Below are 61,776 nucleotides of genomic sequence, written 5' to 3' on the forward strand. Positions count from 1 at the left end.
AGCATAGAGCAGTGACAGAAATCTCAACAATAAAATAATAACAGCTAACATTTGTTGATCTATTACTACATCCCTGTCGCTATGTTAAGCTTTTAACATAAATTATCTCATTTAATTATCAGAACAACCCAATGAGAAAAGGCACTATTACTATATATCCATTTTGCAGTTGAGAAAATAGAGGCTTAGAAAGACTAAGTAGCTGATAAGGAGGAAAGATAAAAGCCCTCAAGTGAACATGTCAAAGTGTTCTGACTCAGTCTGAAAACACTAATTAGTTCCTCAGAAACTATAATTTTGGAGGAGTAATTTTGAAGCAACCCTACAAGGTCAATCACTGAAAATAAGTTCAAGAAAAAAAAAACAGAAAAATGGAAGACTGATTAAAATTTTTGCACCATTCAAAGCAAAATTTATAAGCACATAAAAAGATGCTCAATGTCACTAATTATCAGGGAAGTGCAAATCAAAATCACAATGAGATACCATCTCACACACATTAGGATGGCTACCATAAAAAATCTGAAATTTAAATTTAAAAATAGAAAATAAGTTTTTGCCAGGATGTGCAGACATTGGAGCCCTGTGCACTATTGGTGGGAATGTAAAATGATACAATAACTGTGGCAAACAGAATAGTGGCTCCTCAAAAACTTAAAAATACAATTACCATATGATATAGCAATCCTACTTCTGGGCACATATTCAAAAGAATTGAAAGCCAAGTCTTGAAAAGATCACTGTACAACCATGTTCACAGCAGCATTTTTCATAACAGCTAAAACACAGAGGCAACTGTGTCCATCGACAGATGAATAGGTAAGCAAAATATGATATACCTGCAATGGAATATTAGCTTTAAAAAGGACAGAAAATCTGACATATATGACAATATGGATGTGCCTTGAAGACGTTGTACTGAGTGAAATTAGCCAGTCACAAAAAGACAAGTTCTGTATGATTTCATTTATACGAGCTACTTACAGTAGTCAAAGTCATTGAGACAGAAAGTAGAACAGCAGTTGCCAGGAGCTTAGGGAAAGGGGATGGGGAGTTATTGCTTAGTAGGTATACAGTGTAGCTTTACAAGACGAAAAGAGCTCCAGAAATGGATTGGGGGAGGCAGAGGTTGCAGTAAGTCGAGATCGCGCCATTGCACTCCAACATTACTCTTGGGCAACAAGAGTAAAAACTCTGCCTCAAAAACAACAACAACAACAACAACAACAAAAACAGAAAGAAAGAAAGAAAAACCACTCAGTAGTAAAAATGAGTAAACTGTTTGTGTACACAATGACTTGGATGAATCTCAGTGGAATTATGCCAAGTCAAAAAAAATAAACAATTCCAAGAGGTTACATACTGTATGATTTCATTTACATAACATTCTTGAAATGACAAAATTATAGAAATGGAAAAGAGAAAAAAAGTCGTGGTTTCTAGGGGTTATCACTGAGGGTGTGGGAGGGATGGAATGCTGTAGCTATGCCTATAAAACGGCAAAAAGAGGGATCTTTGCAGTGCTGAAACTATTCTGCCTCTTGATTGTACATCTTGATTGACATTGGTCAATATACTGGTTGTGGATACTGTACTATAATTTTGCAAGGAATTATTACTGGGTAAAATTAGACAAATATTCCCTGGGACCTCTCTGTATTGCTTCTTACAACTGCATGCAAATATATATAACTTATAATAAAAAATGTATGTGTATGTGTATTTGGCTACAGTCATGCACTACATAATGATATTTCAGTCAAAGACATTACTTATACGATCATGGTCCCATAAGATTATAGTATCATATTTTACTTTACCCTTTCTATGTTTAGATACTTACCATTGTGTTACCACTGCCTGCTGTATTTAGTAGAGTAACGTGCTATACAGGTGTGTGCCTTTGCAGCAATAAGCTATACCCTACAGCTTAGGTGTGTAGTAGGCTATACCATCTAGGCTTGTGTAAGTGCACTCTATAATGTTCACAAAATAATTAAATCACCTAATGATGCATTTCTTACAACATATCCTCATCACTAAACAACACATAACTGTATTTTAAAAGAACACATTTCAACTGTATCTATTGACCTAAAGAATGTATGCACTATATTAAATATTTAATATAGTTAAATATTTAAATATAGTACTCAGTATAAAGTAGGTGCTCCTTATTTACTGAATGACTAAAAGAAAATTATGGAAAATATGTATTATTTAATTGCAAAATTATAAAACTAAAAACCAAAAATATGTGTGTTTGCATAAGTGCATATGAGCATGGCGAAAAATGTGAAAAGACGCATAAGATGTTAATAAAAATTACCTTAGTAGTAGAGGAGAGGTTGGAAAGAGGACAGGATGAAAAGAGGTTATTAAAGTTTTCTTTACATATCTTTATATTTGGTTGAAGTAAATACTTGTAAAATTTGTATTTTCATAGAAAATAAACAATTTTTTTTCTTTTTTCCTTTTTTTTTTAACTGTACTTTAGGTTCTGGAGTACATGTGCAGATCATGCAGGGTTGTTGTATAGGTACATACATGGCAATGTGGTTTGCTGCCTCCATCCCCCCCATCACCTATATCTGGCATTTCTCCCCATGTTATCCCTCCCCAACCTCCCCATCGTATGCTGTCCCTCCCCTAGCTTCCCCCCAACAGACCCCAGTGTGGGATGCTCCCCTCCCTGTGTCGTGTTCTCATTGTTCAACACCCACCTATGAGTGTTTAATTTTCTGTTCTTGTGTCAGTTTGCTGAGAATGATGGTTTCCAGATTCATCCATGTCCCTACAAAGGACATGAACTAATCGTTTTTTATGGCTGCTTAGTATTCCATGGTGGATATGTACCACATTTTCCTTGTCCAGTCTATCATTGATGGGCATTTGGGTTTGTTCCAGGTATTTGCTATTGTAAACAGTGCCACAGTGAACGCACATGTGCATGTGTCTTTATAACAGAATGATTTATAATCCTTTGGGTATATACCCAGTAATGAGATTGCTGGGTCAAATGGAATTTCTATTTCTAGATCCCTGAGGAATCGCCACATTGTCTTCCACAATGGTTGAGCTAATTTACACTCCCACCAACAGTGTAAAAGTGTTCCTACTTCTCCACATCCTCTGCAGCATCTGTTGTTCTTTTTCTGATGATCATCATTCTAACTGGAGTGAGATGGTATCTCAATGTGGTTTTGATTTGCATTTATCTAACGACCAGTGATGATGAGCATTTTTTCATGTTTGTTGGCCTCATATATGTCTTCTTTTGAAAAGTGTCTGTTCATATCCTTCACCCACTTTTGAATGGGGTTGTTTTTTCTTGTAAATTTGTTCAATTCTTTGTAGATTTTGGATATTAGCCCTTTGTCAGATGGGTAGATTGCAAAAATTTTTTCCCATTCTGTTGGTTGCCAGTTCACTCTAACAATTGTTTCTTTTGCAGTACAGAAGCTCTGGAGTTTAATTAGATCCCATTTGTCTATTTTGGCTTTTGTTGACATTGTTGTTGGTGTTTTAGTCATGAAGTCCTGGCCTATGCCTATGTCCTGAATGGTTCTGCCTAGGTTTTCTTTTAGGGTTCTTATGGTGTTAGGTCTTATGTTTAAGTCTTTAATCCATCTGGAGTTAATTTTAGTGTAAGATGCCAGGTTTCATAAATGGTGTTGGGAAAACTGGCTAGCCATGTGCAGAAATATTTTTTAAATATATTTAAATGATTTGGAAAAGAGCAAAGAACCTAATAAGATGAAAAACAAAAAATATGAATGGTATGAATATGACTGTAGGATGATTTTAGCACAGTGATGGTCAAATGTAACAAAATTTGCAAGGTGAGGTAAGTGCAGTTCTTCAGGGACGTTGTAGTGAGGGCCCAAGGAAAGAAGAAAGCTGAGAGGTTTCATGACAACAGATGATGCACAAGAAACAAACATCCAAATGAAGAAGAAAACTCTGTGATGAAATGTTGGCTGGAACGAAAGAGTCTATGGAGTCCATATTCAGGCTCCATACACTACCAAAAAACTCTATATTACCTCCTACACACAAAAATGAAGAAGGGTGGGCCAGGAACACATACACAAATGTGGCTGACCAATGTGGGAAGTGGCAGTGGCACACTGTAGACTTGAATAATGTGAAAACGAACAAAACTGACATTTGCAATAAATTCTCAGTCCTGGCCAGTGACACACTTGGAGTACAGCAACATCTATAGAGTGTCTTACATCACTGTGAATACACAAGAGAAGTAAGAGGAGAAAAGGGATGCTTGCCAGGAAATTACAGAACATTTCACTGTGTCTTTAGGGAAGCTGGATATCACGGTTGTACATCTTTGCCAGGGAGATTTGTATGACATAGAATTCACAATAGCAACTAGAGAGGGGAGGCAGAAAGTCCTAGCTACATCACGGACCAAAAAAGCTGTAATGGAAAAGATAAAGAAGATAATTATTTGGGTGGATGCAAGAATATTCAAACAAATTCAGACAGGAGAAAAGCCATCTTATTTCCCTACAGATTTTAGGAAAAGCAATGTGGATGTTCATTCAACCTGGAGGGGTGCATTGTCAAGAGACGGGAGGGGGAAATGCAGACTAAGGAGAAATGAAATTACGAGAAAAAGTTGAAAAACAACGTGATTTAGTTTTATAAAGCCCACATAACCCTAATACTATATAATCATTAAGAAAACCTGTTTTGAGCTTACATCTAAATTCAAATTAAGATACATTAAAAGTTTTATGATCTGAAGTAAGCCACCTATGCCTCAGCTATTTCATCTGTAAAATGGAAATAATAATAGCATCTACCTCATGGGGATATTATATTGAATGAGATGATATGCATAGAGCACCTGGCCCAGTGCCCGACTCACAGTAAGTGTTCAATATATCATAAATTGGGAGGCAATACTAAGTGTTGTCAAGTTCTATACACTATAAAAAGAAAATATATAATACTGTATTTATACCTCAGGGTAAGAAAAAATAAATAATATACAAAAAGCATATGTCCTTGATGTACTTTCAATTAAAATTAAAATGTTCTGTAAGACAAATGAAACTATATATAAAATTAAAAGGCAACAAACTGGAAGGTGACATTTCCAACATAAAACAAAATGTCAGTATCTAGAATACATAGAGAATTTCTACAAATAAATACAGGGGAGAGAAATCTTAAATGACTAACAATTATATGAAAAAATACGTTAAAATGAGATAACATTTCTAATTAATTAAATTCACCTGAGCACCTGAACCAAAAAAAAAGAAAGAAAAATAAAAATAAATCAGATTTGCAAAAGCATAAGAGTCTGATAACGTGGTGTTTTCAAGGATTTTTAAAAAACAGGATCTTCATAAAATTGCTAGTGGGAATACAAATTGGAAAAACTATTTTGAAGAGCAATTTGACAATATCTGCTAAAGATAAAAATGTACATGCCTTATGACCTAGTCGTTCCAATTCTAGATATATGCGCAAGAGAAACTTTCACATATGTGAAAATTGAGACATGTATAAAGATATCAATATCTTTATATTGAAATGTACATAGCAAGAAATGTACATAGCAAGATAACCAGAAACAATTTGCAGTCTATCAAAGGTAAATATTTGGCCCGATCATATGGTATAAAACTATGTAGCAATTCAAAGGGATAATAAAGATCTGTTTACTCACATAAAAAGAACTCAAAATCTTAACTTGCTATACACAGTAGTAAATAATTTATGTAAACACTTAAAAGCACCAAGTATTATAGCAAAAGCATTAAAAACTAAATCAGAAGAGTATAAATTAATGATTATTATTGTTTCTAAGATGAGAGAATGAGACAGTACAGGGGATTAAAAAGATATGATTTTACCTGTAATTGTTATTGACTTTATTAAAAAGGAACTGGAAGCAAGTAGGAAAAAGCATTAATAACTGTCAATTCTGGGTGTGTTGATACATGCACATGTTTTTATTCTTTATACTTTTATACCTATCAGTCACTTCTCAAAAGTATGACAAAAAATAAAGTACAAAGAAGCACATCATAGACCAGAGGATCAGTCATGAGGTTGCTGCCTCGTTCCACAATAAGGTTGTGGAATAGGTTGTAAAATAGCTCATATTCCATTGGAGACAGAGAGAAGTCAGATACACAGCTCTTAAGGAGACAGGTCTTAGTGGCTGTTTGGATGTTTAGTTGGCTCAGGCTTCCATAACAAAATGTCATAGACTGGGTGGCTTAAACAATAGAGATTTCCTTCTCACAGTTCTGAAGGCCAGCAAACCCAGGATCAAGCTGCCAACAGATTAGGTTCCTAGTGAGGAGTCTCTTACTGCTAACAGTCAGCTGTCTTCTCACTGTGTCCTCACACATTATGGCAGGAGAGAGACAGAGTATCTCTCTCTTTCTCTTCCTATAAAAACAATAATCCCATTCATGAGGGCCCACCCTCATGACTTCATCTAATCCTAATTACCTCCCGAAGGCCTCATCTACCATAACCCTGGGGGTTGTGGCTGGAATATGTGAATTTAGTGGGGGGGACACCAACATAATAAATATAATGATAAGAGAGGCTGTTTACCCATCTTCAGTTCTTTGCTTGATATGTAATGAGTTCTTAACAATGATTGTCGAATTCTGTGAATTACATTGTTCTTTTCATGATTCTAAGAGTCACCCATGCCACATGAATTCAGAGGGAGGGAGATAATGATGGGAAAAGATAAAAGTATTATCTACTACCTCAGAAAACAACTTCAGGGAATTAATTTCTTGAGCAATAACCTCAACCCAATCTCAACAAAGTGAGTCATTTCAAAAGCCCTCTTCTAAATGTTAGAGAAACCTTACAGAAAACTACTTATCTTCTATTTTTAAAAGTCACTGGAAGACCATCCCAGCAGTGTTCTCCTTAGCCATTACTGGTCAGAAAGCTTAGTCAAGAAACATTTCTTGAAGGAATAGAACAATTTGCTAAGTTAAGGGAGTTTCAGGGTCCTAACCCAACTTTGCAGGTATAATGTTGCCTTGGAAACAAACATGGCAACTGTGACCTCAGCATGCATAGAGTCACTTCTATATATGGTCAAAGTCAGTCCCAGATATTCTGGGACTGGAAGGAATGACCCTATTGCAGAGGAAGGAGATATGGATATGGAGAGTAGACAAGATTAAAAGAGGTTTGATTAAAAACTAGATGTGATCTATTCCATACTGCTACCATAACCTGACTTCTGGAAGATTCTTATCATAATGGAGAAAGAGAACACTTCCCCTCTCAAATCTACAACTTCAATGCAAGCACAGCTACTATCCTCCTTGGAACCAGGGATGCCCAGTGCTCCAGAGCTTTATGGAATACTAAGGACCTGGTCATGGAAGGACTGGAAAGCATGAGGTAGAGGAGGAAAACTAAAGCTAGAAGAATGGGCATAGTGGTTCCACCACTCCTTCCACATCTCCATAGGGTAGGGCAAACCTGATCTTACAGGGTATCTCTATAATCTATCTCCTACAAGGTCACAGGTATCAAATCCCCTCCTCTAATGGTAAATGCCACAGGAAAAGACCAGCCAGTTGGCTCCCAAGATGTGCTTAGATAGCTTCTATAACTGGAGCTTGGGAGACTAATCAAGGAACCTTCTAAAGACAAAGTTAATGATATCTCCCAGTGTATCTTGAATTACTGGAGAATGGGAAATGCATAATACAGTAGATTTATAAGAACTTAATGACTTCAAATTTGGACTTGTTGGGCTTATGGGTTCTGGAAACTGAGGGAAGGAGGTCTAGGCTACTATGGTGCCAGTAGTCACAGAAGGATCTCATACTGACCTAGGAACAGGGATTTGACAATTGAGTTTGCTTTAGTAGGTTTCTAGAAGAGGATTTAGTGCTGTATGACACCACTAAAACCCAAGATTTCTGATCTCTAACTTATTGTGTAAAGTGATAAGCCATTCATATGTGTTATTGCTCATGGATCATTTTAAGTGTAAAACAATAGAACAGGCCCACATGGACACAGCTATTATCTAAAAACCCTATTCTATAGATGTTGGTCGTAGCTGCATTAGCCAAAAATGTGAGAAAATCAGAGTCAATCTCCAAACAGAACTGTCCTATCCTATTTTTCCATGCCAGTCTAACAGTCCAATGAGACTCCCCTCTCCCCACCCCACCCTACTCCTCACAGAGAGCTGGCAGCCTGCTCTGGAGAGTAGGCTCTGGCAAACAGCCCCCACAAGGTCACAGGTGTCAAACCCCCTCCTCTAATGGTAAAAAACACAAGAAAAGACCAGCCAGTTGGCTCCCAAGATGTGCTTAGATAGCTTTTATAAGTATGAACTGGAGCTTGGGAGACTAACTAAGGAATCTTCTAAAGACAAAGTCAATGATATCTCCCAGTGTATCTTGGATTACTGGAGAATGGGAAATGCATAATACAGTAGATTTCCAAGAACTTAATGACTTCAAATTTGGACTTGTTGGGCATATGGATTCTGTCATTTATCTTACAAACAATCTTTGCACAAAGAGCAAGTGTCCCAAGACAGCCAAATGTTCCATTAGTGTTCTCTTGAGACAAGAGCACTTTTTCTTAACCCTCTCCTTCATGGTTCTTAACCCACTGCTCCCACCTGCTCAGTGCTCCTCTCCTCCCTGAATGGATGAGAGCTCACCATTTAATGTCAAATAATTACAGCTCTTTGTATATCTCTCCATTCAGCAATCCTAGGATCACCTGCCAATCACAAAGTCTCCTGAACTCCTTCTCCTAGGAATAGGTGCATTTTGCTCCAACTATTCTAAAAATTCCTTCTCAGTTCTAAACTTCAGCTGCAATTTTTGAGGTAGTGCCTAACAGCAAGTATGCTAGAGTCAGACCAAGTCAGTATCCTAACTCTGCTATTTACTAGCTGTATGACCTTGGCCAAGTTAATGTCTATCTCTTAGTTTCTTTTGTAAAATGGAAGAAAGAATTGTACCCACCTCAAGTGACTGCTGTGAGGTTAGGGCTTAGAGCAGTGCATGTACACAGGAAACTCCTCAGGTTAAACTCCTTTTAACCATTACTATGATTCAGAGATTTCCCTGACTCCCCCAGGAAGAGTGAATATCTTCTTTCTCTGTGCTGCCATCATATCTGGTATTGACGTGAGTTAAGGCAATTACCTTAATCATCCTTCAACAACTGTTTATATCACTGCGTCCACTAGACTGTGAACTCCTTGAGAGCAACAGGGTATTCTTATTGCCACTGTATCCTCAACACATGACACAAAGCCAAGCAGAAAAGAGATTCAACTAGTTCTGCTGTAATGGTAGTTTTGAAATACAAATTTGTGCAAAGACAACTGATACATGTATTAGGGAACTAATAATAATGTGAATTTCATGTTTGTTTGTATGTAACTCCACTTTCAAGAAACTAGGTAAACACAGAAAACTGAACCCAGCTAAATGAACCAAGCTGAATAAGAAAGCTCAACAGGCACACACGCCCACACCTCAAACATATATCAGTTATTTCAGTTCACCACTTGTGATATCAGCCACACCCATCCACACAATTTTCTGTCCAATTTCATTTTATTTGTTTTTTTACAGACAGGGTCTCACTCTGTCACCCAGGCTGGAGCACATGGCATGGTTATAGCTCACTGTAGCTTTGAACTCCTGGGATCAGGTGATCCTCCTGCCTCTCCTCTCCAGTAGGTAGAAGTACCGGTGCATGTCACCATGCTTGGCTAATTTTTAAATTTTCTTGTAGAGATGGGCTCTGACTGTGTTGCACAGACTGGTCTCAAACTCCTGGGTTCAAGTGATCCTCCTGTCTTGGTCTCCCAATGTGCTGGGATTATAGGTGTAAGTCACCACACCCAGCCCATCTTTGTGTGAAATATGTCACTGACGAAGTTTTTGAGTGTTGTGCCCCATCTTCATTTTTCTAATAAGCCCTATGGTCTTTATTGCATGGATTCACATAGTGTGGTTAGTTTAAGAATATGTTTCCTTATAATAGAAAGAACTGTATTCAGTAGACTTGTGGTTGATGGTAAATAACACTTCTTCTTCATGGATACTTAAGGCTCCTGAAACTGTAGGAGCCCCTACTAGTCAGCAGAGGCTGTTTGGGCTAGCATTCTGTCCCATAATTAAAAGCAATATATATTTATTCACAGCCAACTACATGCCAGACATTGTGGTAAGCAGTGGAGACACTGTGGCTAATAAAAAGCAGTATCTGCAACTCTTTTGGTCTAGTGGGGAAGTGAGAGACAAGAAATTACAACAGAGTGGGATAGATGCTATTAAAGAATAAAGCAAGGAATTTTCTCCTGGACTTCAGTGAGCCAGCAAAGACCTCCCTGAGAAAGTGTTCCTTTCGCAGATCTTTCCACCCTATAGTCTCTTTCCTGGCTTGCCCCCATCCCTGCCTCCTTAATCTAATTCCTGAGTCACCAGCCCATCAGCACTGAGCAAAGAGGTTAAAAAAGAGTTAATGTGGCACAGGCAGGAGGGAGAAGGGCCCTGAGGGAAGCAGGTAATACAGCCACATAAAGAGCCCCACAGGCACCAGTTAAAGCGAAAAGAAGCTGCTGACACACAGTGCTCAAGATCTCTTCCAGTCAAGCTTTCTGCTGCTGATATCTTCCTCATTCATTTATCCACTCAACATGTGTTAAGCTTCTTAGGTGGGCTAGATCCTGGGAGAAGTCAGTCTACTCATCCTGCCTCCTCCAACGTTAGAGATGCTTCTTCCTCAGATGGCTGTTAGCTCTGAGTTGAGTGTCATTTTCTCCCTTTACGTCACCTCCACTACCTCCCTCTGGCATGCCAGGAATGGGACTCTAGTGGGACTCACTTTTGTATCATGAAGAAGGAAAGGAAATGGAGAAGAAAAGTCCCATTTCATACTGCCATCTCTCTCCGTTGCTCCTCAGCCCCAACTTCAACTCTGCAGCTGGTGTTCAGCATCAAGTTCAGAATGTAAGCACCCTGAACCCCTAAAACCCAGCAAGTTTTCTCTTGCCACACCAACCTCCCAGATTCACTCCCTATTCCACCTGCCTCCTACTAGTTTCTCCCTTTCTTTCTACTCTGCCTCCTCTCTTCTTGGATGGTTGGTGTACAGAATGTTAGAGCTGGGCAAACCTTAATATCACTGTACCCACAAGCTCTACACAGCTGAAGAAGGTGAGGTTCAGTGGTCTTATCCAAGGATACACAGGGAGGGACAGGACAGCCAGAAGCCTGATCCCCACCCAGCACTGGCATATAGAGACTGAGACTGACTCCATTTGGACTCTGAGGAAGAAAAGCATTCATCTCAGCTCCACCCTTTGCTGACACCCAATTAGAAAGCTCTCTCTGGCTATCTATACCAGCCACTGCAGCAGTCAGTCTCTTCCTCCCTACCGCTTCCTCTCTTAGCTAGAATCGTGACCTTAATTATCCATCCAAACCTCCCCTAACCAAAAGTTATAACCCTGTGATCCTGTCAGCCCTGCACTACTCCTACACGTATGCCATGGATGGGTTTGTGCCACTGTGACACCCCCAAAATCTCTCCCCTTGTCTTTCCTATCAGGAGTCATGCCCCTATAAGCCCTCAAGTTGTGCCCACCACAGAATGGCAGAAAATCTACAACTCAATTCCACCTTCCTATGCCCAACCTTCTTCATACTGACTGGCTTTCCAGGGCTAGGAAGTACCCAGACTTGGCTGACACTGGTCTTTGGGCCCATTTATCTGCTGGCCCTGCTGGGCAATGGAGCACTGTTGGCAGTGATATGGATAGACTCCACAGTGCAGCAGCCCATGTTTCTACTCCTGGCCGTGTTGGCAGCCACAGATCTGGGCTTAGCCACATCTATAGCTCCAGGGTTGTTGGCTGTACTGTGGCTTGGGCCCCAATCTGTGCCATATGCTATGTGCCTGGTCCAGATGTTCTTTGTACATGCACTGACTGCCATGGAATCCGGTGTGCTTTTGGCCATGGCCTGTGATCGTGCTGTGGCAATAGGGTGTCCACTGCACTACTCTGTCCTGGTCACCAAAGCCCGTGTGGGTTTTGCAGCCCTGGCACTGGCACTGAAAGCTGTGGCTATTGTTGTGCCTTTCCCACTGCTGGTGGCAAAGTTTGAGCACTTCCAAGCCAAGACCATAGGCCATACCTATTGTGCACACATGGCGGTGGTAGAGCTGGTGGTGGGTAACACACAGGCCAACAACTTATATGGTCTGGCACTTTCACTGGCCATCTCAGGTATGGATATTCTGGGTATCACTGGCTCCTATGGACTCATTGCCCATGCTGTGCTGCAGCTGCCTACCCGGGAGGCCTGTGCCAAGGCCTTTGGTACATGCACTTCTCACATTTGTGTCATTCTGGCCTTCTATATACCTGGTCTCTTCTCCTACCTCACACACCACTTTGGTCATCACACTGTCCCAAAGCCTGTGCACATCCTTCTTTCCAACATCTACTTGCTGCTGCCACCTGCCCTCAACCCCCTCATCTACGGGGCCCGCACCAAGCAGATCAGGGACCGACTCCTGGAAACCTTCAGATTCAGAAAAAGCCTGTTGTGATGACCAGTGCTAACAATGGAGCCTGAGAGTGAAGGAGGGGAGACACTTGGAGGGGATTCTGGAGTGTGGATTATGTTATCTTCAGCCACTGTCGGCATATGACTGTTATCATCACTTAACAGGTACTTGCTGTGGAGTCCCTACTATGTAAAATACTGACATCTGTAGACTTTGACTTAAACATTACCATGCAGGAAAAATTAGTGTAGGATCATAATAAACAAAATCTAACTTAACTCCCTTTCCTGCTCCCCACCTCCATTATTTCAACCTAATTCTGCCCATGTTCCCACACAAAAGCTCCTCTACAGATCCCAAATTTGAGGGAAGTGCTTGGCACTGCTGCAGAGGGTGGCACTGTCTCTGGAGTCAAGTGCTTGGGTACCTGTCTGGAATCAGAGCCCTCTCTATTCCCGGAGCCAGATTTTTTCAGCCTGCTCTCAGGAAGTGAGTTACACAGGCTAATCTCCCACCTTCTGATAATCTAAATAATGTGCCCTGTGGTACCAGTCTGGCCACTTCAAATTCAAAGAATCCTCTTTTGGTCTCATGTGTAATTACTATTCCTCCTTCCCCCAACTCCCACTAAAGCCCCCAAAATTAACAGCGAGAACTTCTTCTCTGTGACTGCAGCTTCAGAGGTCAGGAGTCCAACTGAAAGAAATGTTGATATCCCAGAAAATCACTGCAATCACAATCTGCCCTTTTGTGCACCCTCAACAAGAAGGTACAATACCCAGATAAAATCCCCATCAGCACCTCCATTTGTCCTGGCCAACATCACTAGAAGCATGTGATGTTAGTGCAGTATAATGAAATATTTCACACTTCTGTAACTGCCAGGGCAGCAAGAACAGGAAGTGTGGTGGTGTTGCCCAACAGGGGATTCATTTCCAGCTAAGACACCACACTGACAGGGACATTACATAACAAAAGGTCTTTCATGCCATCATGGAGTTCAGAATAAGTATAATCTGACAGAAGGCAGGGAGTCGCTGTTACGAGATCAGAAAAAGCTGCAGACTGCAAAGGCAAACCCAAGCTCTACAGCAAATCGATCACAACCACAGGTACTGGAGTTGGCCATGAAGACCTGAAGCCAGGAGCAACCCAGTCCACTCAGCACAGATAGCTGGACCAAGCACCATGGGACACCACCCAGGTGAGGAGGCTGCAGATCAGAAAAAGTAGATGATGCTATCCCTGGTGCCACACTGAGTCTTACCAGGTCATCAGTAACAAGGACTAAAGAGCGCAGAAGTTCTGTATGATTTTTCAGAGGCATCGTCACACTGTATACATACAAGTAGACACAGAGAAAATCTACAATCAACCTAAGTGTGGGCTCATTCATTTTCAAGAGGTTCTGAGTTTAAATGGCCTCCGAGCAATGATTTTGCAGATAACTGACACAATTCTAATCCTAATGAGCCATAAGTTTTGAAGATGTTCATATCCTTCTCTTAAATTCCCCTTTATTGCAGTGAGCTATCGTACCACTCAGCCTGCAATAAAGTGAGCTATGATCGCACCACTGTCTCAAAAAATAAATAAATTCCTCCTTAATAAATCTATCCTAAGAAAATAATCGAGATGTGAACAAGGATATATGCAGTAATATATTTATTGATTATAAATATATATATGTGTGATAATCCCGTGTCTCACATACATACAGGTATACCATTTTTTGCCTTTCCCCTCTGATACATGAAAGGGAAATCATCTGCAGCCAACGTTCATAAACAATGAATTTTGTCACCCTCCCACCACAGGAAAACTCTCTTCTAAGGCACCTTCAACCTCTGGTTGTGCGCAACTTCCACAGTAGCCGGTTCCTGAGCTGTACGTTGTCCATTGCAGCAACTTTCTTCCTTCAAGCTAAAAGTCCATTCCCTTGGACATTTGTATCTTGTTCCAAATAGAGATTTCATACATACCTACCATGTGATGTGTTTCAAGAGCTTTACCACACTCTCATTCCTCATAACAACCTGAGAATTATAAGCCCACAATCCCTCATCCATAATTCCCAAAATTTTTTTAAAAAACCTCTGAAGAAACAATTTTCATTTATAACTTTGGCCCAAAACCTGACACCTCAACCATCATGATCTTACTTATCTTTATTTATCTCATTTAGTGTGAATATTCATACATCTAACTGCAGAAATGTTGATGTGTTTGATTATGGGGCACTGTCCTGAATCCCAATGGGGTAGTCCTTAATATATATGTATCATATTCCTTTTCTATAATCTGAAAAAATCTGAATTCCAAAATATCTGTCCCTAAAAATTTCAAATAAGATATGAGGGGGTCTGTGTGATTATCCTTGCAGTCTGAGAGACATGAAGAGGCTTGTTAGTGCTCTTTGTCACTCTAAAGTCTTTGTTGTCAATACTATTCTATACAGCCCTACAGGTTCATACAGAGAACTTCATGTTCTCTGGATAAAAGACCCATCTGTTTGTTCCCCTCATGCATTCATCCTCTCCATTCTCATCCTCTCCATTCTCATCCTCTCCATTCACCCTCAGATATCCTGCAAATGGTCTGTCCCTCATGCCGCACCAGAGGCAAATCTTATAAGCAGGATATGGCCCAAAGAGCCCAGCCCTTAGGCTTACCAGCTCCATCCAGGACCCAGCTGTCATCCATTTTCCTTCAGTAACTTTTAGTCTCAATCACTCTGAGTCAAAACAAAAGACAGACTTACTTAGTGTTGGCGTAGATCAGTATGGAATTTTGGGATCCTAGGGAATCGGGAAAATCAGAGAGCAAGAGTAAGGTGGCAGAAGAAGGTATGGGTTTCTAACTGAAAAGTTAATCAGTCAGAAGTTTTCAGTCGCAATTTCCCCTCTAAGCCACTCTCCCAAAAGTCCTAAAGAGATCCTCCTTGTTCTTTTTTTAAAATTTGTATAAATTCAAAGGGTACAAGTGCAATTTTGTTATATGCGTAGATTCCATAGTGGTAAAGTCACCACAGTCCACCATACCTGCACCGACTTCATCCCTCCCCTTCTCATTCTTGAATCCCCTCGGGATCTGGATGTACATCATTCTCTATCAGTCACTCTCATTGTCTCTGTACTGCTGCATCTCTGTCTCCTTGCACCATTTGACGGTTTTATCACATACCTGTGACTCTTGTCCTCATGTATGTCTCTCTCTATTTCCACCTGCCTCACTCAGAATTCTTTCCTGGAAAGAACGGAGGTGCAGCTATACTATACCAGGTGACCTCTTTTTGTCAACCATAATAAAAATGTGCTAAAGGGGCATTAGAAGGAAAAAACTTGGTTTCACTTGTCTTAGTAAGAAACCTGGGGTTTCTGATTTGGTTCATCGTGGCTCCTCTCTTATCCTGACCATTTCCTTTTCACTAAACCACTTGGTACTTTCCATCTGGCAGACACCCCTCCCACCACACACTAAAGTGAGCAACAGGTTAAAGGTGCAGTCAAGCAGACTTCTACCTGAATCCTAGATCCTCTATAAACACACCATATGCCTTAACCTCTCTGAGCCTGTTACTCCACTTGTAAAATGAGATAATAGTAGTAACTACTTCAAGAGGATACCAAATGGATCAACTAATAGAATGAATTTAAAGTATCTGGCACAGCCCCTAACACAAAAGAGCTCAACATCAATATTTGGGATAATTTCTCTCCTAGAAATATTTGATATTAATTCCTCTCTTGGAAAACAGGACCACACCCACTGTAAAAATTTTACTCAAAGACCCAGCACCTGGATCTATAGCTCTATCTAAGGAGACCTGCCCTCCTGAAGCCAGTTACATCTCCTTTAGAAAAATGTTCCTAACATTCTTCCCCACCACTGCAGGACCTTTCCCTATGCTACCACTCATATCATCTAGCCAGCTCAGATGACAGCCAATTTTGTGGGACTGCTCTTCAGAGCTACGCTGGGCTGGGCTAGGGGAGGATACCTCCTACACATAAGAGGTCTTCCTGGGCACAAAGGAGACTCTCCAGAGAGACTCAGAGAAAGGACTCTTTGAACAGATAAGGTACGAAGTGGAAAAGTAACTACGGGAAAGGCTCTCTAGAATGATTCTTCTTTAGCAAAAGCAAAACACAGTTGAGATCTCTGAATAAAGACATAAAAGGAGATAACACTAATAATTAGCTCTTATTAGATAAGAGCTAATATTCCAGCTCTTATCTAGCTATTAGGCACAAATCAGACTAGGACAGGGAGTGGAGCATGAAGAAATTTTTCCTCAAATTTACCTAGGTAATTCTGGCTTCCTGAAAATTCTCTCGTTACCAAGGCAACATTATCCCAATTATATTCTTACCCTCCACGTTGTCACACTGCTCAGCACAGCAACCTCCTACACAAACCTGGTTTTCATTGCAATTGTAACCCACCCATTAATAATGGTTTTCAACCTAAGCTATGCATTAAAATTGCCTGAGGAGTTTTTAGAAATTGTGATGCCTAGGCACACCCCTGACCAATTAAATCAGAATCTCTGGGGTTTTGATCCCGGTACCAGTAATTTTTAAGCTCCCAGGCGATTTCATAGTGCAGTCAAGGTTGAGAACCACCACTTGGTTCTCAGTATAAGCCCTGATCTATACAGTCATGCATTGCTTAACAACAGGATATGTTCCGAGAAATGCATCCTTAGGCAATTTTATCATTGTGCAAACATTGTAGAGTGTACTTACACAAACCTAGATGGTATAGCCTACAACATACCTAGACTCTAAGGTATAGTCTATTGCTCTTGGGCTACAAATTTGCACAGCATGTTACTATAGGGAATACTATAAGAAATTGTAAAACAATGGTATTTGTATATCAAAACTTACCTAAACATAGGAAAAGTTCAGTAAAAATATGGTATTATAATCTTATGGTGTCAGACCACTGTCAGTCATGTATCATTTTCCAAAACACTGTTATGTGGCTCATGATTGTACTTCTCCCATGTCCTTTAGGACCCCAATCCAACCTCACAGAGAAGCAGCTGCAGCTAAGAAGATAGTAAATTGCTTCAGAGATGCTGCAGAAGGGAGGAGAGGCCTGATCCTGTTTCCTTAAAGAATTCAGACCAAGAACTATACGCACATATACACATATACAAACACACCCTAACAGACACCTGCATTTTCTGCCCCTAATACAAGAGGATGGATAGGTGACTCAAGAGTATGAATTATAGGCTGTGGTGAAGCTAGGAAAGTCACTGTCCTCTCCCTATCCCAGGCACAATTATCTGTCAGGACCTCTATGACGTCATGCAGTGGCTTAGGGCCCAAGGCTTGAGGTCTCACCTCCCTGGGCCGCTTGGGGTTCCCGCAGCAGCTACTGCCCTGCCCAGTCCCTCCCATACCCCACCATGTTGGTTGGTACCCCCCACCTGCTGACACTAAATGAAGCTGATGCCACCTGGACCCTCATCAAGGATAAGGTAGGTAAAGTAAGGATGCTAAAGAGGAAGTAACAAAGTGTGACCTGCATGGGTCTGAGCAGCTTGAGAGTAGGAAGGGGTGGGAAGCCTGAAGACAATAATAACATTTACTCAGTGATTCCATATGTGCCAGGCATTGCAGCAAAGTTATTGGCACAAACTGCCCTATTTAATGACAACTGCAAAAACAGTAAAAAAGGTTCACTGAAAAGCAATGTACAGGGAATTATGAGCAAAAAGGAAACATGCTAAGTGAGGGGTAAGACAGGATATCAGGAAGGCTTCCTGGAAAGAGTGACATTCTAGCTAGGCAAACGAGTTATTCATACAAAGAGGTAGAGGAGAACCTGACAAAAGATGCTTAATAAATATCTAAATTAGTTAATGAGCAGGAGGGTGATGAGTGCATAATATATTAATTAAATGTAGAGCATTTTTAAAAATAAGGAGAGGAAAAAGAACAACTCATATTTGAGAACTCCTAATAATCTAATAATCTTCTAGAGCAGGGTTCAAAGAAGCAATGGTAAAAATAAGGCCAAAGATATATAGGGGCTAATCTTAGAACCTGGACTTCCTATAGAACCAGCTTCCTATACAATCTGAACCTTACCTTCAACTCTTTCACAGATCTCCTCCAACTTAACTTTCACAAAATAAGAAATTTGGGTTTCAAGGCAAATTTGTATATTTTAAGGAGCAGGAAGATCTCAGCTGTATCTGGGTTGCAGGTATCCAACAAATCCCACCAAATCACTTCTCAGCTGCAAGCTGATGGCAGGAAATTTCAGATCGGAGAAATTAAAGAAATCAGGTTCTGATTTCTTTAAAATTTAAATTGAAATTTAAGAAATCAGGTTCTGACTATGTGATTTGAAGGAAGGTGAATTTAAAACATTCATAGAAGTCAGCCTACCAAGCTTTAAAAAAAAACATCTTAAAGCAGTGCTTACCACACTCAAAGAAGATTTAATGGCATGCTGCTCCCATTCCAAATAGGGTAGCTGCTTACTACAAAGGCCAGTTTCCCAGGGAATCAAAAACAGGAGAGCTCAAGGTTTCCCAAGTATTAGATCAACTGGTTTCAGCAGTGTAGAAGGCTGATCCTGGACTAGATCAAGCAGAATTAGAGTGAAAATAAACAGTCTCCCATTAGTAAAAAGCTATACCATCTCTGAGTATCAAAAAACTTATTTCTTATCTTATTTAAATTAAAAATTTTTAGGAAAATTGGCAGGACAAATCACTGGTATTACAGGGAAAATTCAAGGATTAGGTCACCTTTGAGTGACCTGGTTTTCTGTGTCCAAAACCACTGAGTTTACTGAACATATGGTAAAACATTTGGCTAAACAGAATGTGGCTCAAGAGCTCCACATTCAGAATTCAAAGCAACCAAGAGACATCTAGGAAGACAATATTCCATCATTACTTTCCTGGGACACCCCTGGGAAACCTAAATTTGTGGGCCTAAGGTCCATATAATTTCTAACCAGAAGCAGAATTTCAATAGGAGCACACAGTAGTCTTAAATAGTGATTCTCCCAAGAACAGAGTCTCCCTAATGAAAAACTGAGCTCCTTATTTTTCATATTTAGGATAACCACTGGGGCTGTCAAGGTTAAGCAGGGTTAGAATTCGGCAACTTAATGCCTGTCAGCATAGAGGAAAAGCATGTGGGGAATAAAGAGCCTCCAGCTAAACCAGAGATTCACCCTTTTAGCAGAAACTTGGATAATAAGCACCACATATTTTAAATGTCACACTCCTATCACAGGGACCTCTTCTGGAGATACTCTCATTTGCCTTAGTTGTGCAGGCTCCTTGACACCAAAGGAACAATTAGGGTGAGATTCTGATGTCATGTTTGGTGCCTCTGAGTTCCTGGTCATGGGGCAAAACATTGCATCCAAAAACATTAACCCGCCAGTGTCCTGCTCTCTCCCCTGGAAGCTCAAGTGGTCCTTCTCAGAGCCCCACCCAAAAGGAAATGTTTCAATGAAGCAAAGGAGAGGGAATAATGGGTCAGTGTTCCATGCAGACCACAAAAGAACATCAGTTATTCCTTTGGCCAGGTGACAAGACAGTAGTCTACAAGCTACCTCAGCTTATCCAAGGTGCCGATGCAATTCCATAGTTAGCTACCTTCCTCTTATGCTAGGAGGCAGTACTTCCAAAACAGCTTTGTAGCAAAAAGCACATCAGCCTTAAGGGGCCACTGGTGAATTCTACCAGAAGGCCAGCAAAGAGAGCAATGCCATCAGTAAGGGCATAGACGTGGAATTTGGGGCTGGAGGTAGGGAGTAAATGGGCTCAAATATAAGAGATGCCCAAAGAGGAAATTCTGTGTGCCCTTGCTCCCTAGTAGAGCAGAGAACCAGAAACGTCAGCCACAAAATCCTGAATGGGTTGAAACCATAATACTTAGGTATAATCACTAGAGAGTCTCTTATAGGATCTCCCAGTTAGTCAGGAGGTCAACTTTCCAAGGTTAGCAACACCAAAAAGGCCATGACAAAACAAACAAAAACAAAAAAACCACACACAGGAGGAAGTAAAATCCCTGAAAGCATAGTGTAACTAGCATTATAAAGATGAGGCCTCAAATTCGCTACAAAAAATACCCCTTGCAGCTAGGGTAGAAGGTACATACTAAAAGGTAATAGATATGGTATAAGAATGGACATTTCAAATCTATTTCTGTGAAACCTATTCTTGATTAAAGACATCACCCATGTAACCAGTCACCTAAGAAGAATCCTTGAAGATTCCTTTTTTTTTTTTCCTTGAGGCTCTGTTGAATGCAGTGGCACCGTCTCGGCTCACTGCAACCTCCACCTCTGAGGTTCAAGTGATTTTCCTGCCTCAGTATCCCAAGTAGCTGGAATTACAGGCATGTGCCACCGAGACTGACTAATTTTTCTATTTTTAGTAGACATAGTTTCACCATGTTGGCCAGGCTGGTCTCCAACTTCTGACCTCAGGTGATCCACCCTCCTCAGCCTCCCAAAGTGCTGAAATTACAGGCATGAGCCACTGTGCATGGCTGAGGATTCTTTTTTCCATACCTCCTAAGTGACCAAGTTCTACTAATTCTATAACCTAAATATCTCTATTATCTTCTCCCACCATTTTAGTTCAGGACCTTATTATGCCTTTCCTGGAGTACTGCAATACTTTTCGCTGATTTATAGCCTCTCATTTTATGCCTTCCTGTTAAAAATTAGCCTTCTGGCCAGCAGCAGTGGCTCACACCTGTAATCTCAGCACTTTGGGAGGCTGAGGTGGGCGTATTTCCTGAGCTCAAGAGTTTGAAACCAGCCTGGACAACATGATGAAACTCCATCTCTAATAAAAATACAAAAAAATTAGCCAGGTATGGTGGTGGGTGCCTGCAGTCCCAGATACTTGGGAGGCTAAGGCAGGAGAATCACTTGAACGCAGGAGGCAGAGGTTGCAGTGAGCACAGATTGCGCCACTACACTCCAGCCTGGACGACAGGAGACTCTGTCTCGAAAAAAAAAAAAAAAAATTAGCTTTCTAAAACACCTATCTGATCCTGTTCCTCATACCTAGAGCCCTTCAAGTGGCTTCCCACTGCCTTCAGGACAAAATCACTTGGCGTACACACAAGTCTTTCATAATCTAGTTCCTGTGTGCCTTTACCTCTTCATACCCTACATACAAGCAATATAATATTATGTGTTCCTAAATGTGCCCCTCTTGGTTTGTAAATTCAAGTTTTTTCACTGGCGACTCTTATGCCTGAATTGACCATTCTCCTACCTAGGTAATTCCTTCAAAACTCAAGTACCACCACCTAGAGACCTTCTTTGATACTCTGTGAAAGATAAAGACTGTTGAATCACTTCTTGTCTCCTTCACACCTTGCTCTCTATTAATATTTCACATAGCTGTTTACATTTTTGTAAACTATATTAGGACAAAGAGGAAGTCTCATTCTTTTGTTTTCCCAGTATCTAGCATAGTTTGGCATATAGACATCAAGGTTTTGCTGCAGGAGAGAGCTGGGAGATAAGCAAAAAGCATAAATCTGACCACATTATAGAAATGTAACTGAACAGTGACCACTAGGGTAGAGTCAATCTAGAGTAGGCAACCAGTTAACTCCTGACCTTAAGTCCCTGACCTATAAACTGGCCACCTGCAGGTCATCGAGGAGCACATTGGGCCCAACGCAGTAGCAGTACCTTTCCTGTCAGATGCAGCCTGCTATGACCTACTGGGTGTGCTGGTAAAACAGTCCCGCCCAGCCCATACCCGCCTGGCTTTGCCAGGTCGGCAGGGCCGGAGGGCATTGAAACCAGTGGGGCCACTACCAAACCTCCTGAAGCAGGCAGGATCTGAGGGTGCCTTCGCCCACTGCACTCAGGAATATTCACCAAATGGCCAAGCAGAGATAGCCTATGAAGAGATACGAATGTTGGATGGGCAGCCCTGTAGGATCCGCCTACATATGGGTGGCCTGCGCAAGAAGGTTGCCTTCCTGTTGCTGCCACCAGGGCAGGTGAGCCTACAGCAGACTCTTCCCTGGCTCCGAAGCACCCATAGCATCTATGTCATCTACCAGGTCTTCTCTTGTTCCTGGCTGCAGCTGGGGCTGACGCCTACAGACCGTGAGTCCCAGCTGCTCCGGTTACATCGGTCATTACCTGTTGCCTTCTCCTGCCTCAAGTTTTCACTGCAGCCCAAGGGTGTGCTGGGACCACAGAAGCCTCTGACTAAAGATCCATTGCCCCATGGGGCCAACTGGGTCAGACCCAACCTCAGCATCATGCCACCTCTGGCCTCCACATCAGCACCTGCTGATACACCTGAAGCTGCCAATGTGCCCCCACCTGTTCCAGCCCCACCTATACCACCTCCTCGGGAAGGGCCAGAGGGCAAACCCACCAGATTCTCCTACAAGGGCCGAAACTTCTTCCAGAGGGGGCCCCAGATATTGTCAGGTACTACTGGGGAAATGACAGACAGATGGGAGGGATAAAGTGGAGGGACAAGGCATGAGGGGTAAATCTGTGGGGAATCCATGACTCAGCACAGGGCTCTGGTGAAAGAGATGGAATGAGGGAGCCTGGGGAGGATGAGATGGAATGAGGAGGACCTGGTAAGGGGATTGGGATGGCACAGAGGACCAGAGGGAAAATCTAGGGAGGAAAAAGACCAGGCATGAATCAAGCTGTGACTATCCCCAACCCTGGCAGAGAACTGGCTCTTCAGCCCCCGCAGCCCTCCACCAGGAGCCCAGGTTGGGGGCCCTGGGGACCCCGACGGACACTCCATGTCCCTGCCCCTGCTGCAGGGTCTGTCCTCGGAGTTTGACAGCGATGACTGAAGCTGAAGCAAAAGATTCAGGGGGCAAAGCCCCCAAGATCTGGTATAGGGGTACTGGTTTCTAATAAACATCAGCTGCTGCTCCCCCAAACCATCCTGGGCCCATGCTGCTTATTTCTTCTGGGATCTAGAGAAGAGGGAAGAGTCCCTCCACCCTCTAAGGACAAAAGAGGTATTTTGAAACCCTGGCATCAATGTCCTCACCAAAGAGAAAATACTCCTGACCACCTCCCCCACTATGTACAAACTTTCCTGGGGCCCCAGCCCCATAGAAAAAAGAATGGGAAAGAAAAATGAGCACAGAATAGAGATTTCCCTTTTATACATATTGCAACAAGTTCTCCATAAAACATTCATCTGAAATAAATTAAAAAGTCCTTTTGCCACTGCCTCCAAACATAAAAAGGAACCTGTGCCCTAGCCCGAGCCCAGGCCACCCATGGCCCTGATTGTCCATGGAAGAAAGTTAAGGATTGAGGGGCCCATAGCCTGAGATGGGAGGGCCAGATCCTTCCTCTGAAGTCTCCAACAAGAAAGGTGAGGTGACAGCATGAGCCTGGGAGATGGCAGCCAACTCCTTGAGAAATTCAGGGAAAATGACTGCACAGTAGACGGCATTCTTGACTCGAAGAGCCTCACCTTGGCGCTCAGGGGCCCCGCCCCGAGGGGGTAGAACTGGAGTTGAAGCCCCAGGGGAGCCCCCACTTAGGCCAAGTCCTGCTCCATCTCGCCCAGGCTGAAGGACCAATTGTGCCGCCTGCCGGGCCCTGGTTGGACTGTGTGCATGCCGCAGGAGTAAATCCCCGAAGGATGGCCTCCGGCTCTTCACTGGGAATAAACAGGGGTATCATGAAGGTGCTGGGATCAGGGAACCTCCCTTGGACTGAGAGGGGAGATTCCCCCACCCCCTAGGTTCTTGGACTTCTCCTTTAGGGTTCTGAGGAAATGGAAAAAAGGACAAAATGGACCAGAAATGAACCTCAGGTACCACTTCCTGTCCCATCCCTGAAGTTGACTCTGAGGACTAGAGTGAAGAAGAGTTCTTACTCTAACACCAAAAAATACTGCCTGCCTAGCCTTTTTCCCTCTATCCAGCCTCCCAACCCAGCCAACCATCCTTCTCAGTCTTAACCAATCAACACTTCAGCCACTTCATTCCCAGTCAAGATTGCTTCCTTCTCCATGCCCTCTCACCCTGATGAATCCTCCTCTTTCTAATCACTATTCTACCACCAGCAAGCTATTTCTCCTCTGTCCATAGCATGCCCTGATTTCATGCTTCCCATCACCCTCCCAAACTAGTCACCCACTTCCATCTTCCCCAGCCTGTCTATAACACCCAACCCACATCCTCTGCTCCTACAGTATCCACAGGTGCTATATATGCAGTTATAGTTCAGTGACAATTTCACTTCTGTCATACTCTGCTATCCCTCCAAGATCTGCTCTCCTGTACCACCACTTCACCATTCACCAGTCCCTGTCCTATATCAAAGCCTCTCTTCCACGGGTTGTGGCCAATTTCAAGTCAGCTTAGACTCAAGTGAGCCATTTAAAACACTGTCTTCTTGCCTCTAACATTCTGCCTAGATTTCTGGGTAAGGATCCATTTCCTACCTCTAATACTGGCTACAGAAGTACTATACAGATCTATTAAAACTGGCATTCAGAGCCCTTCACAACCAGGCTCACACTCCTCCTACAACTTCTTTTCAAACTCTCCACACCCCATCTTGCTTTTGTGTCCACATCTATCTTCTTGGAACCCTCCAGTCACTTTTCATGCCCTGTACCTCCCTCTGCCTAAATTTTCCTCTCCCCACTTTTTTCACCATTCCAGGCTTAATTTTACTATCCCTGCTTCTGTAGAAAACCTCCTCCGATTTGTCTTCCAGTGACTCCCAATTGTTCTCCCCTTATCTTAACATACTTAATTTATTTCTGTATCTTCTACTTCATATGCTAACCTGTGAGCTTAAGGGTTTAGACTATGTTTGTCTACCTTGTCTACCTGGACCCTCCACAATGACCCCAGCACCAGAACTGTAGAAGGAAGAAATATTCACAATACTAGACCACGAAGAAATCATGCTAAAGAACTTTACCTGAGACTTCACAGCTGTGCAGTAACTTTTGTGGTATTCTCTTCCCAACCCACACACATTTCTCATTAAGCCTCCATCTCTGCTTTCAGCATATCATTTTGCCTTCTGCTTCAATTAGTAAATAAAGAATGACACAAAATCCCTTTCTCCTCTACACTTCACAACTCCATTGACACATGTCATTTCCTCCTTGCTCTCTGCTCATTTGCCTCATAGGGAGAAAAACCAAAAGCCTTTTCCTGTCTGAAGTTAACCCTTTTCTATTGCTCTAGATCCCATTATTCCCAACACCTTTAGGAACTTGCTCCCTCTGGTATTACATTCCTCTAGTCACTTTCCAGATTGTACATTCTTTCAAGGCAGAAATTGTATCTTGTAACTCCCTGATTTTCCTGTACCAAAGACAATGCCTGGCACGTATGGAAAAAGTTTTAGATACTTATTAAGCGAAAAGTCTAGACTTAAAGCTTCATACTCATATTTAATTCTTCCTCCTTCCTTATACCACTCACCAACTCCACCAACACTTCCCTTCCATGTCCACTTAATTCTAATTCAAGCCTCCCTGGTAACATCTGCATTATGACAGAAGCCTCCTGATGCTTCCTGCTCTTTTCTCCTAGCTTGACTTCATCTGAGCTAACACACTAATCTCTCCACTTCCAGATTTAGAACTTCCAGTGGTTTCTCACTACCTAAAACATTACAACTTCTACTCTGAGAAATTCAGCTCCAGCCAAATCTCTCTAGCCTACTACCAACTATTCTACCACCTTTTAAATCCCCTACTCCAACTGAACAGTCCAAAATTTCTCCTGGAAAAAAAAAAAAAAAAGATTCCCCACTCCTTTGCCTACCTAAGTCCTACCCAACTCTCAAGGCCCATGTCAAATGTCATGTCCTTTACTAGCTGTAATAATATCACAACCTAGAGACTACTCTGTCCTCTTTTCTTTCTTGTCCCCAAATTCTAGAGTAGTTTTTGCTAGAACTGCTGATCTGGCTCTTAATGGATAGAGCTATGTTCTATTGTTCTATCCTCTGACCTGATGACAAACATAAGGACTCAATTTCCTACAACTCTCCAGGTCCTGGCACAACATTTCACTCTTGATAAGGCTCAATTAACCTGGGTTAATAGGCTATCTAGGGAAGGCAGGTATGGGTGTGGTGGGATAGGCCTCACCTAGGGGATCAGAACGGCGCGGGGCAGGTCCTCCTGCAGGGCCCTCAGCCCAGTCCAACTTGCCACGGGCAATGAGGTACTTCTTGGCTTTAGATAGCAGTGCTGGGAAGTCTTCCTGGGAAGCCGCAAAGTTCTCAATCTTATTCTTCACAGAGCCCAGCACCTATGAAGCACAACTTCATGACATTTCTGAGCAGCTCTAGACCAATACAGTCCTTTCTAGTCCCACTGGGCCTGTTCCCAGCCCACCCAGGGTCACTAGCTGCGGGCCTGGCCCACCACGGAGCCTGGACGCACCCATGCATGCATGCATCGCACACCTGCAGCAGGGACTTGACACTGGGCTGGAAGACCATGTTGGTGTTGAGCAGGAAAGAGCGGAGCAGGGGCTGGGGGTGACAGGCCAGCTGGGCCACCAGCCCCGTCAGCAGGAAGTTGACATAGACGGAGTTCTGCAGCATGTTCTCGAGTTTGGCAAAGAGCACAGCCATGAAGGGGCCTGGGTTGGGGGGGAGGTGGGCACAAGGATACAAGGCCTGAACACAATGCACATCGCACGCATTCCTCCCCAAAACAAGAGACCCCCACCAGATGAAAAGTATTTGTATGTCAGCCTCTGGGTATGTTTAAATATCCCGTGGCCACCTATTCTGGAGGAAATAAGATGGCAGACACCATATGGACTCACCAGAGTCCAGATGCCAGCTTTACAACACATTCAAGCTGAAGAGCCATGTCTTAGGCTCTGGAGTCCGAGAGATCTGGTTTCATCGGCTTTGCCCTTTACTAATTACATTACTGGACAAGTCAAAACTCTCCAAGTCTTAGTTTGTTAGTTGGTAAAACAGGAAAATATACCTACCTCATAAGGTGATGAAGAGGATCAAAGTGTTATGAATATAAAGCATTTAGCCTAAGATCTGGCAAATTTTAAGTGTTCAATTATAACCATAAGCTACAATTACATATTCTGTGTTTATAATAGATTCACCCAAGAGGCACAATAGAAGAACAATAGATAGAGAAAGTAGTTCTGACCAAAAAGAATTAGGTTCCACAAAAACCAGAGAACACTAAACCTGGTCAGAAAAAAAGCAAGAAGATGGTGTTGCAAAGACAAAGTAACTATGTGAGCCAATGTAAAGTTAGGGAAAAATCTGTGGCAGGCCAGAGAGACATCAATTTTGTCTTTCAGAAGCTGGGAACCAAGAAGGTGGAACAGAATATGTAGTAAAAGGATAGCGTAGTGCAGGGGCAGAGAAACTGACTGAGGACAGACTCTGGTGGGAGAGAAGGGAAGGAAAAGGATCAGCATTATCTACTGGGAAAACTGACCTCAGCTAAGCCATATCACCAGCAGTAGGCCTCTATAACCATCACAGTCCTTCTGATCAGGGATTTTTTTGGGGGAAGGGAGAGTATCTAAGAACTGTACTATGAATTGAAACAGGAGAATGATGGAGGGCAGGAGGGAGTGAATCCTGAAAAAGATTCTGAAACATCTTCCACTCCAGGTGCACATGACTAGCATTAGCTTCAAAACAACTCTAACTTAACAGGGTCCTAAGATACCCCGTAACTTTGTCCTCTTCATTTCCTGGAAGTTTCTTGCAAAAAAACAGTTCAAAAAGCTCAGATTAGTTTACAAAGAAGAAAAAGGACAAAAGCTTCAATTAATACTTCAAGACTGTGGTAAAACCTGCACATCATCTCCTAGTGGTATTGAGCAGAAATGAACAGAGCAGAGGCCGAATAAATGGAAAGATGTATTTTCTGTAGGAGGCAAGAAGAGGGAATTGGCACAACTCCAGAGCAGAAGCCCTGGTGCTGGACAAGCAGGATGGCCAGCATCTCCCAGGCCCAGTCAGGACATGAACTTACCAAGGCATGACAATCCGACTGTGAACAACTGGAAGATGAGTGTTTGCCTTAGTCAACTTAAACCTGCCATGCACCCAGAGATAGTGAACAGCTACCACTTGCTAAATTCTCACAATGTGCCATAATTGTAGTTAAGTGATTTATATGCATCTATGGCAGAGATGGGAGGCTGTTTGGTATGCCTAATCCAAAGCCTGTGATCTTAGCCTTAGCCACTACATTACTTCTCAGAGGTGGGCTTTTTTTTTTTTTATTTGTTTGTTTGGTTGGTTTTCCTGGCCTGAGGTTTGGAATGGTGGGGTAAGCTAGTTCTCGTAGAAAAATAAAGAAGAGATAGTCCAACCACTCAAATCGAGTCTAGCTCCAGGCCATCCTTGAGAGTCCAAAAGAACTCAGTCAGGAAGCTCAGGGTCACGCTCTGTCATTTGCCTTCAAAGAGGTTGCACCCTATCTGCTTAAGACAGTCTTAGTGTTACTGGGCAGTCACGGCAACCAAGAAGGTACAAGGACAGTGAAAAGGAAAAATCTGAAATCAAGTCCTTCTTTGAAGAGGTAGAGAGGAAGGAGCTGAGTAGGGAGAAAAACAGAAGGTTAACCCTAGGCCCCAGGAGAGCTGACAGAAAATCCAATACCCAGACAGATAAACTGGAGGGAATGGCATAGAGTGTGTTTACAGGTGCCTCTCATACAGGATAGCATATATATCTTCCACATGGTTCAGGAATATTGCTGTGATTCACCAGGGAACACCAAACATAGAATATCCTAATTACGAATTGAAGGAAATGGCCAGACTAGGCAAAGAGGAGGAACATGCACATAGGACAGACATACAAGGCTCAAATATAAGTCAATATTCAAACCAGCACAAGCATGGAAGACAGACAGACAGACATAGGGGCACAAGTATGACATGACATTATCTGGAAGTGATGCAAGCAGGATGGATGAGGGGCTAGGCATGTACACAGAAATGACATTGCCAAGAAGTCTAAGAAACCAGCACAAACATGTCAAGAACGTGCAAAAAGAGTACACAAAAGAGAAGACCTAGGCTAAGAAGCTTACCAGTAAAGGGCTGGCTTGGCAGCTGGTTGAGAGTCCGCAAAGGGCTGCTGAGGAAGGGGCCAGGGGGCTCAGGGGGACAGGTGAAGCTCTCGTAGGCCTCCTCCTCCTCAAGGGGTAGTGGAGGTTCTAAGGGGAACTCTGAGCCAGCTCCCCCATTGCTCAATGCCACCTCTAGCTCCCGGAGCTCCTGCCCAAAGCCCTCTAGTCCTGCCATGCCTTCAGAGGTACCCTCTAGTAGTTCCCCAGCTCCCTCCTTTGGCACCAGACGAACCTTCTTGGCCCCCTCAGGCCATGATCCTGGCACTCCATTGAGCTGGGGAGGGGACAGGTGGCCAGGGCCCTCCCCTGGAGCCCCAGCCAGCCCCCTACTCCCCAGCTCTTCCTCCTCCCCTTCCCCCACATTGTTCCTGTCCTCCTCAGGAAGTAGGCCGCGTTTCTTAGTCCGAGAGCCGAAAGGACTGGGCTCAGGAGAGGGCCGCTCGCCATCATAGGGGGCAGACCAGGTACGACAGGCTCGGACACAGCGGTCCACACCACGACGTGCCTCACGCAGATACTCCAGGTAATTGTCTTCCAGCTCTCCAGGCTCCTCTGCAGGGCTAGGCCGTCGGCCAGGGCTGGAGGCTGGGGATGCAGAAAGCCCTGGTGAGCAAGGGGCTGGGCCTGGAGACTCAGAGCCACCCAGGCTCTGCTGCCGCAGGAAGAGAGCCAGACGAGACGGTGTGGAGGGTCGGGGTACTGTCACCACAGAAGAAGAGTCCACACTTGGGCTTCCAGGACCTGCAGGGGGAAAAAATATAAGAGAAATTGAGGAGAGGTTCAGGAGGAGAGATAAGACACCCAGGGAGACTAAGACAGAAGGCAATTGGGAGGCAGAAACATGGAACCTATTCAGACAGCTAACTCTCCAACCTCCTAACTAACCTTATCCTAATCCATCACCTCTACTCACCACCATCACCACCGAAGAAACAATGGAAACAGGAAGAGTATACAACCAAAGAGAAGAACAAGAATAGTTTGGCCAAAAGTTCCACTCTAATTTTCTTTGGTGAGTGTAAGGATCCTCCCTGCAAGACACCCTCATCAACCTCCCCAAAGACAGAATGTCACTCGTGGCCACCTTCCTCCCCTCACCCCAGCAACCCCTTGCTACACTTCCCAAGAACCCAGGCCATACCCGTGATGTCCTCCCTTCTCCCTGTCTCTCTGCTAGGCCCACCTCGTGCCCACGAGGCATGCTCTGGACGAGGTGGGCTGGGGGCATGGTGGCGACAACAGCGTGGAATTAGGGAGAGAAACTTGTCAGCTGCTCGTCCATATAGGTCCACATCACGCACAGCTGGCTTCTGGCTCAGCATAACGTGGTTACATGGAACAAGATACCTGAGAAAGACATCAGAAAGGGGACACAGGGTAGATCAGGAAGGAAGGACAGGGCCTAGGAGAACATCAGGCCAATGAAACTATATGGTTAAGCCAGGCTCCAAGTAAAAACTCATGAGCAACCCCAATACAGCCCATTGCCCCAGCAATGCACAAAACCCTGAGGCTTCAGGGTCAGCCATCCCTCAGCCCTGCCCCCACAGATACCTGAGAACCAGCTGCAGCAGGACATCCTCACAGCTGAGGTTCAGGAGAGTCCTGAAGAGACTCAGAGAGACCATGCAGAGCTGGTGGGGGGAGGGAAGAAGGGAGGAAGGGAGTCACCTTAAGAGCTCTCTACCCTCCAAGCCATTCACCAAATGGGAACCCCCTAACCCCAAGCCCAGCCAACCATTCTTAGAGGAACTCCTAGAGGTCCACACACCAGGCCTGGCATGTAGTCATGCAAGTATTAGCTAAATGATCACTAGATCTTTGTGAGCAAGACTTTACTATTCAAACAAATGAAGCATCACAGACCTAGTGGACTTCTATAGATTCTCTAGCTACATATGCCTGGTCAGCAAAGACTCCAGCAATACTTGAATGAAAATCCATGAAAAGAGACTAAGGAATACTGTGATTGAGTGAATGACTAACAGGAGACAACAGAAACATGGTAATTAAGTGAATGCCTGCCAGAAGGGACTGTAGCAACACAGTAACTGAATGCCTACCAATAAGAAACTACAGGGAACTGGGAAGATTCCCAACTGGGAAGTAGGTGGGGCTGCCAACATGAAGTCTGAGTCACCTCTCTAACACTACTGTATCTCTCAGAAGGCAGGATAAAGAACAGCTCAAGGGCAGCTGACAGGAAAAAAAGTAGGTGGGTCAAGTTTAGGGGAAACCTTTTATTTTAGAAAGGAAGAAGGTTGGTTCATCTCTGACTAAGCAAACAAAACAAACATGTAAACTCTCCCTCACTCCTCTCAATCTTCCTAGCACTTTCTCTACACTTCCCTTATAGCAAGTATGTCAGACAGCTTGAGCTCCCTGAAGACAACTTAATAGGTCTCGGTCTAGGGCACTATCTGAACATTTAGGCATTCATTATTTGCTAAATGACCATGGGAGAATTAAAAGTCAACCACACAGCAAGAAAAACATGAAACAACAGTTCACATTTTGAATAGCACGGATGTTCAGGAGGCTATCCTAAATGACCACTTACTGAAAAGTAGTATGGTGGGTAGAAAAGTGGTCCCTCAAAGGTGACCACATACTAATCTCCAGACCCTAAAAATACTTCAGCTTATGTGGCAGAAATGACTCCACAGATGTGATTAAGATTATGGAATTTGAAAGGAAATTATCCTAGATATCCACAAATAATAGAGATCCATAGATATCTATTACCTATGGATGAAGAGGGGCCATGAGCCAAGGAATCTGGTTGCTCTACAGGCAGAGAATGTTCCTCAGTTGACAGCCAGCAAGAAGACAAGAGATCTCAATCCCACAACTGCTAGAAAATTAATTCTGCCAACAATAGAAATAAGCAAGAAAATAAATCTTCCTCTATGGCCTCCTGAAAAGAACACACACCCCACCCCTCAAAATCTTGATTTTAGCCTGGTGAGATCCATGTCATATGTATGACCTACAAAGCTGTAAGATAATAAATCTGTTTTAAGCATTAGGTTTGATAATTCATTATGACAGCAATAGGAAATTAACACAGGCTGGTTAGCCAAAATTAGTCACTTCAAGGCACACAAGACAGGCTACTTAAGTTACAAAGTCAAGCCAAAGAATCAAGGTTGAAAGGACCAGACAGTGCAAAGGAGGGCATCTACATGTTTAACATGGGCATCCTGAAATTAGAAGAGATCTGGTTCTTCCAAGAACCAGGAACCAAGAAGAAACATCCCAACAACACGTAAGGCTCCTAAGACCAGGGGACCAAATGGAAAACTAATAGAAACAACTACTAAAAATCAAACATAGTGAGGAATAATAAAAGTTAGGATAAGTTAAGACAAAGGAAAGATAGACAGAAACAACAGATAAAACCTCACAAAGAAAATCAACTGTCTCTAAACATGAACAGGACAACCTGAGGCCAATCATGGCCTAATTTCAGCATAATGAGGAAAAAAATACTTTTGGTATCTTTGTAAAATTAAAGCTTTAGTATCTATTCCCTAATCGTTCCAATAAATCTTAACCCCAGGCATCTATCATGATTACTTTTTGGAAAATTTTAATGCCCTGAGCCTACTCCCAGAGATTCAAGAAATCTGAGGTAGAGCTCAGAATCTCTTATAGTTGTTAGTTGTCATCTTCAAAGATTCACAGATGTTTCTGAAGTATACACTTGGTTTAGAAACACTGGTTTAATCAGTTAGTCTGGAATATTTCTTAATACACGGTCAGAAACTGTACCTATACAAAACATAGCTATCCAGGAAACTGATCTGGAACCCCACTACCAAGTACCTTATTATCTAGAGGTTTTCAAGAGCCCTTAGTGATGAAAGAATTTCTATTTTAAACACATGGATCTATTTTAAACACATAGATCCAGGGAACTTCAACTTGTAATAAAAGAAGGAACCAAAAATGGTCCCAGAGCCAAAATAAATGCCATGAAGTCCATGGCTAAATAATTGCTTTATTCTCCTGGAAAGCCTTAAGTCTTTATAACTTGGAAACTAGTCACTCCCATGTTATATATATTTCTATGTGTTAACAACCAAACTTCCTGCATGGTCTTCCAGGTCATGCATGATCTGGATTTTACCCCCTCTATTTTTACCTCATTTCCTTCTTCCCCTTGCTCACTATACCTCCAGTCTTTCATTTCTTCAAACGCATTAAGCTATTCCCCCATTTGATCTTTTGCATGCTGTTTCCTCTGCTTTCCGGTTCTTCTACTTGATTAATAGGTTAACTCCTTTATGATCTTCATGGTCTCAGTTTGTTGTCATCTCTTCAGAGAGGTCTTCCTTGACCACCCTATTATTTCTAAGCACTCTAGCTCTCTCATAACCCCGACCACAACTTATTAATATGTTTGCTTGTCTATCTTCTCTACAAAGTAAGCTCCATGAAGTCAGCAACAATGTCTACCTGACATTGTATCCCCAGCACCAGCAAACAGTATGGCACACAGTGAACATTCAATAAAAATGTTTAGGAGGAAGAACCAAAAGTAGATAGGTGCGTGGATGAGTGTTCCAAGTTATAGTTAAAATGCAGCAAATCTAAAGAAGAAAGAAGGTAAGCATATCAGTAGCACCTGGATCATCTATCAAAGCAGACACACAACCTAAAGTGCTCTCAAGTCGCCCATAGCAGGCCACAGAGTGATAAACAGTTTTTAGAGAACTCAGGCCAACACTATATTACAAACACGGCATAGTAGCAAAACCTATAGTCATGATGAACAGCCAAAGTCATCCAGAAAAGGTGACTGTGTTCTAGATTCACATATTATAAAAGCAGGGGAGGAGATTAAAATCTGTACCAAAAATGGTTAAAAGTTTAATGTGGGACAGTTAATGACACTTAATTTTGAAGTGACTGCTAGAAATAAAGGTCAAAGAAGGCAGGAACACCCTCCCAGAACAAAGGTCAGAGAGAGAAGATGGCTCACCCACGTAAGCCAGGATAGAGGTAAGAGCCATACCCGGGAGTTGCTGCCAATACGGGCAACAAGGGTGTCGAGGATGGTGTGGGTGTCATGCCGGTGCAACAACAGGAATCGCAGGAAGGTGCGGAGCAAAGCAGGCTCTGAGATGCTCCGCAGGAAAAGCTCCAGATAGGCGGTACTGGCGATCATCTCCTCCACAGAGGTCTGGACAAAGAGAAGGGAAAGTCTGGAAGTGCACAGCTTTCCTGTACATACAGAGCCATCTTCTCTGGATACTAAGAGAAATCAGGAGAAGACAGGGGAAAAGGGAGGAGTACTCTACCCACTGCCTCCTACATTAGTCCTGGCACTGAGGTTACCACTGTAGTCTAGCCCCTTATCTGCCTTGCCACCCATGATTCTCACCTTGTGCAAGGCAGGACCCATAACAGGCACCAGGAATCCATTATGGATATAATCAACCAACTGCTTCTGCACCAGGGGGTGAGCCACCTGTAGGAGTGCAATAGAGAAGGGGGAGGGTTATGAGGAGACCACTGCCTGGAAGGGAGTAGAATGGTACACTATAGATAGGCATCCTACTTCCAAGATGGAAAAATCACAGAACTCCAGGGAATGTACCCCCTCCTACCTCAAGAATGACCAAGGGCCAGGCCTCCAGGAAACTCCAGTCCTACCTGAATTACTGCGTTGCAGAACTCTAGGGAACTCATGAAGAGTGCAAGGGCTGGCACTCCCAGCCAGTCTTCCCGTCGCAGGCAGTGCCAATCATCCCCTGGAACCTCAATCTTTCGAGGCAGTGACGAGTACAGAGCACTGAGCCCTGTGGCCAGCACCTATGAGAAGTTACCAAAGGCTCATACATAAAATATGTTTATAAAATATAAAAGGTGGAACAGGGGAGCTATTAATCCAGAGTTTTGATGGGAATAGGGGTATAAGCTATTACCAAAGCAAGCATTTGGTTACCCAATGTGCCAGAAACTCACCTAGAATCATGGGCCTACGAGGAGCCTTAGTATCTGCACTATCCACCTAAGCCCATGATTCATAACGACTGCAACGCCAGGGGGCTGCTTTCAAACCCAGGAACTACTTCTTAGGGGAAAGGGCCCTGGTACATAGCCTCTCCCATTTCCTGGATAGGAAGGTACTGTCCAGTATCTACATGCCATACCCTACCCTCCATGCCAGGGGGTGCTAACCGGGCAGAAGTACGAGTGATCTGCGATGTAGCGGCCCACAGTAGGGCTCCCAGCTGACAAAGCCATGAGAAGAAGTAGGGCATCACGAGCCTGCTGGCCCAGGGCGCCCTCTCGATGCACAAAAGGGACAAGGCAAGAAAAGAGAAGAAGACGGGGAGCAGCTCCAGGCTCAGGAGGTGGCTGCAGGAAGAACTCGAGCAATGAAGGCTCCCGGGCCACACAAACACACAGCTGGCTGAGAAGTAGCACCAGGCCTTCATCCAATGCTGGGCTACTGGGCACAGGGCGGCCACAGGCATCCAGCAGGGTGAGTAGAGCCTGACGAACGGGACCATGCCGCAACAGTGGCTGGCGAGCTTCGCTCACTAGCATCTCAAATAGTTTCAGTTGCTCAGCCCGCCGTTCCTCGACCCCATCCCCAAGCTCATCCCATTGCAGCTGCCATGTCAACACACGGGTCAGCAGATCCTCCCGCAGAGCAAACTCCAGCAGGGGCCCAGGGCCTGTAGGGGCTGAGGGAACTGCACGATCCTCTGCCAGCAGTGTCAACATCTGGTAAGTGTGGTTACGAACAGCACTGAGATCATCTGCACCCCCAGGAGCTGCCCGAGGACCTTGCCGCTCCAGGATTCGTACCACCTAGGGAAAAAGGACAGAAGATGGAAGGAATCTAAGATGGTAAAGTGACTAAATGGGATGGTGAGAACACAGAAGGTTGGGAGAACTCAGGTGGTCAGCAGACAAGGCCCTTTGGCATACAGTCTCCTACCTGGGACCAATGATTCTTGAAGACCATGAGGCAGGTCTCAGGGTCAGCCATGACTGGGGTCTGCAGATTGGCCCCTTGAGGTATACGGTGCCCAGGGCCCCGGGAGGCCAGTCTGCTCAGCCAATTCATCCTCTCCATGAGGCAGGCTGGGCAGGCCCGGCAGCCAGAGGCCTACAATCTGAGGATTTGCCAACTGGAGGTTTTCTCCACTTGTGTCTGCAATCTGCTTCATCCGGTCTGTAGGAGCCAGTAGCTGCCCATGGAGCCAGAGGTTATACCAGGCTGGAATGGCAAGCCCAGAGGTCACTGCCCAGTCCAGATTTATGTATCTAATTCAGAGAAGAGATAATGGAAGGGATAAACAGAGGCTCACTCCACTGAAAACTCCACACACCTACATATACATACACACACAGTCAGCAGCTGACATGTCTAAAACAGAACTCAGATTTCTACCACCAAACCTGTTACCCCTTCAACCTTCTCCATTTCAAAAAAAAAAAAAAAAAACCAAAGTTAACTTAAATGCCTAAATGCTCAAGCTGAAAATGTGCACATTATCCTTATTTGTTCTTTTCTTTACTTCCAATATCCAATTCATCAGCAAACCCTATCATCTCTACCTTCAAAATATGTCTATTACAGTAGCTTCCAATCTGGTCTCCATGATTCCATTATTATCCCCCTGAGGGTTTTCACAGCAACCAGAGTGATATTTTTTAAATCTAAATTATATGACCCATCCTCTGTTGAATACTCTCCAATAATTTCCTATCACATGATAATAGTTCAAATTCCTTATCTTAGCCTACAGGAGCCTAAATAATCTAATCCGTATAACTTCCTACCATTCTCCTTCTCACTCACACTTTAATGACACAGGCCTTCTTGAATACTTTGTTCCCTCTGCATAGAATGTCCTTCTCCTGCTCTTCACATTGCTGTCATTGCTCAGTTTGTTTTTTTTCAAATGCCATCTCCCCAGAGAGGCCCTGCTTAACAACTCTATCTAAATAGCACATCTTCTCACCTTCACTCTCTAGCTTCCTAATTCTTTCTTCTTAGCAGTTTTCACTATCTGAAACTATATATTTATTTGTCTATCTTCCCCACATTAGGTAGCTTCTTTGAGGGCAAGGTTTGTCTTACTGTGTCTGTTGTGTCCCCAGGACCTAGGGACTCAATAACTATTTGTTAAATGTATGAATACGGAAGCAAATTAATGGATGGATGGATGGATGGATGAATGAATGAACAAACGAACAATCAATCAAGAAATCCAGCCTTGATCTGACTCTAACCCTCTGGGACTACTGAAGAAGAAATTTCTTTCTGTCTATCACAGGTGCTTCCCTAAAAACCTACCCAGTGACCTATGAGAGATGAGCAAATAGACCCCTAACTGACTGAATACTCTTAAGAGGAAGAATTCAGAGCCAACCAATAAAGCAGAGCTGGTTTCTTTCCAGTAAGGAAGACAGACACATTCCCATCTCCACTCCTGCCAGACATATCCAAAACTTGCTCCCAGGAAAATGATAAGACATCCTCACAAGAAAAAGGAAAAAAGTACCAAGTAGCTATTGGCCTAGTTCCTTCTCCTTTACAGCCACCACACCCTCATCAGTACAGTCTCTCATAAGCAGAAAACCTTGAGAGGAAAGGTGTGGTTCAGTTGTCCTTCCTCTTTATACTCAACAAAGGCTGAAGGAATCCAGAGATCTGGCCCAGCCCCACATTTTGCCCTAAGGTTATATTAACAACATCTCTGTTCACCCAGATACTCTCTCACACAATTTCCAGTTCACAAGTAAAGGAAGGTAGCAACTATGTTTAAGGAAAACTTCTATAGAATAGGTGAGTCTTATAAAGGGAGGGGTCAGTCCTAAAGAGCAAGTAAGGCTTACTCATTAACTCAATGTACATTCATATGGATAAAGTACTGGGCACTGTTCTAAATAAGCACTGGATATAACAAAGATGGATAAAAACAGTTGAGATAGCATAAACGTAAATCCAACAAATATTGTAAATAGAGGTATTTATAAAAAGTGTCATGGGGCACGAAGGAAAGCAACTAACTCTGCCTGGGGTGCTATTAGAGGGTTGGGTTCCACAGAGGTTAATACTGAACACAGATCTTTAATAATGACATACTGATTAAGTAGAGAGCAGAGGGAAAGGTTTTCTTCATATTAAAAACAGTATGTACAAAACTATGGTGCTGTAAAAGAACACGACAAATTCAAAGAACAGTTGCAAATTGAGTGTGCCTTAATCACAGACTATTCAGAGAAGAGAAGCACAAAATTACTGGAAGGGTAAATATGGGTGAATGTTATAAATATCACTAAATATTATGCTGAGGAGTTTAGGTTTTATCTATCACCCTAGAAACAAAGGAGGTTTTTAAACAAGAAAAAAGACCAAATTGGTCTTTAAAAATATGTCAGATAACAGTATAAAGTGGAGCAGAGAGAGATGGATTGCGGTGGACAATTTATAAGAAGCTGTTTCCATAGTCCATTCAAAAACAAAAAAAAAGTAACAACATCAACTATGGTAGCAAGAGAAATATTAGGAAAGATAAATCTGAGATTCAGCTCTATCTTAACATGTTCCATGCAATACTGAAAGCATTTATACCTGTAACACCTCTGCCAATCAATAGCAAGTTCCTTAACAAAATAAAAAACATCATTCATTTTTCTTTGAAACCACGGTGCAAACATAGAGCCTGAACTCAAATATCCTTGTGAAATTGAATGCTGAATTAATAATTTTAAGAGCAAACATATATTTACTACATGCCAGGCTCCATTCCAGCACTACATGAAATAGCTACATTAAGCCTCATAAAAACCCATTAAGTATTATTATCCACATTTTACATATGAGGAAATCAAAGCCCAGAGAGGTTAAATAAGTTGTCCAATGTTACTTAGCTGGTAAGTGACAGGACTAAGATGCAAATGCAGAATATCTGCCTCCAGATTTAAGTTAACCACAAAGTAAAAGCAACAAGACCTGGCAAATAAATGAGGGATAAGAGATAACTCTCATAAGTAGTATAGGAGATTCAGTAAAAGATAAAGCCATTAACAGACTAGAAACACATAACAAGGGGACTGTGTTTTAGAAAAGAAGATGAGTACAGTTTTGAACATGTTAAGTTTTGAGACATCTACAGGATATTCATGATGTCCAGAAAGCAAGTAGAAATACCACACTTGAGATAAGGAATAAAATCAAGACTAGAGATACAAATTCAAGAGTTAGCAGCTTATAGGTAACTATGAAGCTGTGGAAATAGATGGAAGTATCCAACGAAAACAGCAGATCATGAAAGAAGGGGAAAATTTGGGGAAAAACCAGGATGTAGGAAAGTTAAAAAGGAGGAGTCTTTAAAGAAGACTTTGAAGGTAGCCAGAAATAAAAGGAGAAATCCAACAAATAACGATAATCTAGACATCAAAAGAAAGAAAGCTTCAAGAAACTGAAGGTTGCCCATAGTGTATAGTTCCATAGAAAGATCAAGTAGAATGAAGACTAAAAACAGTGCAATCAAGTTTTTTATAAACTTAGGAAAAGTAGTTGGTTAAAGAATAGGAATCGAAATGTAAGATGTACTTTCAGGAAATTCAGTGAAATGAGAAAGGATAAAAATAGGGCCATAGCTTAAAGAAGTTGTGGTAAGGGGAGTCAAGAAAAAGCATTTTGTTTTGCTTTAGGATGGAGAGCCTCAAGGGCGTTTGTCGAGTGAGAGAAGTAGTCTGAAGAAAATGACAAGTTATAAATAAATAAGATAGAGATAAATGACAGAAAAATCAGATATACTCAGAAAAATAGGCATGCCACATTTTCTGAGAGAGGAAGAAAAGAGTAAAAACCAAAGGATGGGTGCTACTTCAGGCAAATCTGAAAGTGAAGAAAGAGAGAAGCTAAGATCCACCAACAACCCCCACCCCACCTTCCCTCCCTCACTCACCTAGAAGAATAGGGATGAGAGAGAATAAAATGGGTAAGAAAGTGGCAAAGCCACTGAAGCAATGCTCAGTCTTGCATACATGGATTCTTAATAAATCATCAACACAGCCACAAAGACTAGTAGCCATCAGCAGCAGGGATGCACTGGAAACAAGTACTTATCCACCCACCCAGCTATTTATTGGTCTCAACTAGGCATGGGCTGGAAAAGGTAAAGTCAACAGCTGAGAAAAGTGGTAAGCACTCTCCCTTATGACTAGCCCCTCTTACAGTTATTAACACTGGGATACTGCACCATCCTTTGCTCGTTTCCTTAAACCCTAACCATACTTTTGTAAATATAGTCCCTTTATTAAACTCTTCCCAAACCCAGCTTAAGCTATCTGCCACCTGTAAAGAGCCTCACCGAAAAAAGAGTATTACTGTTTATGGAACACTTTTCTCAATCATATCTCATTTGAGGACTGAAAACAAAGAGAGATCCTATAGTCAAACAAGAATAATACAAAGTAGTAGGTAAAGTCTGAACTCTGGGGTCCCTCAATGGTTTAAATCTCAGTCCACCATTTTCCAGCTGTGTGACCTTAAATAAATCATTTCACATATCTGAGCCTTATCTATAAATTCCTGATGGAATAACTACTGCTAGTTTTAAAAATTAAATAATATCCTATGTAGCATTCAACCATAAAGCAGGGTCTCTGTAAATTATATATCCCTTTCCTCCTTCCTTCTCCTGATCCTATTTGACCCAGGTGCCCATATCTCTGAGAGAAGAGATACAACCTGCTCTGATGAGTTCATCCTTATGGCCTCCCAGACATACCTCAGTCAGCTAAAGAAAGGCTAAGCATTCAGTCTCATTAAGGTCTTAACAGGTCCAAAACTAAACTGCCTTCAGCTTCGGGAATTTAATTCCAAACATTAACTGCTCCTACCTTACAATATACCTGGGGTACCCATTACTGCGCCACCACTTGACCAACAGAGGGCACTGTCATGGAACCAAAGAAGATTGGCCTCCAAGACATTTCCTCATCCACCTGCCCACCCCAGTTCCACAATCCCATTTCAAAGACTTCAAGAGAAGATACTGGAATCAGCATCTCAGATTCCAAAAGCCAACACTTAAACTGGGTCCTGTTCACATACAACAAAAGCATAAACGAAAGTCACAGTTTGCTATTGCCATCACCAACTTAGACTCTGCAACGTTCAGAAGAAGAAAAAGAAGAAGTTAAAATCACCAACTTCTTATGGTGTCCTTTCCTCCCACAGCAAAGTCCAAAAAGAAAAAAAAAAAAAAAAAAAAAAGCACAACCCCCTACCCTCCAGATTTACGTTCAGGCTCAGCCACAGAGTAAAAAGGAGAAGGAGCTGATCTCTCAGACCCAAAATGGCCAAGAACAGGCACTCACCTTACAGCCCAAAATACAGCCTTACAGCCACACACAGCAAGAGTGACAATGAACCTCAGCAGACATAGGACAGGAAGTGGCTCAGCCTCACTTATGAACCTTTGCCCAGCGAGAGGCAAAGAGGAGGGAGCTGGGGGCAGGGATATACCTGCAATACCTACATTGGACAGGGAGAGACCAAAATGATCTTCCAAGAACAGGTCAGTAAAATTCTGTGGTTTCTCTCTCCTTACTATGGCTCTTCCTAGGCAAGAAGACTAATTACTGACCTAAGAAGGATAAATGGGCTGTTACCCTAAATACTGAAAGTAGAATGACCTAATTAAAATGTCATAGGACTACAAAGGGAAAAACAAACAAAAACCACCACCTACTAGGAACTTACTAATCTAGAGCTCAGCTTACACATATCTTTCCTGCTTTTCCATCCCTCAGACAAGTGGAATCTCAGCGTATGGGCCCAACTCATTCCCTCCCCTCCTCCCACACTTCTTCTTGTGGGGATCTCCTCATCTGACTCCAGCAGGGCCCTTGTAATTCACAAAAGCGAACTTCTATAATACAATGACTCCTCTTTACAACAAGGAATCCTCATGTCACACACAGTTATCTCTACCCTGACAAAGATGTCAAAAAGGAGGTGAAGCTGAACTAGATCCTAAAGGATAAGGAAAGTTTGCTGGGCAGAGAAGAAATGGCATTCCCAGTAGAGGAAGCAGCCATTACAAAGTGTTCAAGGCTCAAAAAAGTAACATGTTTTTAGGGAACTGTGAACAATTTATTCAAACTAGAACACAGATTAGGGAGTAGCAGATGATATTGGAGAGGTGAGCTGAAGCCCAATGATGCCATATTAAGAAATTTGGATGTTGTCCTACAGGACACAAAGAGCCAAAAGTTTTTAAGCACAAGAGTTCTGTGATCAGATATATATTTTCAGAAAAATCATTCTAGGGCTGAACTACAAAAGATCAAGTTTTAAGACAAAAATTGTTTTAAAAAAGTCACATGAGGTAAGGAGGAGCTAAACTAAAGCTTTAACAGTGAAGATGTAGCAATAGAGACATAGAGAAGAGAGATAACATAGAGGGAAATGTATTAAGATTTTAGCAAATGATTGAATGCAGGGAGCGAAAGAACAGAAAGTATGAAAGATGACAATGAAGTCCTTGCCTGGAATGAGATAGGGGAGATGAGTGTCCAAAGGCGGGCTTTTGGGGCAAAGACTGTGAGTTCTGTTTTGGACACGTTAATTTTGAGATAACTGTGGAGATACACAGTAGATCAATAAACATGTATATTTGGAATATGGGGAAAGACTGACACTAGATACAGAGAAGTAATCAATTCATGATATATTTTTTCTTTTCTTTTCTTTCTTTTTTTTTTAGATAGGGTCTCACTCTGTCACCCAGGCTGGAGTGCAGTGGCTTGACCTCATCTCACTGCAATCTCTACCTCCCAGGGTCAAGCAATCCTCCCATTTCAGCCTATGGAGTAGCTGGGACCACAAGCATACACAACCTGGCTAATTTTTGATGTTTTATTTGGCGGTAACTTTTTTTTTTTTTTTTTTTTTTGGTAGAAATGGGGTTTCAAAATGTTGCCCAGGTTGGTCTCAAACTCCTGAGCTCAAACGATCTGCCTGCCTCGGCCTCCTAAAGTGCTAGGATTACAGGTGTGAGCCACCACATTCGTTCTATTATGATATATTTTCACATTTCACATTACCTCTCTAAATTGAAATTATCTTTTCATATGTCTATCTCTCCCAACAAGACCAAAAACCCCTTGAGAGCTCAGATGATCATGTTTTATTCATCTTGTTATCCCACAAAATGTGAGCAGCACAAGTACAAACTATATCTTCAAGAAGTATTTGTTGAATTAATAAATGAATTCATTCTCCCAGCACTTAGTAGAGTGCCTGACCCAGAGCAGATATGGAATAAATGATTAACACAGTACCCTAAACATGCTATTATCTCTATTTCATAATCCTTGTGTATGTTTCATCTTCTCAGACCTACCACTCGGCTATATGACACAAATCAAAATCCATTATACTTAATGCACTACTATTTCAACAGTTTGGTATAGCAAACAATAAACTTACCAAATCGTGTGCTTTCTCCATTATAACCAAGAATTTAGACAGTTCCTAAAAACCCTCTAATATCTGACTTGATTCATCCTATGACTATCATATGATCCACTATCAAGATGTGATCCATGCATTACATATACCTGTTCCAATCTCACTGCCACAACATTAAACATAATCCTCATCCCTATGTCACCCTCACAGTCCCTTTACCGTCTTTTGGAAATAGAACGAACAATTACAAATCATTAAAAAATCCTCTCACATTACCTTCAGTGTCTATTATAAATCTTCTTTCCCCAAGACTCTCTTACTCTGAGACAAAATTCTGGGTTCAACTTTGCCACTGTATGATATGTGACCTCTGGCTTTTGAATTTAATTTCTCATCTATAAAATGAAAATTCCTGTCTTTGTCACTTCACAAGTATCTACATAAATCAGTATAATAAAATTTGAAATCGCTATGTAAAGCATGAATGTTGCTCAGATGTCAAATTATACAGAATCATTGTATAAATGTATGCTTCTTCAACCTAATACAACAGCCACACCATCAACACTCTAAATTTCTAGAGTTCATAAAGCTATAATTTTTAAAATTAAAAATTGGGTTGTCACTTTTCATTTGTGTATAAGATTTAAAAAAAAAAAAAAAAAAACAAACACTATCTACTGTCACCATTACTTCATCAATGAAAGAGCACTTCAAGACCAAAAGAATAGGAATGATAATCTCTGAGAAAAAATTTATCTTCATGAATAACTATGGTGTCTTTGTTTCTCTCCTTCCATCTTGGATGGATGATAATTTTATCAAGTACAGGGTCCTTGACCCAGTGTTTAGGAACCACCACTCCGAACTCCAAACTATACACGCAGGTCCTATAAAGTTCTGTCTGGGCAAGTTGCTAAGGGTTCCACTAGTATGGAGGCCTGTTTGGTCTCCAGAAAGAAGCAATGAGAATATGCCACAGGATAGAATAGTTGGCTCTGAAGCTACATTCTGGAAAAGAATGGGGACTGAGGCTAATTCTCAGGGAATAGTCTGGAGAGGAAAGACTTAGCTCCTCCTGAGTCTGGAAAGAATCAGGATGTCCCAACCCCATGGCAGACTATCAGTAGAAAGGAAAATTTACTAGTGTGAACGTGGCCATTATCACTGAATGCCAACCCAACTTTCCAGAATTCCATGTGCATTTGGGTTGGTGGGGAGAAAGGGACCTAAAAAATCCCTAGCAAGATGAAACCAATTACAGGGTGTGGGGAGAAAGAGATGAATTTTCAGGTGGTTGAAATGTTCAATATCTTGAGAGTGATGGTTTCACAGGTGTGTACACAGGTCAAAACTCATCAAATGTACTTTTTAAATATAATATAAACTAGCTTTTTAAAAAATTCAACTGTAAGAAAGGAGAGCAAAGCCATCCTGTTTGGGAGCCTAAATATAGTGTTGTATAGGGCAAACTATATGACCTCCATAAAAGTAGAATTAGCAACTGAAAATGGTCAATCCAATCAAAGACCCACAGTTAAGCATAGGTAAGGAGCAACAGTTGAATAAGGTTGTCCAGAAGCAGGTAGAGAGAAAACACAAGCTGTGATAGTGCAAAACCCTTCATGAGAGGGCCCATCTTCAACTATGCAGTCCAAAGGAGAAACTCGAAGGAAATGAAGTTTCAGTGACTACTCTGTTAAAGACTGAACCTCAGATATGATTTTCATTATCACATTTCTATTGCCCATGACACCTTCATTTTCTCGTCCTCCAGAATATGGAAAGTCCATGGGAGCAGAGGAGTCAAGTGCACAATACTTCCACCCAAGCTGCCCTACCCTGTCTAAAACTATTACTCTCACTGGGCAGAACAGTCCATCATCGAAGGAGGCCCAGAACCAACCTTTCACCTTTATCCAAGTCTCACAGCCCTAATTTCCTCCTTCCATGGCCCGCCTTCAACTCCCTCACCAATTTGCCGCCAGCCCACAGGCTCCCACCTTCGCCTTTGACTCTCCCTCGCCTCGCGCAGGCCTTACCCCCTCACTCTAGTCCCCGGGTATCCCTCACCCCACCAGCCCTCAGTAGCCCCAGACCTAGTAAACCGTGTTCAGGAGTCCCTTCAACTTGGCACCTCCGAAAACATCCAAGCCCCTCACAGACCCTCATTTGTCCATTCACCTGTAAGCTCCCACCTTTCTCCCCTATCTTAGACACTTACTCCCGGACCCTCACCACCTGCCAATCCCTCACAACCAGTACAGTAACCAAACCCAGTACATTTTTTCCCAGTCTCTCAGCCCCTCCAAGCGCCTCTCCAGGCCCTCTGGCCCGTGCGTACCGTTCACTCACGGAACGCCGACCCTGGCCAGGCCCGGTCGTCACGGCTGTTAGGTGAGTTCAGGCCGCCGCCATCGCTTCTCAGGCGCACCATCCGCGCCCCGCCCCGCGCCACACGCAGCCGCACCCCCGCGCACCATACGTAACCACCCGGAGACGCACGACTGGGCAATGGCGTGCCAGCTCATTGGCTGAGCCGGACCAAACCGGAGCAGGGACGCTTGTTTCCTGGCAACGGCCGAACGCAGGGGTGGGGACACCCACAGCATTCCGAGTAAGGAGCACCGCCTCTCCTCCCGGTTCCGCCCCATTCGTGCGTAAACCCCGCCCCTCAGAAGGACTCCGGCGTGTCACCTGGGAAGGCCTCCGGGGAGGTGGAGGCCCGCAGGGCGGAGGCGGAGCCCGGGAAGGAAAGGTCGAACCAGAGGGCAGAAGGCGGGACCTAAGGAGAGATGCGACTTTTAGAGGCAGGGAAAAGTCAGAAAGGCGGGGCTTGGGAGAGATGGAGCCGGAAGAAATACGTAGAAGAAAGGGGTGGGGCCACGGGTTCCGGGCGAAGCTTGGAGTGGAAGAGTGGGTGTGGAGGGCGTGGCTATCACGAAAGATTACCTGTAGACGTGAGAGAAGGAATCAGTAGGTGGGCCCGACCTGCGGAAAAGCTGACCCCTAGAGAGGGCTGACTGTGGGGAATCTAGTTCATTTTTGCTCCATCGTGGTGCATAGCTTGGTCTCTACTTTAGTACCCCAGCAGTGACTGCCCCTGGCTCCCCCAGCATCTTTGTGCTGTGCTGCTCCGTGACCCCTTGAGCGCTGAATCAAGAAACACGGAATAAGTGCTTGCATGTCCAGCTGGATTCCAGATCAATTAGAACCGGCCTCTGCTCTCCAGGACCTCAGAGAATTGCAATGTAGTGTAATAAGTGCAATACTGTGGGGGCCATCTAGGAGCAGCACTTAGCATGATTTGCATGTACAGTATAGAGAATGAGAGGAACGTAGGTTGAAGGAGCTTAGGGAAGACTTCCAGGAGGTGTCTAAGCCGAGTGTTGGGAAACAAGCAAGAATAAGATAAACTAAAATAGAAAAACAGAAGTTTCAGATAAGGTCTGTAGTTTTAAAGGTATTTTACCAATATTAAATACCTGGTTTTTTTGTTTGTTTGTCTGTTTGTTTTTTTTTTTTTTTTGAGACGGAGTTTCACTCATGTTACCCAGGCTGGAGTGCAATGGCGCGATCTCGGCTCACCGCAACCTCCGCCTCCCGGGTTCAGGCAATTCTCCTGCCTCAGCCTCCTGAGTAGCTGGGATTACAGGCACGCGCCACCATGCCCAGCTAATTTTTTGTATTTTTAGTAGAGACAGGGTTTCACCATGTTGACCAGGATGGTCTCGATCTCTTGACCTCGTGATCCACCCGCCTCGGCCTCCCAAAGTGCTGGGATTACAGGCTTGAGCCACCGCGCCCGGCCAATACCTGGTTTTTGATCATTGTGCTATGGTTTATATAAGATCATAACATTAGGGAAACATGGATAAGGAATTGATAAGAACTCTGTATTATTTTTGCAACTTTTCTGTAAGCCTAAAATTAGTTCAAATAAAAAGTATTTAAAAATAAATAGAAGTTTCAGACCACAGGATCAGCATATACCAGGGAAAGGAAAAATGGACAACATGTGGGGGGTCCTATAAGAACTGCAATCAGTACAGTGTCTGGAGCCTAGGGAACATGTGAGGAAACATTGTGAGATGAGGCTGAAGACATGGACTAAAGAACTTTATAAACCATGCTAAGGAATTTCAATTTTACTTTTGGGATGATGGCTACAAAGAATTTTATACATAGATTGATAGTGAGGGGACCTTGGCAAAGACAAAACAAGCTTATAAAGCCCAAACTAGAATAGTAAAAATGCAGAGAAGCAGACATGTGGACTTTTAGAAGGTAGATCACCATAGTTTGATGATTGGGTGGATATAAGAGGAAAATAAGAGGAAGAATTAAAAACTAATGCTTAGCTTATATAAATTCAAAAACAGGTAAAACTAAACTATAATATTAGAATTTAGGATAGTGATTACTCTTGGAAAAGCATTGACTGAAAGGGGCAGAATGGGGCTCCTGAGGCACTGGTGATGTTCTGTTTCTTAATCTGAGTGCTGGTTATATGGGTGTGTTCACTTTGTGAAAATGTATCAAGCTATACACTTAAGGATTGTACACCTTTGTCTATGTTTGTTTGTTCTGGTTACTATGCTGTGTGAAAAACCAACCCAAACTTAGTGTCATAAAAACAATAGCCATTTTATTATGTGCACAAATTCTGGGAATTTGGATGAGATACAACAGGAATGATTTGTCTCTATTCCACGATGTCTGGGGTCTTATCTGTAAAACTTGAACATCTAGGGGTGATTTGAGGATGGTGATTGGAAGCATCTGGAGGCTTCTTCAGTCACACATCTAATTCCTGGGCTGGAACAACCAAAAACTGAACTCATTGGGGGAACTGTCAAACAGCACTTTTCACAGTGTGATGGGTAGTTTCCAGGAGGGAACATCCTGAGAGGGAGCTACCAGACAACAAGCATTCTAAGAGAACCAGAGGAAAGTTGCATGGCCTTTTATGATCTAGCCTCACAAGTCATACAGCATCACTCCTGCTATACTCTGTTGGTTGAAACTATCACAAGGGAGTGGTGTCAAAGAATTTGTGGCCTTGTGGTTGTTGTTGTTGTTGAGATGGAGTCTCATTCTGTCACCCAGGCTGGAGTGCAGTGGTGCAATCTCGGCTCACTGCAACCTCTGCTTCCCTGGTTCAAGTAATTCTCCTGCCTCAGCCTCCTGAGTCGCTGGAACTACAGGCATATGCCACCATGCCAGGCTAATTTTTTGTATTTTAGTAGAGACAGGGTTTCACCATGTTGCTCAGGCTGGTCTTGAACTCCTGAGCTCAGGCAGTCTGCCTGCCTCAGCCTCCCAAAGTGCTAGAATTACAGGCATGAGCCACCACGCCGGGACTGTAACCATTTTTTTTTAACTGCCACAATGTTATACAATAACAATAAATGCTTGTCCTAGGTTTCTTGCTGAAAAGGCAAAGATAGGAATTCTAGGAGAAAAAGTAGATAGAGGAAGATAATGAGCTCAGTTATAGACCCAATGGGTGGAAGGTGACTGGGATATCCAAGTAGGAACATCCAGTGAGCAGTTAGTCATATAGATAACTGCAGCTCAGGGAGAGTTCTTGGGAGCCACTATATGGCAAAGGAAGTCCTGTGGGTGACTGACGTCAACCAGAAAGAGTTAGGAGGATGGCAAAAGAGGAAAGCCTAAAACAGAATCCAAGGGGGAAAAAAAAAAAACACCATCATAGAAGGAATAGACAGAGGAGCTTATGAAAGAGTCTAAAAAAATAAACAGAAAATGAAGACAATATGGCATCACAAAGGATTTTATTCATTTTTTTGCATTATTTTAAATATTATCTTTTCATTTTAACATGTGGGGCTTCTAAATAAATTAAGAAGCCATGGAAAAAGAGAGTTTCACAAAAATTAGTTAGGGACCACAGGTTTTTCTTCTAAAGCACTCCAAAAACACAAACCTGATTCTATCACTTAACTGTGCAAAACTCTTTAGAGGTTCTCTATTGCCATTGGGTAAAATCCAAGCTTTATAACAAGGCTGACAGAACTCTTCCTGAGCTGACCTCTGTCTATCATTCACCTCATCTCTCATCTCTCACCATGCCTCATCTCTCACCACTACCCACTAGGTCCTCTAAAATAAACCAGTTGATGTTTGCCCAGTCACCCATGCTTTTTGATGTCTCCATGCCTTTGCCCACTCTGTGCACTCTGCCTCTAGTGCTCTTCACCCTCCCATCTCTGTACCCAACTTCTATTCATCCTACAGAACACAGGACACTTCCTGTGTGCTATAATAACCTTCTGTATATCCACCTAACAGAGTACTCATCAGTATCCTGGCAGTACTGCTACTGTTTAATCACCTAATGTGTAATTATCTGTCTTCCTGACTATTTCACCTAGCAGACTGTGAACTTCTGGAGAGGAGGGATTATGTCTTATTCATCTCCAGTTCCTAGTACTTAGCACAATATTGGCCTGGCACACAGAATACCTGCCTATGGGTGTTCTGATTTTGATTTGTTGACTGAGAAGGATGATAGTAGTGAAAGGAACATCAGGTTGAGGGAGAAATTATAGGATTTTTGTTTGTTTTGATATAGGAGATATTTAAGCAGGTTCACAAAAAGAGAAAAGTTGAAAGATTGGGGACCATAAAACCCATGGAATAGCTGCTAGGATCAGGCACTAGAAGTAACAAGAAGGAAATGAGCACAAAAGCACCATAGAATGGCCCCTATCACACTATCTATGATAGTGGTGTGATGGGGAAAGGTGTATATGGAGGTAGATATGGGTAGGATGTAGATTATGAAAATAGAGCTCACTTCTCATGTGAGAGGCATGTCTTTGTCCCTGGAGAACAGTTTAGCATCTGACATAGATGAACCATTCAGTCATAGTTGTTAAATAAACAGTGAAGCCCACACAGAGAATTTGCAAAGAACAGAGTGAGCGTTTGATCCTACACTAAAACACAGGTCTTCTAACCTAGAGGACACCTATGTAGCTCAGTTGCTGTGAAGGGAGGGGAGGAGGAAAACAAACAAGACCCAGGCTTCCCTCTGAGTCATGCACTCCCCACCTTCTCCAGGGATCTCATTACAGGTGTTTAGCTGGGCAGATGTAAGCCCAGGCCCTGGGAGACAGGGCAGAGTACTGGAGCTAGACTGTCTCCACCCCTTCAGTAGCTCTGGTTGTGTTGCTAAGAGCCTCAAAGACAAAGAAGTCACAGCGGGAGCCCTAGGGCAGCCTCCTTCAGGCAGTCAGGCACTAGCCCCCAACTCGGGAAGTCCCCTACAGGCAGAGAAGGTGTGGACATCTCACACCCCAGCACGAGAGCACAGAACCATGAGCCAGGACACCAAAGTAAAAACAACAGAGTCCAATCCGCCAGCCCCATCCAAAGCCAGGTGAGAAGTCCTGGTCCCCTGTGTGGGATCTCTCCTCATTCCTCTTGGTGCCCGAGTCACAACTACAGTTTTGAATGCCTGGTGAATAAATGAAGCAAGACTTTCCTTCTTTCAGGAAGTCACTGCCTATCCTGGACCCATCTGGGGATTACTACTACTGGTGGCTGAACACAATGGTCTTCCCAGTCATGTATAACCTCATCATCCTCGTGTGCAGGTTTGGCAGGGGCTCTAAGGGAGGGGGGGAAAGCCTAGAAGAGGACTGAAGAGTGAGGCCAAGAAGAATGGCAGATCCTGGGGGCAGGGGCAGGCAGGGAGGAGGCAGATCCCTGGGGGGCCTGAGGCAGAGTGCTGAGGGCCCTGGGCAGATGGCTCACACAGAGAGGGTGCTCTTATTCCAATCATGCCTAACCCTGCCCTGCAGAGCTTGCTTCCCCGACTTGCAGCACGGTTATCTGGTGGCCTGGTTGGTGCTGGACTACACAAGTGACCTGCTGTACCTGCTGGACATTGTGGTGCGCTTCCACACAGGTCAGTGAGCTTCTAGGAATGACCCTTTGTTCCATGTTCCCTTCCTAAAGACAGCCACTTAAGAAGTAACAAGAAAGGCATCCCCACCTTCCTGTACCTCTACGCGTGACAGCATCCCAATGCTTACCCCAGGAACCCCGGAGCAGAGTTATACCCTGCTCCACCTTGTCCTTTGGACCGGCTCCCTGGCCTGCCCTGGCCTGCTCATGCTCAGCCACGCTTGACTACAGCAGATCCCCTTCTTACCTCCCCCTAGGATTCTTAGAACAGGGCATCCTGGTGGTGGACAAGGGTAGGATCTCAAGTCGCTACGTTCGCACCTGGAGTTTCTTGTTGGACCTGGCTTCCCTGATGCCCACAGACGTGGTCTACCTGCGGCTGGGCCCACACACACCCACCCTGAGGCTGAACCGCTTTCTCCGCATGCCCCGCCTCTTCGAGGCCTTCGACCGCACAGAGACCCGCACAGCTTACCCTAACGCCTTTCGAATTGCCAAGCTGATGCTTTACATTTTTGTCGTCATCCATTGGAACAGCTGCCTATACTTTGCCCTATCCCGGTACCTGGGCTTCGGGCGCGACGTATGGGTGTACCCGGACCCCGCACAGCCTGGCTTTGAGCGCCTGCGGCGCCAGTACCTCTACAGCTTTTACTTCTCCACGCTGATCCTGACTACCGTAGGCGATACGCCGCCGCCAGCCCGGGAGGAGGAGTACCTCTTCATGGTGGGTGACTTCCTGCTGGCTGTCATGGGTTTCGCTACCATCATGGGTAGCATGAGCTCTGTCATCTACAACATGAACACTGCAGGGGCGGCTTTCTACCCAGATCACGCGCTGGTGAAGAAGTATATGAAACTGCAGCACGTCAACCGCAAGCTGGAGCGGAGAGTTATTGACTGGTGAGAATTTGGGGCTCCAGACCAGGACAGGAACCAGTGTACATGATGGAACCTGAGGGAGGTAACTGGGTCCTTACTGCCTGGTGAGCCAGGCAAGGCAGTCAAAATGTAGCATTCAGCTGTGGGTTTGCTGGGTGGGGCTTGGAAAGAGATGTCTTCAACAAGGAATCAGGACTTGGGGGGAGGAGGTGGGTAAGAGACCAACAGGGAGAGGAGCTCATACCCAAAAAGGATAATATGGAGACCAGAGAATGGGAACTGCCACTGCCTATTAGGGCTCAGAAAGCTCTGGAAGGAGTGAGTGGAGAAGGGCAATCCTCCCTGAGAATGGCCAGCAAGCAGATGGTCGACTACCTTATGGTGATCCATAGTGTGGACTGAACAAAAGGAAGTGTCACAAAATTGGGAGAGAGAGCAGAGGGTCTCCAGAGAGGAGGGCCTTGGTCGCTGAGGTAGCTAAGGGTAGGGGTGGAACAAGACAGCACTGATTGGTGGGTAGGGTAGAGCCTGACAGGAGGTGAAGGGTTATCTTATTTATTGTCAAGTGGTAGAGGTGTCTATGCCCTCAAAAACAGATTATCCAACTGTCAGGTACTCCCATGACCCCTGTTAGATCTCAGTATGGTGGGGTTCTTTGCTGGAGCTGAGCTGAGCCCTGGTAGAAGAAGTGGAGGCAGGCATATAAAAGGCTGGCAAGGAAATGGCACTGTCCTTACTCTCAGGTATCAGCACCTGCAGATCAACAAGAAGATGACCAATGAGATAGCCATCTTACAGCACTTGCCTGAGCGGCTGCGGGCAGAAGTGGCTGTGTCCGTGCACCTGTCTACTCTGAGCCGGGTGCAAATCTTTCAGAACTGTGAGGCCAGCCTGCTGGAGGAGCTGGTGCTGAAGCTGCAGCCCCAGACCTACTCACCAGGCGAATATGTATGCCGCAAAGGGGACATTGGCCGAGAGATGTACATCATCCGAGAGGGTCAACTGGCCGTGGTGGCAGATGATGGTATTACACAGTATGCTGTGCTCGGTGCAGGGCTCTACTTTGGGGAGATCAGCATCATCAACATCAAAGGTGGGTATCCCAGTATTTGTTCCAGGGACAAGGACAGGGAGAGGGATGAGGACAGCAGAGCCTAGTGCTGGGATCAGATAGTACTTCAGGCCTAAACTTCTGATTGAGGAAACCTGGTCCTTCTCTGAGTCACTAGATGGCTCAGGAGAAAAACAACACATAGAGGACCCATTCCCTGAGAAGAAGCTGAGCCAAGGCCAGTGAAGAGGATTGGTTCCTGGAAGAGAGAATAGACTTGCTCTGTGGGTATTGACCTGAAGCACCAATAGACTAGTGGAAAGTGACAGAGATCATAATAGTAGCTAATGTTTATTACATGCTTACTACATGTTCACATGATATCGAAACATTAAATTCCCACAACAGTTCTGTAAGATAATTACTATTCTTATCCCAATTTTAAAGATAATGAAATCAAACTCAAAGTAGTCAGGTAATTTGCCCAAGGTTGCACAGGTATAACATGTGGGATGAGTAGAAAGAAGAACTTTTTTACAGCCAAGTGGAAAGAAAGGTAGAAGAGGAGAAGTTCCCATTTACTGACCATCACCTCTAGGCCAGGCCAGGTACTACCTACTGGCTCACTTTTTCCTTTTATCAGCCCGTGCAGTAGGAATTGTTATGCTTAATCACAGGTATTAGGCATGAGGCCATGTGCGAGTCGGAAATCCTGCAAAGCGGGTGAGTGCACTGTCATGGGCTGAGAGGCTAGATGTACTCTGGCTCTCTCAGCATGAGGGTTCTATCCTCAGGGATTCTGAAAGCCTCACATCTGTCCTCCAATGATTCCCTCAAGCTCCACACCCTGTATGTGGTAGGAGGCTGTCTGTTTGACTTTGGACAAGTCATTTCCCTACTTAAGCCTCAGTGTAATCACCTATCCAAAGAGGATAATAATAAAAACCCTAAGAGTTATTTGTGAGAATAAACGAGCTACATGAGTGAGACATCCAGCTCATTGCTTGGCACACAGCAAGTGTTCAACAAATGGTAGCTTCCTTTCCCTTTTCCAAGGTCCTTCTAGCTCTAAGACTTTGCAGTATTCAGCCTTGCCTATCTCCCTATCCACTCTCCACCAACCTCTTTCTAAACTGCAGAGATATCATACAGCTCCCTGCTTAAAATATTTCAATAGCTTCCTACTGCCCTCAGCATAAGGTCTGAACTTCATGTCCTGGCTTATGAGACCCAGCGTGACCTAGATCTCCCTCTCTCCACCCTCTCCACACCCTGACAGTCCGAACTGCTTACTAGTTTCTACATCCACCTGACTCTTTTCTACCCCCTTCCCTCTGTTCATGCTCCTCCCTCTGGCTAGATTGCCCTACCCCCACTTGTCCCCCTCTTCATGTAGTTACCTCCTACTCAGTTCAGGTATATTAGACTGTTCTTGCATTTCTATAAAGAAATATATGAGACTGCATAATTTATAAAGAAAAGAGGTTTAATTGGCTCACAGTTCTGCAGGATTTACAGGAAGCATGGTGCTAGCAACTGCTCAGCTTCTAGAGAAGCTTCAAGAAGCTTCTAATTGTGGCAGAAGGCAAAAGGGGAGCAGGCATGTCACCTGGTGAAAGCAGGAGCCAGGGGAGGGGGAGGTGCCATGCACTTTCAAACAACCAAAACAACCAGATCTCGTGGCATCAAGCCATGAATGATCTGCCCCCATGATTCAATCACCTCCCACCAGGTCCCACCCCCAACACTGGGGATTACATTTCACATGAGATTTGGGTGGAGACAAATATTCAGATTACATTTTAGGACATCCCTTCCTCCAGACTTCCCTAAATTCCCTGCCTTACAGTTTGGTAGGGTCTCTTTGCCCACTTTTCCACAGTACCTGATGAATATGTCTACACTGCACCAGCCATACTGTTATGTAACTCTTTCAATATATATCTATCTCTGCTAGACTGTGAATTATTTGAGGCAGGTCACTGATACCCACATAGCACAGAGCCTGTTCCCCAATATGTTACTAAGTGAAAGAATTAATGAGGCAGAAGGAGAGGTGGAGGTCCTGGTTCAGGAGTGAAATGCTACCTCCTCGCCCTCCTGCTAACTATCCTCCCATCCGCCCATGGGCCACAGGGAACATGTCTGGGAACCGCCGCACAGCCAACATCAAGAGCCTAGGTTACTCAGACCTATTCTGCCTGAGCAAGGAGGATCTGAAGGAGGTGCTGAGTGAGTATCCACAAGCACAGACCGTCATGGAGGAGAAGGGACGTGAGATCCTGCTGAAAATGAACAAGTTGGATGTGAATGCTGAGGCAGCTGAGATCGCCCTACAGGAGGCCACAGAGTCCCGCCTACGAGGCCTAGACCAGCAGCTGGATGATCTACAGACTAAGTTTGCTCGCCTCCTGGCTGAGCTGGAGTCCAGCGCACTTAAGATTGCTTACCGCATTGAACGGCTAGAGTGGCAGACTCGAGAGTGGCCAATAACCGAGGACATGGCTGAGGCTGATGATGAGGGAGAGCCTGGGGAGGGAACTTCCAAGGATGAAGAGGGCAGGGCAAGCCAGAAGGGACCCCCTGATCTACGGTGACCCCATCCACATCCCCAGGATCCCCGCCTCCTAGTGAACCCGGAGATGTAGTAAAGCCTAACTGCTGCAACTCTGTCATCCTGTCTGCGGGTCACAGACACAGGAGCAAAGTGGCCTATAGACACCCAGCTAGAGATGCAGGAGTATAGCGCACGTTCATCCCCTACTCACCAATACACACACAAACACACACAGTTACTCATAGACCTGTTGGCCCCAAGACTGTGCATGCCACCTAAAATGCTCTGGAATTTCCATTCTCAGAGCACACAGCACACTTGCTTTCCCACAAGCACCAATATGTCTTATACCCACACAATATATACGCATTCAGTCATACACCTCCTAAACACACAAATGCTTACAGTCATGCACCAGTAGACACAGATGCACTTCACAGGTGTGTACACACTTGTGAAAACGCAAAAGCACACCCTGATCCTTCTAGGTCTAAGATGTCTTTTGAATGTTTCCCATATGGGCTATTCACAAGTGTACCCTAAAATTTGCACTTCAGTAAAGTATTTGCCTCCTCCCTAAGCATGTATGGGGTTGGAAAGAAAAGGCAAAGACAATGGTGGGCCAGGATGGATTCTGTCTGAATTCTGAGTCACAGAGATGATTAGCATGAACTGTGTAGTACCTAGTGGGTTAGATTCAGAAGTGAGGTACCTGAAGAATAGAGAATCAATACTCAGCCTAGGCAAAGCAGGCTCTCACATCACGCTGCTGTAAGAATGCGCCAACTGGCCTTTGCATCCCACACTAGAGCATATGTTCTCAATATATAAGCTCTGAAGGGTTTCATCTCGTTAAGTGGGCCAGAGCAGATACCTCTGCTTCTTTTTCTTCCCTCTGGCCAGCCCCGGAGCCTGGGGCCAGGGCTTCTGTGTGTTCAGGGCTGATTCCAAGAAGAGAATAGTTTCATTCTCCCAACAAAAAGAGGGTGAATAGTTTCAACAGGACCATTCACCTGTCCCTGTCCTACCATGATAGTTGTTGGAACTGGTGTTGTTGCTGGTAGAAATCCAGCCCTCCCTCTTTGCCCAGTGTTCCAAAACACAGGGGAGAGTAGAGACTAGGTGCAGTGGAATATTATGGTCAGAAGCAATTAGAGATGAGTGTGTTGGGAATTTTGGACTTAACTCTGGTGTACTTGGAAGGAGGTCTGCACTTGGGTCAGGAAAGTTATCGTAGGGTCTATGGGGAGGAGTCTGACGTCATGTTTGAACCAGATTCACCCTGAGCCACCACTGCAGCTCCTCCAGTGCCTGGCCAGTCTTGAAGCCTGAGCTGTGGCAAGTGGTAGTTTAAAATATATCCAGGATTTAATTTATAGGTATAACTGAGTGATATGTCTCTACTCTCAGGAGAGATTATGAGGGTAATCACGTTTTAAATCATCTTAAAATATATAGTTATTTGGCAATAAGTCTTTATCACAAAATATAAGATCCACAAGACCAACACTGGGTTTTTCTTGTTCATCTCTGTGTCCCCAGGGATGTACCTGGCACATAGTAAGTACCCAAATATATATTTGGTAACCAAAGAAGAGAGAGTTGAAGCAGATAGAGGCCAAATGTTGGAGGAGATGTGTGTCAATTTCTTGAGCGGTTTTTTGTTTTTTTAATCATCTTTGCCCTCATATTATCTTGAACTAGAATAGGTGGGTACATCATAAAGGCCATTTAGGTGGCATCTGATGGATTTAGGGAGTTGAGAACAAGTTTTTCAGTGACACATTGCAATGTGCACACCTGTTCCCAGTGAAGGCTCTCTTAGAACAGGTGGCCTCTGCCATGCCATTTAATCCTGGTCTATAGCACTAGCAGGGTGTTAACTGCTTATCTGGCATTTTATGGTTGCAGAAACAAAACTCTTGAAAAGCCAGCTCTGCATTTTGCTCTGCCTCTGCTGTTCCAGGATGAGGAGATCAGATTCTTCATGGTGGAGCTACCATATCATAAGACACCTGGAATATCAGTTGCATATTGAGGTCCTTTAATTGTGGAGTTGTTTTTATCACTCTGTTGAAGACAATATTTGGACAATTTGGGATCAAGCTGGGTAGAAATAGGTCAGGATGTGCAGAAGTGAACACAATTTTAAGTTCCTGGAATAACCAAGAAATAATAAGTTTTTTTAGTCCAAAGAATATTAACTAATATGTATCAAGCACTAGGCTATACACTTATAAGTGTGGCCAAGGATTGTATTAAAATTTTCATTTGGGTTTTGTTGATTTTATCCCTCCTCGCATCATAAGAAAGGACCTAAATCTTTGCATCCCTTAAAACTTAAAGCTTTTTGAATTACAACATCAGAAACAGAAATTGACAGAAACTTTCTAGCAGAGATTTTGTGGGGGTCTTGGGGTTTTCTTTGTTTGTTTTGTTTTGTTTTTGAGACAGATCCCGCTCTGTTGTTCCGGCTGTAGTGCAGTGGTGCCATCTTGGCTCATTGCAACCTCTACTTCCCTGGCTCTGAAGCAGGAGCAAGGAGAAGCAAACCTCTTGAACACCGAACTGAGGAAGGAAGTGGCTTTTTATTCAGCCTCATTCATCGAGCTCCCCAAGAAGCAGCTTCTCTCCCCTCTTATAGGCAACACTAAAGGGGAAACTGAGGCAAAACTATGTCATTGTCCATTGGCTGGACGTCTGACCTTACAATCTTTTGGCTTTATTGATTCGCTACTTCATATGCAGTGCAAGCAGGAACAGGCAGGGGAGGGGGCTTACAGCAACAAGACAAAGGTAGTAAATTATTAGTTGGCAGAGGTGTTTCCAGGAGGGAGCCTAGGCCGTGCAGACGTGGGGACATGACCCAGTGCCAGGCTCCAGCCTGTAGGGATAACATTCATTTGCAACTCTTTCAAGGCTTACAGATAGCAGGGATGCTGGGAACCGAAAAGGGAGTTATTTTCCCAGCTCTTTGGTATTTTATTTCTTTTTTTCACCCTCCTTCCCATCCGGAGGGGAGGAGGAGATGGAGGCCAGGAAGCAAGAGGAGGGAAGGGGGTCTCCTCTCTCAGCTCAAGCAATCCGCCCATGACAGCCTCCCAAGTGGCTGGGACCACAGGTGTGTACCACCATGTCTGACTAATTTTTGCATTTTTTGTAGAGATGGGGTTTTGCTGTGTTGCCTAGACTGGTCTCAAACTCTTGGACTCAAGAGATCCACCTGACTCTACTTCTCAAAGTGCTGGGATTATAGATGTGGGCTACCATGCTCAACCAAGATTTTGTTTTTGAAAATTAGGGTTCCTAGGTTTTCACAAACAATGGACTTGGGGTAAATTGTGCACTGTTATCTGTGAGAGCTTAAGAAGAGTTTAAGAAGCAGAAGTTTCTTCTGAGGAGGGGAGATTCCCCAAGACAGGGAAAAGAAATGATGTTCTTGAAAGTTATGTTAGTTTTTTCGTTTTTCATTTGTGTGTGTGTGTGTGTTTTGTTTGTTTGTTGGTTTTTTGGAGTTTTTGTTGTTGTTGTTTTTGCTGCTGTAACATATTACCACATATTTCACAGCCTAAAACAGCACCCATTTATTCTCACAGTTCTGTGAGTGAGAAATGTAAGCACAGTATCAGTCAACTAGACTTCTGTCTGGGGCCTTCCAAGTCTGAAATCAAGGTGTCAGCTGGACTAGGCTGTTATCTGGAGACTATAGGGAAGAATCTGCCTCCAAGTTCATTCAAGTTGTTAGCAGAATTCAACTCCTTTGACTGTAGGACAAAGATCTCTGATTCCTTGACACGTGGCTCCTTCATCTTCAAATCAACAAATGCATCTTAATGTTCCTAATTTTTCAAATCTCTCATTTCTTTCTTCTTCTATGAGGCTGAGAAAGATCTCTACTTTTTAGGGTTCATCTGATTAGAGCAGGTTCACCTAAATAATGCAGAGTAAGCTCCCTATTTTAAGGTCAACTGATTATTAACTAATTTAATTACATCCTCGATGTCCCTTTTGTCATAACCCTGGGAATAACATCAGAGGGCAAAAGTAATAGAAGTCAAAATTCTACCACAGGATTTCTAGGGAAAAAAGCAGCCTAGGTACCACTTTCAATGAGGGCCCAAAATAGGGAACACTAAGAGTTGAGTCTTCGGAAAGAGCTGGAGAATGATCACTGTGCCTGAGCAGGTGCTGGAGCCTCAGAACAGCACTCCCTACAAGTGTGCAGGCTTGAACAAGACACATACCAGCATTACCCTAAAAGTGTGCAGGCTTGAACAAGGCACATACCAGCATTATCAGCATGCTCCAAAGACCGGAGGCCCTGCCCTAGATGTTCTGTTCAACATAAAAGCCCCAGACACTATTGCAAGGCCCTAAATTGGGAAAGAGAGTGGGAAGAAAGCCCAAAACATAACCAAGATTAAATCTCCCATAAAGGGAAAACAGCATGGAGATTACTTAAAGAACTAAACGTAGAACTACCATTTGATCCAGCAATCCCACTACCCAAAGGAAAAGAAGTCATTATATGAAAAAGACACATATAGCAGCACAGTTCACAATTGCAAAGATATGGACCTGACCTAAGTGCCCATCAACCAACAAGGGGATAAAGATAATGGGATATGTAAGGCCAGGCACAGTGGCTCATGCCTGTAATCCCAGTGCTTTGGGAGGTGGAGGTGGGTGGTTCACTTGAGGCCAGGAGTTCAAGACCAGCCTGGCCAACATGGTGAAACCTCGTCTCTACTAAAAGTTAACAACAAAAAAAAAAAAGCCAGGCGTGGTGGTGCACAACTGTAATTCCAGCTACTGGGGAGGCTGAGACAAGAGGATTGCTTGAACTTGGGAGGTGGAGGTTGCAGTAAGCCAAGATCATGCCACTGTAGTCTGGCCTGGGCAACCAAGCAAGACTCTGTTTCAAAAAAGAAAGAAGAAAGAAAGCCAGAGAGAGGGAGGAAGGGAGGGAGGGAAGGATGGAAGGGAGGGAAAGGAAAGAAAGGAAGGAAGGAAAGAAGGAAGGAGGGAAGGGAGGGAAGGAAGAAAAAGAAAGAGAGAAAGAAAGAGAAAGAAGAAAGAAAGAAAAAGAAAGAAAGAAAGAAAGAAAGAAAGAAAGAAAGAAAGAAAGAAAGAAAGAAAGAAAGAAAGAGAAAGAAAGAAAGGAAGGAAGGAAGGAAAAA

General features: G+C 43.6%; 4 protein-coding genes across 7 annotated transcripts; 3 read left to right on the plus strand and 1 right to left on the minus strand.

Annotated features, from left to right (window-relative positions):
• The first annotated feature begins 11,587 nt into the window (after nt 1-11,587).
• Nucleotides 11,588-12,686, plus strand: LOC116525035 (olfactory receptor 52W1). The gene has a single exon (XM_032240553.1). The coding sequence runs from the start codon at nt 11,659-11,661 to the stop codon at nt 12,619-12,621; it is 963 nt and encodes a 320-aa protein (XP_032096444.1). The 5' UTR covers nt 11,588-11,658; the 3' UTR covers nt 12,622-12,686.
• Nucleotides 12,687-18,001: 5,315 nt separating this feature from the next.
• Nucleotides 18,002-23,519, plus strand: CUNH11orf42 (chromosome unknown C11orf42 homolog). The gene is made up of 3 exons (XM_032240555.1): nt 18,002-18,073; nt 22,245-23,043; nt 23,299-23,519. Exons 1-3 carry the CDS (start codon nt 18,002-18,004, stop codon nt 23,427-23,429), a joined length of 1,002 nt encoding a protein of 333 aa, XP_032096446.1. The 3' UTR covers nt 23,430-23,519.
• Nucleotides 23,520-23,725: 206 nt separating this feature from the next.
• On the minus strand, nt 23,726-46,672 carry FAM160A2 (family with sequence similarity 160 member A2). 4 transcript variants are annotated; one of them, XM_032240551.1, is made up of 12 exons: nt 46,513-46,672; nt 36,666-36,994; nt 35,897-36,535; nt 35,369-35,527; nt 35,097-35,183; nt 34,728-34,895; nt 31,262-31,341; nt 30,891-31,054; nt 29,669-30,448; nt 27,040-27,218; nt 26,720-26,882; nt 23,726-24,256 (listed from the first exon to the last, which is right to left on the minus strand). In XM_032240551.1, the coding sequence occupies exons 2-12, from the start codon at nt 36,801-36,803 to the stop codon at nt 23,895-23,897; spliced, it is 2,919 nt and encodes a 972-aa protein (XP_032096442.1). In that variant the 5' UTR covers nt 36,804-36,994; nt 46,513-46,672; the 3' UTR covers nt 23,726-23,894. The 4 variants fall into 4 exon arrangements, 3 of the variants coding, with proteins under 3 accessions (XP_032096442.1, XP_032096441.1, XP_032096443.1); XM_032240550.1 differs by having other exon boundaries at nt 23,727-24,256; nt 30,849-31,054; XR_004257558.1 differs by having other exon boundaries at nt 24,005-24,256; nt 27,017-27,218; nt 30,849-31,054.
• A 3,328-nt stretch (nt 46,673-50,000) lies between these two features.
• Nucleotides 50,001-57,176, plus strand: CNGA4 (cyclic nucleotide gated channel subunit alpha 4). Its single transcript, XM_032240554.1, has 6 exons — nt 50,001-51,576; nt 51,692-51,793; nt 52,001-52,107; nt 52,364-53,009; nt 53,732-54,081; nt 56,176-57,176. The coding sequence occupies exons 1-6, from the start codon at nt 51,236-51,238 to the stop codon at nt 56,634-56,636; spliced, it is 2,007 nt and encodes a 668-aa protein (XP_032096445.1). The 5' UTR covers nt 50,001-51,235; the 3' UTR covers nt 56,637-57,176.
• Nucleotides 57,177-61,776: the final 4,600 nt, after the last annotated feature.

Source organism: Sapajus apella, unplaced genomic scaffold (genome assembly GCF_009761245.1).
Source record: "Sapajus apella isolate SASKATOON/1434 unplaced genomic scaffold, GSC_monkey_1.0 scaffold47, whole genome shotgun sequence".
Taxonomy (NCBI): domain Eukaryota; kingdom Metazoa; phylum Chordata; class Mammalia; order Primates; family Cebidae; genus Sapajus; species Sapajus apella.

Excerpts from the sequence above, each read along its gene's own strand:
- FAM160A2 (XM_032240550.1), bottom strand. The coding sequence starts at position 36,803 with ATGGAGAGGATGAATTGGCTGAGCAGACTGGCCTCCCGGGGCCCTGGG. Across the intron at positions 35,184-35,368 it reads TCTGCAACGCAGTAATTCAG|GTGGCTCACCCCCTGGTGCA; the intron begins GTAGGACTGGAG and ends GCACTCCTACAG. Across the intron at positions 30,449-30,848 it reads GAGAAGGGAGGACATCACGG|GTCCTGGAAGCCCAAGTGTG; the intron begins GTATGGCCTGGG and ends TTCCCCCTGCAG.
- CNGA4 (XM_032240554.1), top strand. The coding sequence starts at position 51,236 with ATGCACTCCCCACCTTCTCCAGGGATCTCATTACAGGTGTTTAGCTGG. Across the intron at positions 52,108-52,363 it reads TGTGGTGCGCTTCCACACAG|GATTCTTAGAACAGGGCATC; the intron begins GTCAGTGAGCTT and ends ACCTCCCCCTAG. Across the intron at positions 54,082-56,175 it reads CAGCATCATCAACATCAAAG|GGAACATGTCTGGGAACCGC; the intron begins GTGGGTATCCCA and ends CATGGGCCACAG.
- CUNH11orf42 (XM_032240555.1), top strand. The coding sequence starts at position 18,002 with ATGTTGGTTGGTACCCCCCACCTGCTGACACTAAATGAAGCTGATGCC. Across the intron at positions 18,074-22,244 it reads GGACCCTCATCAAGGATAAG|GTCATCGAGGAGCACATTGG; the intron begins GTAGGTAAAGTA and ends GGCCACCTGCAG. Across the intron at positions 23,044-23,298 it reads GGGGCCCCAGATATTGTCAG|AGAACTGGCTCTTCAGCCCC; the intron begins GTACTACTGGGG and ends CAACCCTGGCAG.
- LOC116525035 (XM_032240553.1), top strand. The coding sequence starts at position 11,659 with ATGGCAGAAAATCTACAACTCAATTCCACCTTCCTATGCCCAACCTTC.